The sequence below is a fragment of the Rattus rattus genome, chromosome 1 (assembly GCF_011064425.1).
Source record: "Rattus rattus isolate New Zealand chromosome 1, Rrattus_CSIRO_v1, whole genome shotgun sequence".
NCBI classification, from domain to species: Eukaryota; Metazoa; Chordata; class Mammalia; order Rodentia; family Muridae; genus Rattus; species Rattus rattus.
The window spans coordinates 69783032-69855120 of record NC_046154.1 but is presented as its reverse complement, the minus strand read 5'-3'; positions in this window follow the sequence as shown (position 1 = coordinate 69855120).

Sequence of the window (72089 nt, the reverse complement as noted above, 5' to 3'; positions counted from 1 at the left end):
TTTAAATTCGTAAGATCAACCAATTCCAGCTTTTTATTTAATTTTGATTTCAGCTTTTTGGCTGATTTTTACAACTATTTTCCTATTTCCTTAACTGTATGTTTAGCTTCTTTCTTTTCTTTTTTCTTTTTAACTTCGCACTTGTGTGTGTGTGTGTGTGTGTGTGTGTGTGTGTGTGTGTGTGTGTGTGTGTGTGCTGTGACTCAGATATGGAGGCCAGAATATGTCTTACAGGGTAGGTTCTTTCCTTCCACCCGATGTGTCCCTGGAGCTCAAACTTATCTTCATCAGGTTTAGCACAAGAAACCTCTACTTGTCATTTAGTTTATTCCTTTAAAAATTATCTATCTATCTATCTATCTATCTATCTATCTATCTATCTATCTATCTATCTATCTATCTATCTATCATCTATCTATCTGTTTTGAGTAAATGGGGCATGTGGGGACATACATATCACGACCCACTCAGGTCAGGGTCAGAGGACAGTCAGCAGCAGTCAGGCCTGTCCTTCTACCTTGTGGGAGCCAGGGACCAAACTCAAATCTTGAGGTGTTACAGCAGGCACCTTTGTCTGTTTCGCCATCTCCCCAGCCTCTTTCTTAGGTCCTTCCTGATGAAATTACATATTTTCACTAAAATATGGCTCTGGCCATTATCCATAAATGCTTGTCTTCAGGAGGCACTTTCTGCTAATTGTATTATTTTCTTTGCTTCAGAAAATGTGTTTGAAAATTTCCCTGTGCATTATCTACCAGTACATTTTGTTGACTTTTTGCTGTTGTAGTTGTCAGTTTCTGGCCTTCTTCTATTCTAAGAGACTGTAATCTACTTGGGTTAGCATTTAGCATTTTTTGCACTTGTATTTTGGGCAAACACACTATCAGAGTTTTATAAATATGTAATGAAATTAAGAGGAAAGTGATTTTTTGTAACTTATAGTATAGATGTGCATAGTTTGACATATATGACAATGCCCTGTGTTGTGTGCTGGAGAGAACATACTGCTCTGTCCTTTCTATCATGGTTTCTCTTTCTGTTAGAACTGACCCATAGGAACGTCCATGAATCCAAACCTCTCATGATGGTTATGCTTTTATCAAACTCTTCTTTTTTTTTTTTTTTTTTTTTTTCTTTTTTTTTTGGGGACCGAACCCACGGCCTTAAGCTTCCTAGGCAGCGCTCTACCACTGAGCTAAATCCCCAACCCTATCAAACTCTTCTTAACGGTAAGTGCTTTCCTTGCTTCTTTACTGATCTGAAAAAGCACACCGTTTTACCGACATTTGTGCTTTGGCCGTGCTTTGTGTCCCTTTATTTGACATTAATTCTGCTGTTCTAACAGGAGCAGATCTCATTTGTTTTGTAATCAGCTCATACAACAATAGCTACCTTTCATTTTAATTTTTTTCACTTGTCCTAGATCTGTCTTTTGTAAGTTGTAGTTAGGAAAATTCTGAGGCCTTGGATATGGGATTATTTCTCTAGTTTTAGCTGGGCTTCATCTGTTTTGAAAATTTTACTCTTACATTAAAAATTTTTATTTTATTTGCCTTTTTTATTGAAAAAATGTATTTCATACAATCCATTCTGATCATGCTTCTCCTCTCCCCTAACTCTTTCCAGATCCTCCAGATCTCCTGTAGACTTTATTTTGTGTTGGCCATCTCCTACTGGGGATGGGGCCTACCCTGAAGTGTGCTTTATGTACCCTTTGCAAGTGGATACCAATCAAAGACAGCTTCTTGGTTAGGGGTATGAGGTCATGTCCACTTCTTCCTCTCAATGCTGAGATCCCATTGGGCTTGAACTTGTGCAGGCTCTGTGTGTGCTTCCACAGTCTCTGAATTCACGTGTGCATCAGTCCTGCTGTGTCTGGAGGACACTGTTTCCTTGGTGTCACCTACCACCTCTGGCTCTAATGACATCACTGCTTCCTTTTCCACACAGGTCCCTATGTCCTAAGGGAGGGGATGATGAAGGCATCTCATTCAGGACTGAGTGCTCCACAGACACACTCTGCAGGTCCCATGTATGGGCTTTTGAGTTCGTTCCCAGCTACACCCAGAAGAAGTTTCTCTGATGATGGCTGAGAGACACACACAGATCTATGGCTATAGCAGAACATCACCAGGAGTCGTTTTATTGCTATGATGGTTTAACAGAACAGTATACTATTTGGTTTCCCCTAGGCCCATGGACTAACCAGTCTCAGGTTCTTGGCCACCAGAGCAGAGTTAGGCATGGGTTCCACTTCCTAGAGTGGCCTTAAATCTGATCAGAGTGGCTGCCTACTCCCATGCTGTTTGTGCCACTACTCTACCAGCGTATCTCTCAGACATGTCACTGCAGTTGTTCACAGGCTTTGAAGCTGAGTCGATGGTCATCTTTCTACTCTAATAGCAGCAGGGTAGAGTACCTTCTAGAAACATGAATGCTGGTCAGTATAGGTGAGCCTCTACTAAGGCATCAACTTGACTTCTCTGTGTGAACACAGATGTGTGTGTGTGTGTGTGTGTGTGTGTGTGTGTGTGTGTGTGTGTGTGTATTATCTTTGGCAATAGAGACTTACTATTAAATTGTGGAGGACACTAATAGACTTGGCAATAGGTTGAGATGTTGGGGGTTTCCATGCAGCCCCTTTTGCCAACTACTCAATACGATGTCTCTCATTGCTGCCTCTAGGCATGAGCAACAAGCCACTCCCCCTCTCCATAGGTTGTATACAGAATCCTGAAAGCAAGGTATTTTCATACATAATCAGTTGGGAACTTTAGGAACTCTCAAGTCACTGTTTAGTGCTAAGACACTTCCATTGGCATGGGAAATGTTTTCTTTCTCCCGTGAAAAAGAGTGCAACAGTTTTTCTGACTTGAGAGTTGGGATGAGAGGGATTCAGAGGAGACAGGAAAAGTAACACTTCCTATCTCTATGTTTTCAAACCGAATGCAGATGATATATATTATTTTTCTCTCTAGGTTATCCCATATGTTCATTCCCCATTAGCCAACTCCAGGAGATGAGTCATGAGCGGTCTAAGCCAGGCATGGAAACTCCATTCCCCTCTGCCAGAACATGCATTCCAGCCACTCTGAGACTAGGGAGGGTCATAACAAATCCTGGCCAAGAGGATGAAATATATATGTTTCGGAGGGATTCTCTCTTGCTGTTCATTTCGGGGAGATGATTGTATGAGAGGTGATGTCTGGAGCTGCGGAAGTTGCTCTGTAATCATGAATCAAAGGAGACCGTCACAGGAGCCAACATTTCTGAGAAGGTGGATCAGTGTCAGACAGGAGGAACCAGGATCCTGGTGATAGAGATGAGCCCCTAACATATGCTAAATGATAACAGAGAGAGATGGCTTAATTCACAGTAGCTGAGCACCCTACCCCTTGCTTCTGAAGTAATTTCTAACTGCTACTCAAATTACAGAAAGGCAAAAGATAGACACTATTTTATTTCAAAATATATACAAAGACTTTAAACTCCATGGACATTGTAATTTTAAATCAGGGCATCAAGGCAAATTCCTATTTGTAGGATTCTCTGTAGGGCCAGGCAGATGGACAATGACATTATTATTCCCCTGGGGATGAATAAAGCAAGAGTTCCAGAAAGGGGCTGGGAAGACAAACCAATCCTTCCCTGTAATAAGGATCAATAGTCAAGCAGATGATTGCGGCTCCTATCGCTGCTGTTGGGCTATTATTTTTCCACCAGTAACTGAGCAGGAACATGTTGCTGACGAGTGTGAGGCACGTTGCTGCCGACTGTGCCATCCTGGGAAACCTCTGGTTTTTACCATTCAGATTCAGGGAGAATTGTAAATATATTTTTCAACGGAATTAAAGTTAAATGAAGCTGTGATTAATAACGGCCAGAGGGTTGTGTTATTTATTATATTTTGAATTTTACCTCTGAGGTACGCTGCTCTTTAAGTAATTTTTTCCTTCCAAAAGGAAAATTGAGTGTAATAATAAGGCCTGCTGCATGCCTGGTAGTTACCGTGTGCCAGGCTTTGTGCTAAGCTGTCACAGCACTTGTCTAGCTAAATCCTTCAGGAAACTTCAAAGCAAGTTGTCAAAATCAGCATTTCATGGATAGGCAAACTAAGACCGAGAGCCCTCACATCATTGATGGGAGAAATACTTACTTTTACATAGATTTACCTAGTTTTGTGTGTGCGAGTGTCTTGCATTCATGTAGTATGTGTACCACATGTGTGCCTAGTGCCCGGAGGTCAGAAGGGGCATTGGATTCCCTGGAACTGCAGTTCCCAGTACTCATATGGTAAGCTACCGTGTGTGTGCTGGGAACTGAGTACAGTAGCATCCGGTGCTCTTAACCACTAAGCTATGTCTCTAGCCCCAGAAATCAAAGAATAATGGGCAACCAAGGAGTGCTAAGAGTGGGAGAAACAATCTTTTCCTGGGAAAAAGCATTAGTTACTTAATATCAAATATTTATCCCTGAAAATATAAGCATACAAGTAACATTATACAGACTGAACAGGTTGTATTATACATTTAGGAACACACACACACACACACACACACACACACACACACACAAACAAATGAGAGAAAGGAGGGTATACATGGATATTGGTTAAAGGGAGGAAAGGGATAGGGAAATTATGTAACTTTAATCTTTAAAAAATTAAACTTATATAAAAACGATAGCTACATATCTTGGTGTTATTGATTTTAATTAACATATTAATCTCCAAAAGTTTTATACAATGTATTTGATCATATTCACCACACTTCCTCCACCATCTTTCAGATCTACTCTCATCTCCCTACCCTACCCAACTTCATGTCATTAAAAAGAAAGGCCATGGAGTTGAATTTGCTCTGTCCAAACCCTATTGGGTATACGGTCTAACTCCAAAGAGTGGTCAGTCTACCAGGAACCACACCCTTAAAGAAAACCGATTCTCCCACTCCTAGCAGCATCCATTGCCAATAGCAAATGAGAGTGCAAAGCAGCTGAGGGTGGCACTGGATGTTTATCTCCCACATGAAGCACTATGCTCTCTTCTAATAGTATAGCTTTATATCAGTCTTTGTCCTTCAAATCTACAATTCAACAAGAGAGTCTGGGTCTTTGGGGATGAGGTGCCCATGTCATAGTGGCATATTTTGAACTTTAAATTTTCTACTATTTCCGATGACGTTGAAATGAATTTGGCAGAATTAAACTGATCAATCACCAACAGAATATGTTGTAATTTATTTCTCTATTATAAGCCAATTCACTGTTTATTAATGGTCACATGTACACTTCAATTCTATTAGATTCTTTAATCAAGTTCAACACAATACTGAAGGTTAAGTGAAGGGAAAAAAATCAAGGGTGTATTAGACCCATCACAGATAATTTGAACATAAGACATATTACATGCAGTCACTCGCTCCCCCCACATATTGACAAAATATAATTCCAATTTTCACACTGTCACAGTACAAATAGAAGTGTGACTTACGTCTCACAATTTGCATAGCTGATTTCCTTTGACCATTTCATCATCTGTCAGACACTTATAAGATTGCTTTTCTATGGGACATCATTGATGTATGCTAAGGCTTCAAAGCCCCATCACCTGACACCCAATCCCAACTGATGTAGTCAGACTCAACAAATCCATGAACCGGGCCTCACTGACTGGCATCCCTGCAGCTGCTGTCTGGTTCTGGGCTCTGGGCTCTCTGGTGGCCAGTAGGATCATAAGAGCTCAGGGTTACCCAGCACAGAATCCTAACTTGCTGAACTCTGCCCTGATAGAATAACATGACACAACAAAAAGCCAAACTTAGGATAGTTTAATGATCTTTTCCTTACATATGATAATAATGAAGGAAACTTAAAGGTCCGCTTCACCTTGTGTGGTGGCTAGCTTTATGTCAACTTGACACAAGCTAGGGTCATCAGAGAGGAGGCAGTGTCAGTTAAGAAAATGCCTCTATAAGACTGGACTGTAGGCAAGCCTGTTCTCATAATCAGTGATTACTATAGGAGGACCCAATCCATTGTGGGTGGGGCTACTTCTGAGCTGATAGTCCTGGGTTTCAAGAGGAAGCAAGCAGGGAAAGCAATGAGGAGTAAGCAGCATAGCCTCAGGGCTTCTGCCTCCGCTGCGTCCCTACCCTGCTTGCGTTTCTCTCCTGTCTTCCTTTGATGATGAAGTGGTTGGAAGTGTAAGCCACATAAACCCTTTCCTCTTCAAGTTGCTTTGATCACAGGAACAGTAACTCTAAGATGCCTTGGTTACATTTAAGCAGCACTGAGACTACCCGACCTGTGTATATCCTTCTTCTTGGAGAAGTTCCTTTGCCTACCACTCTTGTTTCAAAGACAGCCTTACATGGCATTTTATAAAACATCATGTTTGTCTCAGTCTCGCTAACTGGACCCAGGATGTTCACTGATCAAGGATGCCAAGGCACACAGTATGATGTGACCCATAAAATCTAAATCTCCATGAGCTAAGACAGGAGAATGGGTTATCATCAAGGAGAACGGAAGTGAGGAGATGCCAGGCAAACAGGGCCAGAAAAGGAAACCAAGTCTGAGTTAGATGAAGAAGTAGAAGATACCAGAAGATAGGGGGAAGTGTGGTTTGGGGGTGACTGGAAGCCATTGGTAGAGAGCTTGAAGGAGCAGAAGATATAGGGAAATGGAGGAGAGATGTGGCACTCAGACTAAGTGGAAGTCACTGATCGAGAGGAAAAGAGAGGAAGGGGAGAGGAGAGAGGAAGGGGAACTCCAATAATCTAATTGTCCTGTCTCTCAGTCCCTGTGATGACCATGTCTATAGATTCACAAGAGTGCCCCATCCATACACACACAAACACAATGTTAATCTCTTCTCAGAAATCCAAAGGATTTCCATGACATGGAAAGCAGGAGAGAGGTTCTTCCTGGCCTGTCATATCTTGAGAATGAGAACCAAGGCCCATGAACACTAGATGTTTCTGAACTGTTCACTTAGGGTCCAGCGCTACATGATACACTCGTCCTAGAAACTGCCATGGCTCAAACCTCTGCCTTCACAGGGCCTTGGGGTTATACTTGTGTAAGGCTTTCTCTGTTTATGACTTAGAAGTCTGGAAACTGAGGCTATCCCTACTTGGTTTCATCTTGACTGTGTCCTAAAAATGATTACTACCAGTCATTAGCCATAAAGCAGGAACGATCCTGAATGAAGAGGGGGATGCAGACAGCTGAAAGATCTGGGTTGTTAGATATTTTAGATGAGACTCATCGTTGACTTGAGTAGGAATCCACAGAATCTAGAAGCAGAACCCCAGAGATGAGACACTGTTCATGTCTAAAAGAAATATCCATATACTTCTATCCAAAGGAAATATGCATACACTTCAACGGGCTTGGGACACTGGGAGATCAAAGCTTTGACAGATGGGAAAGGTCAAATGGGTCTATCTAAATCCCCTTCACTCTCTCCTCTATCTCTATCCCCCCTCTTTCCCCTCTCTCCCCTCTCTCTCCCATCTCCTCCTCCTCCCCATCTCTCTGCTCTCTCTTTTCTTGTCTCTCTTTCCTCTCTCCTTGTCTCTCTCCTGTCTCTCTCCTGTCTCTCTTCTCTCTCCCCTCTCTTCCCACCCCCCTCTGACAGAAAGGGTGAGTAAGCTGTGTTTCCTAGAAGGAAGCTGAGTTAAGAAATGACTTTAACTTCAACTTATCTCAGCTTCCTGGTTGCTGTAATTCTCAAGCCACATTTCAGTATTTCCAGGTTTTGCCTCACAAAGCAGAATCAAGTAGATGGGGAGGTGGGTAGCAGGTGGGAGAAAAATGAAGTGCGGACAAAATCAAGAAACTGGAAGTTCATCATGGAGCATCAGAAGAGACGGGATCTTCCTACCTCAAATGGGCAACAAGAGGGAGGTCTTAGCGTTAAGCCACTCCCTCTACTTGTCTTTCTCTTGTCAATAAAAGCGAAGAACTGACCTCATCTCTGACCCACCTGAAGGACTGGCTTCCTTCTTTGAAATCCCTTTTCCATTGCTGTCTAAAACTTCGTAAGTTAAAAGTTTTTGTTCTAACTACACATCTGCAGGAATTCTTTTCTGATCTTTATAGACTTTTACAAATAACACTCTCTGTGGCAGTGAGGGGTTACTGAGCACGTCTGAAATGTGGGGCATCTGTGTGAGCTGTAGGCAAAACAAAACAAAACAGAACCCTGATGCATCTACGGTCACCCAGATCTGTAGCCTGGGAAATTCTTCATCTGTTGTTTTGTTTTATCCCTAAAAGCAACACAAGACGTAGATGTGTACTCTGTTCCCTGCATGAGTTAAAGTCAAGGTTTTCAGACAGTCTATGAGTTTCCCAAGGTCTGGATGCAGAGTCCAAATGTGAGTAGACCCCTGGGTTGAGCAGCCTCTCCTGACCTATGCGCTGAGAAGGTCACAAACTACTTTAGGTCGATTTAGTAGTCATAGGGAATACCAGACAATGCCCATTCCACCTGTCCAGAAGACCAAGCCATCTCTGTGACTGGAGCTCCAGGAGGGAGAAGGTAGCCCAGCCTACCGAGAGATGGCAGGAGCTACCCTGTCCCTGTAAATACCAAGGTTTACAGGAAGTTGTCCACCGTCTGTTCTCTGCTCAGTTCCTTTTCTTGTTCTGTTCATGCCACTGTTACATAGGATTCTGACCCAAGATAGAATGCAGATGTAGTCATCATCTGTCATAACAACCCCCCCCCTAAACATAGCAGTTTAAAGTAGTAAACATCAAATATCTCCATTTTAGTGGGTAAGAATTCAGGAGAAACTTAGCTGGTGGCTTGGGTTCAGGGTCTCAGAGGGTCTTCATCTGATGGTGTGGTGGGTAGCAGGCAGAACTTGATCACCTAGCATTTGGAGGTGAGTCTAATCCTTTGAAGGCTGTTTGAAGGAAGTGTCAGTTCTTGGTCACAGGTCTCCTGTAGATTGTTTTCATGGTAGCAGATTTCTCTGGAGATCAGGGGAAGGAGCACTAGAGACTACAAAGAAGAAACCATAGCATCATCTGCATCCTACTACTAGAGAAAACCCCTGCTGTCATTTCTTCTGCTCCTTTCACTAACTAGAAACCCAGTCACCAGGCCTGCTGACACTTAGGGCTGCAATCCGGTCTACTTCTGGAAGTAGAAGGTAGCATACATTTTTAAGTATTTAAAAGCCACCCTCGGGGCCAATGCATCATTGAGTGACTGCAATGTTGTTCAAGAATTGTGGAGACTCCAACAGCTTTCCATTAATGAAACTGGTGGGCACTCGGTGCTCATAGGGGCACACCTACTGAGAGCCAGATGGCAGGGTCGCTCTGATGGCACATGGAAGGGATTCCAAAAGGCACACCGTCCTAGGTGGGACAGGCAGATAATGGCAGCACATTACACCTGTGTCCAACATGGCTGAGGGGCGGAGGGCACACTGTGCGCTCACGAGGTCCTGCTTTCAGCTTACAACTCTGGGAGGTAGTACACTGATCTCATCCCCAGAGTTTCGTGTACAAGGAGAGATGGTAATGCGTGAAGCTGGAAGGGAAGGGACAAGAACAGAGAGCTGAGGGAGACCAGGGAAGAAGTCCCTCTTCTTGCCTGCCTGGGGGTGAGATTCATGAAAATCACCCCAAATAGGAATTCTTCAAACTGTTGGAGTAAAAGGCATGAGAGAACACACTATGAAAAGGGCATGCTGGAGATGGTGGGTGAAGCACAGGGCATCATAGGTTTTCACACAGCTGTCTTGGGAATGGGCTTTCTAGAATACTCCACTCTGAGTTTGACATATCTCATGCCAATATTAAGATTTAGGTCCGTCTCAGGTGGACATTCTTGACCTTTGAGGAGCAGTGGTAGGTAGAGTAGGAAGAAATACTTGGGGCTTCCCTGTGACAGAGAAGGTGGATTTCATGTCCCTCTTCCTGTTTGCTTCCCTGATGCCTGTGACATTGACTACCTCCAGCCTTCTGTCCCTCAGGGGTGTCTAGCTAGTCCCTCTCAAGCAAGATAAACTCAGTCCTCTCTACTGGTGATTAAAGGTCATAAGTCTTTTAAAAAACAAAATACTTCCATTAAATTTTGAGAATTCTACATTTTCACAATGTATTTTGTATTTTGATCATATTAGCCTCCTATCTTCTCCCTAACTCCATCCAGATCAAACTCTCAACCTTCACCCCCTACCAATCCCCCTGCCCCCATATTCCCATATGTGTTAGAGTCTCCATTGACTCATGCTTGACCTATCAAGGACTATATCCTTAAAGGAATATGTCAGTCCTTCCTCCAGAAGTCATCGAGTGTTGATAATTTGTCATCTATGGGTAGGGTTTGTGAGGCCCCTCCTTCTATGTTGAAATGTTGACTGGTTTGCTCTTGTGGAGGCACCCACAGCTGCTGTGAGTTCCCTAGTGCAGTGGCCCTGGCCTGTCAGAGGACTCCTCTTCACTCAGTCCTCCCTGCGGTCTCCCTGAGCTCACGTTCTTACAACCTTAGAGGAAAGGGTACGGTGTCGATGTCCTGTTGGTGGCTAAGTATTCCACACTTATTCTTTGCACTTTGATCAGTGGCACAGCACATGTCTGACCAACATAGGCCATTCCATGTGGAGCCTCCTCAGAGCCACAGGAAATCTCTATTTAGATGGTTGAGATTAAATAAGTTTGGTGGTAGTTTGCTGGATATTTTAATTAGTGAAGAGTTATTGTGGAGGAAATACATATGTTATAGTTTTAAATACTTAATCTAGTAAGGCAGCAATTGGTTCTGGAGTAAAGTTTTTGCTTGGGCTGTATGTTTCTGTGACGACTTTGAAGGCACTGCAGATTTCAGTACTGAGGCAAGTTTCTTCAGGTGCATAGAACACAGTAGTTCGGAGGGGTGAAGTTAAGGATGAACAGAAGAGAAAGAAGATTTTTTTCCATGGAAACGCCAAGCTCACTCTGGGATATGATGTCAGCTTGCTAAGTTCTGTTTCTTCAAGAAGGGTAGGTCTGGTTGGTTCCAGGATTTTGTCTCTGAATGTGGTAAAATTCAGGGTGGATGTGTCCAGAAAGCAAGGAGAAGCCTGGAACCTTTATTATCCACTCCTTCCTCACCTGCACTCCTGTGTAGAATGTTGAGTAGATGGTTTAGAGTATTAAAGTTGGAAAGTTTGTTATTCTGTTTCCCAACCAGACTGCCATGCACTGGCCTGGCCTCTCTCTGATGGTTTATAGCTCAGCGGCCACATTCTGCACCCAACTTACCTCACTTTGGGATTGTCTCCTAAGAAAAGAATTTTTTCCTTTAAAAAGGCAATCTGCCTTAGTTAGGGTTTCATTGCTGTGAGGAGACACCATGACCAAGGCAACTCTTATAAAGGACAGCATTTAACTGGGGCTGCCTTACAGGTTGAGAGGTTTAGACCATTGCCATAGCAGGAAATGTGGCATTGTGCGACTAGACATAGTGCTGGAAGAGGACCTTGAAAGTTCTACATCACGGTCTGAAGGCAGCCAGAAGGAGACTGTCATCACTGGACAGAGTCTGAGCATGAGAAGCCTCAAGCTCACCTCTGCAGTGACACACTTCCTCCAACAAGGCCACACCTCCTAATAGTCCCACTGCCCGTGGCCAAACAAACACATGAGTCTATGGGAGCCTAACCTGTTCAAACCACCACCCAATCTAATACTGATTAAGAGTTTGACCTTTTTATTTTTTATAATTCTAAGTTTTAAAAGAGAGGTAAAAATAAATAGGTTCAAATTGCTCTTTCAAACGAGAATAAAATGTCGCCACTCTCTGACTTTAAAAAAATAATGTATACTAAATAAGGTCTTGGGAATTGTGTAAGTGTTTTTCAGGTAAAGCCTGCTTCCCAAGCTGACTTTCCAAAGGTCAAGTATCATATGGGTGTAACATCCAAATAGCCATTGCCAATGAGGGATGGGAAGAGACTCAGACTACAGGAGGATGTGTCTGCCTCATCATTTCTTCTTACCTCATGAGGGATATAGAAAAGGCTCTCAGGATGATTCGTGAGAATTACCCCACCAACCTGGATTGTGCACTTTTACTTGTTGAAATCTTCACGTGGTGGTTGCCATGTGTCGAATACTGCTCTGAAGGATTCTGAACTATCAACCCACTTCTTATGACTGTAAGGGCTCTGACTGCTGCCATCGCTTTGCTCACAGTGAGAGAGAGGCACACTGTTAGCAATGAGTGGAGGCACCCCAGGCTCCGTGACTCAGAGCCCATGCTGCTGACCACCAGGCTCACCAATCTTCTGTGATGTGCACCTTAAGTTCTCTGGTTTCTTGTTTTTACAATCCCTTATGATTTGTGTGAACTCAACAGACAGGTGTCTCTAAGAGGACAGGGACTTTGCTGTCTGGGAAGCTGCATCAGGCTGGGCCCCCAGAGTTAACAGTGAAGTCCTAGTCAGACACTGAGGGGGGTTTCCATTTCTCCCCTCTGCCCCAACCCCCACAGGCTTTGTTTGAACCCAGGAGAAAGACCTTTGAGGACAGGGCTGAGGAGCAAGCTGCCACCATTGTGAGACGGTGTTAAGACACGCTGGAGTTTGGCTCTGGTTGTGTCCCTATGTGTGAAAAGTGTTCATTCGTTTATTTATGCTTTCGGGGCCACTGTGTATATATGTGCGCTTGCCTTAGGTTTTCTAACATAAACAGGATGCTAGGGTAAGCTTCCAGTGGGGCCTGGTTTCTTCCTTCTCTGTACATTCAAACCCTCCATACTAAGAATTTTAAATCAACGATTTCCCTTTTCAGAGAGGGTCATTATTTGTTTGCAATGCACAGGCTGGTGAGCACAATGGGCATGTCTATTCTCCTAAGGCTGGAGGCAGAAGCCCAGGCAGAGATCATCAGAGTTCTCTGATATGCGGGTTCCCTGGGCCACAGGCCCACCCCCACAGGTGGCCAGGATGTCCCTTAGCAGGAATCATGAAGCCCCAAAAGCAGGAGTCTTTGCTGCTCCCAACTTCCATTTCCTCAACCCTTAAAATGTCTGGCTCTATCAAACTCCACCCAGTTGTTTCCAGGAATGCTTCAGCCAGGCTCTTTACCGGGATCTTCAAAGGCGATGGAGCTCCGCTGCTGCCCCTGCAGCTGTAGCAAACAGCGCATTTGTCAGCTTTTGTCTGTCTGCAGAGGTACCAGCCAAGATGCCTCCCTGGAAGGTGATGTCTGAAGCGTTATTCTTAAGGAAGCAAAGAGCAGAAGTGTGGAAAGTGTTCCTTCAGAATGGGGCTTTCCCGGTCGGCCGTGGGACTCCAAGGCTGGGAAAGTGAACACGCCCAGCAGAGGGCGCTACCGCGCCGGCGCTCACAACGCTGTGCAAGCCAGACAGGGGGATGCTCAAAACCACTGAAGAGGGATAATTCCATACTAGCCCCCCCGCCCCCGCCCGCTGCCTCGACCTCCCTCTTTCTCCTCCCTCATCTCTTCTCAGCCCCTTTCTGTCTCCCTTTTTTTCCTACCCTTCTTTCTTTCTGACCATCTCTAAGTCCTAACCCCTCCCTGACTTGAGCAGCACACTCCTGGGAGCCTCAAGTCTAGTAACTGAGTGTTAATTATGTCTGAGTGGATTCTAGAGAAAAAGAAAACCATATACTGTATCAGCAGAGAAATGGTTTCACTATGAGGAAACTAATGATGCTTTTATCAGGAACAATATAAAGATTGCTTTTTTACTAGTGTGTGTCCCGTAGGGTTCGGGGCTATGAGATATTTCTGTATCTGGCTTGAGGTTCCTCTGAGCTTTTACATAATCAAATCAATATAGCCATGATTCACCCTCTGGCAACAACTGCTCGCTGCAAGTTTGCTGTTGCTCCTTTAGTGGCTAAAAGGAAAATAAATAAATATATAGAGAGGAACTTATTATGAATCGGTAGGCATTGATCTGTTCTGTCTTCTGACTTCCTTTTTAATTGCACGGCATGCACACGTTCTCACACACGGGCAGCATGATCCCGTAAGTTCATGGTCAGTCAGAAATGAGGTGGCCAGAATTGCCTGAGGGCTTGCCACCGTCCACTCGGAAGAGATAGCTTCCTTGTTCAGAAAGAATAAAGCAGAGGTAGAGATGGGGGCCGGCCCACTCCCTGTTCTGTGCATTGTCTGCATCTTCTTTCTCATCCCTGTGAATTCCCTACATTCCGGGCATGATTTTGGCTCTTGCCTTTCTCCTTCAGTTATCTTGTTTTTGTATCAGGAATTTCCCTCCCCTCCCCTGGCAGAAACCATCTGCTTAGGACCCAGATCTGTCCCCAGGGCTGTCAGTGAGGTCCCAATCATTCTCTCCCATCCTGAGGACAACTGGTCTGGACCCAAAGAGGGGAAAAAAGCAGCAAGTGAGAGAGAGAGAGAGAGAGAGAGAGAGAGAGAGAGAGAGAGAGAGAGAGAGAGAGAGAGCACACATACGGTGTAGGGAGCAAGCCATCTACAGTACAGGATGTGTGTCTCCCCTTCTCTGTCCTGAGCAAATCACAGGAAGGAAGAAGCTTCGGGAACAGCGCCTGAAGTCTTCACGGTGCACCCAGCTTGCAGATCTGTTCACCACTTTCTCCCTTAAAGTAAATAAACACAGACGGCTGCTCTCAGACTAACCCGTGCTCGAGGAGTCAGTGCCATACAACTGTGTCATCTGCTTTTCATAGGCAAACTGGGATGACCACAAAATACAGCTTTTCTAGTGCCTTGTGTGGCTTAGAATCAACAAAATCAACTGATGAAATAAGTGTGTTAGTCTGTCTGGGGAGAAACCGAGATCGAGCCTCCCAGGCAGTCTGCTGGTCACTGGGGAGGGTGGAGTACTGTGTGGCCCTAACTTGGAGACTCTACTCATAGGTATGCTTCATTTACCCCATCCCTACAAGAAGAAAACCCTGAGAAGTCATAGAAGAGAGAAAACCCATTCGTGCAGTGTTACTGAGCCCCTGGGGAAATAGTATCACCAAAATGATCAAGTTCCCTAATTATGAGCACAATTCCCCAACAATAACACTGTTCTCTGAGAAACAGTGGAAGAGAAGTTCTGGAAGGCTCTCTTTGGCTAGTAGAGGTAAAACTTTGCCCCCGAAGAACATCGTTTGCAGTTTCTCAGCAATGTTTACAGGCATCAGGACAGACAGGGTCCAGCTGGGGCGCAGAGGAAGGGAAGGGACTTTCAGACAGACGTACAAATGGTGATACCAGCCCCAAGTTTATCCACATACAGAGATCCCATGAGTGGGCATTTATTAAGCATCTATGATGCACCAAAGGCTGCAGTGTGCTTTGTCTATATCCTTATAGTATATGAACTCTCACTCTCAGGAGAGTACTGTAGTTTTTTCCCAGTGGATGGTGGCTAAGGGATACTGGTCAATGTACAGAGAATACAACACTGGGGAGTGTCCAGCCCTAAATGAGATGTCCACATCAAACCCTTTCCTCCCAAGGCTCAGGGATCATTGAGGAAAGGGGTTGAGAAGATTGTAAGAGCTAGGGGTGGTGGGTTACTCCACTGTAACTGTCTTGTGACGTCATGCACAAGACCCATGCAGAATTAAGTCATATAATATCCCAGTATGGAGGTGAGAGGGGGTTATGAGGTCCCTCCCCTAGCCCGCTACTAGCAACTAACAGCTACTGGGAGAAGAAGGTATTCAAGTATGGGGTCAACCGCATTCCATCAGATGGCCTACACCTAGAAGTATTTAGGCAGCACAAATTGGCTTTAGTGGTTTTGTTTGTATTTGTATTTGTTCTGTTTTACAAGATTAAAAGTGAGGTGGGCAGGGAGGAGGGAAGAGGAATAGGATTAAGTATTGCCAAAGTGTATTCTACAACGTTTCGAAGAATTAATCACAATAATTAAAAATGGTGCTGCAGAGAAAGTCTTGCTAGCTTTGTTTTATGGAATTCAAAAAGCTTACACATCATTTACCCAAGGGCACAAAGCTGGCCCAGCATCCGCCAGGGGTCCAGTCAAGACTCTTCAATCTCCCCATCTATGTTTTGCTGTCATGCCCACCACACAGCGAGTTTCGCAAACCTGCCAACATGACCTTGAGGGGCTCCTAGACACGCACACACTCCATATCATCTCGTGCACTTTCCTAGAACCAGTGTTCAAATCGTATTGTTGCTTAACTGAACCCACTGTTTTACAGATGCTGCTCTCACAAAAGGACCAGATCTTAGTGCAAACGAAGAGGAGCTGGTATACGTCAGATACATAAAATAGATGGAGGTGGAGTTGGTGGTGCTGTGATAAACAGCACGGAGGATGCAGAGCGTTTGCCGCAGCCTGCTGCACTGAACACCAAGGCAGCAAGAGTGCTGTTAGGAGGTGCCTAGAATGGGGAGTTGAGGGCTCCGTGGTCCACGCGTATCTACTAGTGATGCCTGCCGTATCTACTAGTGATGCCTGCCGTATCTACTAGTGATGCCTGCCGCGGGACTCTGTGCAGAGTTAGAGGAGGGAAGAGGAATAGCAACTTGAGAAATCACTTTGTTCTTCCTGAGCAAGCTCGGCATGCGCCTGGCTCCTTCCCCAGAGGAAGAACAACTACTCTGATGCTTGAGTCAGTGGCTCTCCAACTATTACCTCTTTCCAACAGCGTGAAGCATTTGCTCATGATGCTCCATTAATACGTTTGTCTTTCTAGGGAGATGATGCACACCTTCTCACAGTCGAGATTGTTTCCAGTGGACAAGCAGTGCCGCTGGGTTAGAATCCTGTGAGTCTGAGAGTGTCAGAGGCAAGGTACTCTTCAATGGATGGCTTTATCCTCTTCACGGTGCGCTTGTGAGAGCTGCGATCTCGATGCTCATGGAGGTCAACGGTGGTGTCTGAGGGTCCATTCAATCCCATCATCCTCCTACTCATACGGCAGATACCCCCCAACGCTTAGGAAGCAGAGCAACTTCTCGCCAGTAAGGCTTTCCCTACAGCGACACAGGCCATTCGCTCTTCGCACACACTTGGAAGGCTTAGCGGCTCTTCTCTTGCCTCCGTGGACGTCATGGTTCTGGCACGCTTCCCTCCAACACACAGACACACAGACTTTGACCACACACTCTCACACCAGAAGAGTCAGAAAATACACGAAGGAAAAAAAATCTAATAATACTTACTTGAGGTTTTTTAAACTCCTTGGGGGTAGATAGATACAAGGCAGTAAACCAGCATAAGGAAAGAAAAACAGTTTTTGTTGTTTTTTTTTTAAAAAAGCTAATAAAAAAAAATCCCATAGGAAGGAAATGGAAACCCCCCAACCCCCCAAAATGGAGCTAAATTGTGCGGTTGCTGTTAGCTGCCTTCCTGGAAGGGGGCAGAAGCTGAGAGCATTCGCCACTTAGACTGGAATTGTTTTCTAAACAGATTTTCTTAGTGTGTATTTTTCACATATTTTAACCTTTCTCAAAACACCCTGGCCAAAAGCAGTAAAATTGCCGTGCTATTAAACTTAAATTAGGGGCTTGTGCAGACTGAGGGGCCCAGCTGGGTTCCCTCTGGCAACAGGGAGAAGGAGGGAGGGGAAAGCCACCATGATGTGTTGCCCTCAGGGACTTGCCTGGTACCCCTTTGGGAAAGCCCAGCTAAACCTGGCCCCTGGCTAATAACGGGGAGACAGCAAGAGGGAAAGCAATGATAGGAAGTTTTAAAAAATAATGAATTAAAAACTATTATGTTTTAAATAAAAAAAATATGCACATCAAGTGGGAAAATGATCACACCTGCATGCTTTCAAACGCAGAGTTTGAGATGGAACCAGTCTTATTCTGTGCGTTTAGCGTCAAAGGGCGGGCGTAGGTAGGAGCTGTTAGATTCTAGCAGAATGCTGGGAGGTGGGGACAGAGCAGTGTGGCGAGAGAGACCCATGCTTTGTTCAAAACAGTAGATTTTTTAGTTTAAGCCATGCTGGGAACGACAGACATTTCACATGTCATCCCCAGCCAAAGAAAAGTCTTTTGCCTTCTCATCCTTTTTTCTTGGTCTTTGGGGACTCAATAAAGTGTTGCTTTTGTCTCTGGGAGCACAAACTCTGGGTGCACGTGAGGCCTGGGAGACACATGAAGTCACCTCCTGTTATGACTGCCCACACAGACAGACAAGGCCAGAGGGTACCCCAGGAAAGCTGTGCTGAGCGGAAAGCGTCTGAGTGGGTTTATTGATCTCATTGGAAAATGGGCATTTCAGCTTCTCTCCACGGAGTCGGCCTGGACGTGTCAGCAAGGCGTCCCTTTGGACCCATCGACCGGAGCTGAAGAATGTACTGCACTTCGCCTCCACTGATTCTGCCGCTGCTGCTGCCTGTACTGTCCGATGGTCCATCCAGGAAGAAAGAGAGGGATGGCGGCAGCAGCCACTTCCCTCTGCGAACCGCCTGTGTCTGCACTGGGAGCCTGCACGCCCTGGTCTGGTTAGAGACGCGCTTAAGGCCGTGGATCCTTGGCACAGAGACTGTCGCAGTTGGGAAGGGTCTTTAGCTCCCAGATATTTTGCAGCAGTGGGCAAAACATAAAAACAGTCTGCTTTAGCCACCCAGCCTTGCGGCTCAAATCTGAGCTTAGACTGTGAGGACATGACCAAAGGAAACAAATGCTTGACCAGACATCTGACAACATCTGTTTACTTTGCTTGTGCGAGTGCAGCCTGCCTGGCCTGAGGTGTCTGCTTTTGGCTGGAAGGCAAGATGGAGGCCCCTTGTAAACACAGGCCATGCCAAGAACCGGCAAAGCTTACCTAGGTGACTGCCCTCTTCCCTATTGGAATTGCTCACTGTGATGGGCTTCTTCCTGTTCTCGGCAAATCTAAACTTGTAGTAGATGAAGAAAGAGGTGGACACAAATAAACCAGAGGTTTGGATCCCCCACCACCACCCCCGTTTCTTAGCTCAGGAAACCAAAGGGTCTCAAGTCCACACCCCTTTCCCCGACCAGCAAAGGTGAAGTTTCCAGAAAGGGTGACTAATGGACCAGTCTTGGAACAGCCTGGAAGCTAAACATGTGGAGGGAAGAGAGCAGGGAGGGAGGGGAGGAAGGAAGAGAGGAATGGGGAGGGGGAAACGGAGCCGCTTTCACTGGGTCTTTATGAACGGTCAGGCTCTGACCCAGAAGTGGCTGCTGTCTGTCGGTGGCAAATGATGCCTGGGTTATTCTTAGCAAAGTGCTTAGGGACTCTGAGCCTGAGGGGCTCTGGAATGGAAAAACAACAACAAACAAAACAAAGCTTGTTCTGCCTGTCTTCTGGAGATATTCAAAGCTGGACGAAGGAAGTAGATCAGATGGGGGCAGAAAGACGGTTGCAAGGTGAACGCCCCAGCCTGCCCCCCACCCCCGCCTTCTGGCCCCCAAATCATGATTGTTTTATGTGGTTCTTTTCCCCTTGGTGAGGAAAATGGGATGTGGTGTCAATTACTGGGAAAAATATACAAAGTCCTAATGGCTAATCTATTCTTCTAAGTACGAGGAGGGCTACTACACCTAAGAGACTTGATCTAATTGTATAATAAAACTCAAGTCATTTCCAGCCAGCTCGGACATGCCAGGTCTGTGGGAGAGCACACCGGCGGCGGCTGCTGCGGCTGCTGCTGCCCTAGGCAGGGAGTGGTAAGCTGACCCTGGCAATTGCTTGCGGGTAAAATCCAACCAGGGTCTGAAGAGAGTGGGGAGTATGGCTGTGGGGAGCAATGAGGAGCACAAAGATGCTGGGCAGTAAACGGCACCTTCTTGTTTTATGGGCCCCTGCGCTGGCTGTTGCTTCCTCAGCTAGAAACGTCTATGCCAAGGCCCTACCGTGGGAGGCACCCCACAGAGCTGTTCCGTGGTGTCCCTTCCTTTCTTTCCCCTCATCCTTGTGTGGAGACCAGATGGTCACTCGAAGAACTCATGGTATCAGGCAGTTTTGCCTCATCTGTTTTAACTTCGTTCTCCTAGCGACGCTCAGAGGCAAATCCAATGGTCAGTTTGTAGATTATGTTTCAAGACAGTAACTTGTTTAAAGTTCCATGGCTAAGAAATGCTGGCAGAGTGCAAACCTGGATTTCTTCTTCCTTGCTCTCTGCTTCTGCTCTCCCAGCTCCATTGTCGACTAAGGCAGGAGGTCCCCCGAGCGTCAGTCCCTGAGGTCAGGGCACGGTGAGGACGAGGACCGAGGACCGAGGACGGAGGTGTGGAAGGGCTGCATGCGGGTGCGTGAGAAGCTGCTGGTGGCAGTAGGCATCCTAAAATTAGTTCCCTCCTTTCAAGTCTGCCTGATTTGATCTAAAAACATGAAAGGACTTGAAAACCTCTTGCATGTAAATCCAATGACAGCCTCTAACACCATCGCAAGAGGCAAAGCCTCTATTTATTTAAGCATTGGGAATTTTTTTTTTTAAAGAAAAATACAACTGGGAGTAGAAGTCACTGGGTTATAAATGAGCTCTCACCCCACCAAAGAAAAAAATAATAATTATAATAAAAATAACGGCACCGTATTCTCTGATAAAGCAGTGCCAGAAAAGCTCTTGGGGATCAAGTTTTGTCAGTCCCCAGCTTTTACCAATTTAAATTCTTGGCAGAGTATTAAAAAAAAAGTATAAGGTATTTGAAACTCCAGTCCCTCAGGTACTAAATCTAGGGTTTCCTGGCAAAAGATGAATATTGCCAGAGCGAAAGCCTCACACCACAGGGCCATATCTCCATGGCTGTTCGTATTTATACTTCATAGACAAATATGTCATTCTTTCAGGATCCCTTTACGGGGCCAATTTTTTTCCTCCTATGCTACCCGCCCCCTTTGGATAAAAATGAAGGCTGTCAAGCTCGGGACACAGGCTTTGAGCTAGAAATGGTCTTTGGTACCAGAAGCCTTGCTTCCCAAAAGCTGTCCCAACTACTAAGCCACAGGGATGGTGAACAGATAGAACTGTACCTCTGTGGTCAGATGGTCAGCAAATAGGACCTCTCATGCCTTAGTCTTTCACTGTTTTCTTGTTCCCAAGAAGAGCAACTATGGACTACAGGGAGCATGAAGGCTGTCAGTCTTTCAGATGATGCTGCCAGAACTTAACATGGGAAAGGTTCCATCTTGTCTACATAGAGAAAGGATCTCCGTTAGTAGTGTCTACACAGAGAAGGGGTCTGTGTTAGTAATGTCTATGCTCCATTAATGAGCCATGGTCATATTCTCAGTCCTTTCCTCCTGGAACTTTAGTCCAACATGAAGATTTTTCCAGTGTCCTTTCTAAATCTCTTTGTGAGTCTTGTTTTCATGTGAATTTCTTTTCCCTCCTAGCCTGTTCATGGAGTTTAACCTAACCTGGAAATACCTCAGACGACTCACCCCACCATATCTACAGACCACACGTTGACCATTGTCATATAAGGGAAGATGACACACGTATTGAACATCTCATACGTTTGGGGTTCTATCCTCAGTCCTTGACCAATTTTAGACTTGGAAGATAAAGCTTATGGAAAATTCTACAAAAAATTAAGTATTTTATGACCCTAGAAGGCACTGCATAGCATATTGCAGTGTGACAATCTCATCCTTTGTCCTGTCTAGAGTTTAATCATTTCACAAGTAGGAAACATATTCTTTACCTTTACAAAAACTAAGTTTCCTGTTATTGTTGAGATCAATACTGTATCAACCCTCTGTACTTCATACAATATTTATATCATAACCCGAGGTATACAGGGATATCACAGCAGGAATGGAAAATAACTGGTGTAAGGACTTTCAGTGAATCATCACAGGAACTTCCCACATTTCATGCAAGTAACGTGTACAATTTAGCCCACATATCAGTCTTCCCTTAGCCCAGGCCGTTAGGGTGTCACGTGAGTGGTTAAGGCAACCTGAGAGTCACAGCATCCTACTGCAGTAGAGTTGCCTTGCTCGTTCGTTTGTCCTGGTCCAGACATCAGGCGGCTGCCCACACAGCATCTTATTCTCTGTCCTTTTGTCTTATTCCGTTTCTAGTCTTATTCCGTTTCTAGTCTCAGAGTCTCAGACATGAGTTCTCTGTGCTCCATGCTGGCCTGGTTTTAGGACGTCAGTCTCATGTGTCCAGCTCCTGCATGTGAGCTAATGTAAACATGATGTTTACAGATTCAATGTACCTCCTAACAAACCCTTTCTCCATCACCCGCGTGTGAGGCACTGCAGCCGCTTTCAAGTGCTCCTCTTCCTCAGTGTCAACAACAGTTCCCTTGCACTAATCCTAATACTAATGTTAACAAAACTCTTGATACGTGTGCCGCGTGATTTGCTCCATCCGAATTCACAGGCAATGGAGTACTCATCCAAATTTCATGAAGTAGAGGTAATGCTTATCGGTCTCGCTTTATAGACCAAAGATAAGGTCAGATGTGATGGTAAATGAACATCCTGAGGAGGTTCTCAGAGTGTCCAGCTGTGGGGGATGGGCATCTCTCAACGTCACCTGTTCTTTCCTGTTGCCCACGCCATACAGTCTCCACTCTGATGTTAAGGCCTAAGAAATCTTAAACTTTTAAACTCACCAGCCTGCGTCTCTCACTGTTTCGTGTGGGCATCAGATCTCTTTTTCTGTCACACTCCAGAGTTGTTACGGAAAGGCATTTCTATGGCAAAGTTAAGGATACAGGGAGGACTTCTGACATCAGGAACAGAGTTTCTCCATGTCTTCCTCAATGAGCCTGCTCAGACATCACACACAAACTAGATTAATGTCCCTTGAGACCCCATGGCTCTTGGTATTTTTCTTGGGAATACCCTAACTACCTGACTGTCGGGTGACAGTATGCTTGGAGGTGGTCAAGAGCATCTTGTCTACCACTGCAATAGTCACAACAGAGCCTAACAAATACTTGTTCAAAAGGAGTCTAAACAATATTACACCCCTGGGAAAAATTATGTAGGGATAATTCCATCTATGATACTAATTAAAATTGTCTCATGTCTATCAGTTTGCATCTTCTGAAAGAGAAATTGCCTTACCATACCTTTTCTTTTAAATCCTCAGGTCTTTACTGCAGGTCAAAAGTTTAAGGAGATCTAGAACTAAGGAAGACTTGAATTTGAATTCTCCACTGATTAGTGTGTGAACTTGGTCATTTAATTTAATTTCTCTGAGTTCATTTCCTGTCTACAGAATGGAGGCTTTTGGGTGATTAGAAGGAATTATAGAATTCACATAAACTTTTAGCATAGACCCTGGCATATAACAATCCCGTAAATAGTGGTGATGATGGAGTTACTCTTTTCATGGGTACTTTTTCTTCATTCTCTAAGAGCTTGCAGCCAGTAGATGAGACACAGATCAGCTTTGCACTTTCTATCAAATGTCATGTTCAAATATAACCACCCCAACAATGTAGACTTACCTCAGACCCTTCCAGGGCCTGAACATTAATCACAGAAGGCAAGTGATATTATTCCACTCAGCACATACCCTTCAAAGCCCAGTCAGAATTGTAGCTCCAACTTGCCAGTAAGGTGAGATCACTGATCTGCTTGCAGTTTCCATACTTATGAAATGGTATAGATGACACATGTATCATAGGGGTGAAGAGAAGATAACATTGAATTAGATGTTATTCATAAAAGAGACTTTTCAGAAGTGAGCTGCCTCCGTGTCTTGATGTATCTTCTCTGGTACATTCAGCCTGCACTTTCTGTCAGCTTCCCCATACCTGAGGCAGCAGTCCTCAGACCCAGAGGCAATTCCCTCCAGCCTAGAACTTGACTCTTCCCAAATATTAACTGTCCAGATATCCTTGTCAGTGAATTAGAGAAAATAGTAATTCTTATTGTACAGATTCTTTGGGCTTTCTGGGCACAGGTGTCAAAGCCACGCTCTGAGTCCTTGTTGGCTTTCAAGTCCTGATCTCCTTTCTTACTTCTTACCTTGACTACATGACAGTTACCCAGAGTCATCATGAACCAGCATGGTTTCCTCTCTCTTCCTAGACCTGCCTCTGACTTTCTAAGCCATCAATAGCCATCTTATCAGAATCCCTACTGCACTAGAAGCACTCCCTCTATCAAACTGGTGTAGGTTATCCATGCCCTATAGGACTTCCAACTAAGAACTTCCAAATGTTGAATTCCAACTCTGGCCCAGAAAGTCCCCTGGCAATTCTTCTCACTCAAAGAAAAAAGAGAAGGGTTGTCTTTTTTGTTTCAGTCTATTTCCTATTCCTGCGGTGGCTTTTTACCACTTCTTTAATATGTGTCCTAAAGACTATCAAGCACCCAAAGAAATAAATGAGTAGGAAGATGGCGTAGACAACTGACTGTAATGTAGCTCCCTTCTATTCTTAGTCATCTTGAGAGTGGTTGGAAAGCTGTGGAACAGGCAAGGCAGAAGGTAACTTGAGGCAATAACCCAAAGAGTGTTCTCCAAGTTGAGGCTGCTTGGGGCAGCAGTGGAGAGAGACTTCTGGCTTCCCAGGGTGAGCGCTCAGAAATGAGATGAGAACTATCCAGACAGAGTACAAAGAAGCCCCTCTCCAAATCTCCAGTGATGTCTACTGTAGGACACATGAGCCATGCCACCAGATGGGCATAAGGACTAGTGAGGTGGAGCAAGCTCAGACCCTGGGAATCTCAGAGATTTGAGACAGTAGTAAAGCTGTTCCCTCCCTGCCTCTATGCCTGCTGTGGAGCATGAAACCACGACACTCAACTACGGTGACCACAGGCAGTCAATCATGTAACACAGCACCTGGAATGCCTCCTCATGCATCTAAATAGCCTTTGCCTTTAGCTAATAACTTTTTCTTCCCGAACAGTCTCATATCCTTTCCTGAAGTTATACAATCTCTGGTTCACCTTGAATAAAGTGTATGTATTCATGTCTACCCCCAGTAAAGAAATACGAACAAGCTAAGATCGTCTCAGGGAACTGCTTCATTAAAGATCACCATGAGGAAGATCTTCCCCTAAATGATATGTAACACTAAGACTCTCGAAGAAGGCCTTCCCTCTTTCCCCACTCCTCCACATTCAGCACTTGCTCCCAACTGGACTGAATCCTGCTTGTCCCAGTAGCTCTGACACTCCAAAGGGATATGAGGACTGCAGACTCCCTGACCTGGACTTTACCCAGCCCTCCTCGAACTGCTATATGGGCTGCACCCAGACACTGCCAGTTGAGGGTCAGAACACTAGACTACGATTTACCTGTATACTAAAGTATTTATGTAAATGAAGATTTCCTATAGGGCATGATTTCTGTAAGCAGATTCAAACAGAGCCAAAGTAAAGCGGTATCACAGAGCTGGAGGACAAGGGGACCACCTGAGTTACAATGATGACAATATCTTCAGTTATAAGGAGAGAAGCCAGACATGCAGCCATTCCCTTATGAATAGCCTTCCAAGGTCTGTTGTCATGGAGCAGATAATATCACGATGAAAACAATTATGTAGACATTTATCTTGAAAACAGACACAAACCTCAACCCAATACTTTGTGGTATCATCAGCTCTTACCTAGGGAATTAGAGACAACTTCAGGGACTCTAAGTAACAAAGGAAGGGAAGGCCATTATGAAGTTATAAAAAGCATGCTAATGCTTAAGGAAGAAGGTTCATATAATATCATGAGATTCACGGGGCCACATCTTGGGAAGCCTTGCAAACACAAGGTGTAGTTTGGATTTTGTTACCCAGGATGACACTGAAGGTCTTTGAGAACACCTGTGACATAATCCAACTTATTGACAGCCAATCAAGGACAGGTTTTAGGAGATACTTTAAAGACCAGATGCCAGTTAGGAAGTTGAAGATGCAGTAGAGGAGGAAAGGAGTCAAGACATTTGGCATATAGTGACCCTTCTTCTGGACATAGCATGATGTCATCCTCGACTTCGAGTGGCCATGGCAACTGAAGGAGAACAATACTGTGGTAGCCAAGTCTATTGCAAAGGCAATGGAGCTACTGACATTCCCTAGCAATTGTCAGGACAGTCTTGTCCAGAAGCTTAGCTATTACATCCTTCCTCAGTTTCAATCGATTTGGGGAGAAGTTAGCATCTAGAAGAAGCAAAAGGTTAATGAATTGAAAGTGAACTCCATGCGATTGCCATCCATGATGGGAGGTGACTTGGTAGTGATGCAGCTGTATGGCGGGTCATCCATGCTCCTGTGACCCTCAACTATGCACTGTAAGAAAGCTCAATAGACTCCTTGATCTCACCAAGTTTGTCTTTGATACAATCGTGCTTTGTCTGTCCTAGGTGACCATCTGGGGGTAACTTGACAGGCAGTTGTATCTCCAAGGAAAAGATAACACAACAGACAGAGACGAGCGTTCTTTGCAAGGCCCCTTCTCACATAGACAGATTGGGAGGACTTGTTCAGTTAAATGTGCATGGGGAGGAAGTCTTGATTCCAGATAGTATATCAGAAGGGCTCAGCTTGTGTATCCAACAATAAATTTGCCTTTGATTGTTCCCCAAACCATGCTTTCTCCATTCCCCATACACTTATCAAGGAAATGAACCAAGCAGGCTCCAGTAGAGTCGGTGGCTGGTGGGTTTGAAAAAGATCCTGAAAGAGGGCATGTGGGCCTTCTTGCTTGGGGTGGGGGGTCTGGATGTTGTTGAGGGGGCAATGCTGTGATAGCACCTGTGTGATTCTGCTGTGTTATTGATCAAGCCCCACTTGCACGTGAACCTCATAATCAGCTCCTGCTTAAGCCCTCACTTCCCCAGTAATTGACTCTCGCATATTGATTAAGATGTTGATATGTCCCAGGATTTCTTGGTGGTGAAGCAGGCACACCTCCCGGCAGGCTGGGCTGGCAAGACTCTCACTGTAAGGCTGTCACCACTTGCTCCTTAATGGATAAAGCTGTCATCTGAGAGCTGGAATGTCTTGCAGGCACAAAGACGAAATTAACTGTTCAATAATGTATGGGACATGGAAAAAACTTTACCCAACAACTCGAATTGATTGCTGTAAGTGTTTTGACTGCATTTGCCTGCTTTGCATAAAGTCAGCGACTTTGGCTAGCCTGATGTTCACATACACAAGCCGTTTCTCAGCCTCCTTTAGGGTAAGAGTCAAGAGGGTGGAGGCTGCCAGGAAGCAGCTGTCTTGGGGGGAAGATGGGTGGTTTGGTGGGGAGCAGGTGGGCACTGTTGACATCTCTCTGGGGACCCTTGAGTGATCCCTGGTCTTTAAAGCAATGGGTTCCTGGCAGTTGAATAGGATCTTGCTAGAATGGCATCTTGACTGAGTTTGGGGAATCACTGGGCGTGGAATTCCTGGAGCTCTGAGACTTCACTTGCTCCATGCCCTCCTCTTCCCTCTCCCCTAGTTAGGCTGATGCCTCACAGAGAGCCTGTCAGTCAGAGCTGCAGGAGGAGACAGCTAGTGGGTCCCACCATCTACCCCAGCCCCCTTTCACTTTACCTGAACTTTGTTCATTATTTGGGACATAGCTAAATGTGTGCTAAGGATCACATAGGTTCCAGAAAACACTGAATGCTTCTCTCAGTTCCCTCCCTTTCTAAAGAAGAAGAACATATCAAGGCAGCCTGCCTATATGCTACATCTTTTCTGCCAAGATCAGCCTTTTAAAAACATAACAAGATCCTTTGAACATAGCTGCTTCATCACAGGCTCTGTACTGAACTGCTAATCAACACAAGCAGCTGACAAAATAGGAGATTGCAGACTCGGCCGTACATTATGTATCCTCCTCCTCGTGAGTCTGAAAAAAAAATCATAACATTAAAGGAAGAGAAAATAAACAGGCTCCTTTAGAAAACAAACGCATCCCACCAAACCAAGGAAATCCTCTCACACCCAGAGGAAAGCCTGCCGCGTGCCTTGCAGACTGCTGCTTGGTGTTTGGAACCTCGTGGAGGCCATTTCCATAAAACAAATAACTACCTCATTTTCGTCACCCACCAGGAGTGAGGTCTAAGCTGCAGGCCCATGTCCAAGGTTTCCTTCTCCACAGGCCTAACTGACCACAGTTAAGTCTGGCCTCTTGTCTAAAAGGGAAATGGGGCACAGTTGTTGTCCCGACCTTTCCCTCCCAGCCTCACTCTAATGGTCCTGGCTGTTGGTACGTTGTCCTCACCTGAGCCTTCCTCTTCCTCCTTGACTCCATCTTCCTTATTTACTTCTTTTCTTCTTTAGCCCACAATGGGATCAGTGTCTATGAGGTTCTCCATTCAGTCCTTAGATACTGCTTGAGGAAGGGGGCACACAATTCCCTTCTGTCCAGCCTAAAATTGCATCTTTTAGAAACGGTCAAGGATCAGGGCTCTGGGCAGCTTCCAATGGCTAAGAGTTCTGCCTATCTGGCCAAAGCCAGTTCTCTATTTATGGAGTTTGAAAGCAGATGCTTGATCCATGGGGTGTAACTCTTGGCACAGGTGGGGCATGGTAGGGTTGTGACTAAGAGTCAGGTTCTCACCACAGGATGTGGGTTCAATACCTGATAGTGAGCACCGAAATGTATTGGCAGATGGAATGGACAAAGACTGAGACTTGGTGAGGGTATAATCCAGATAATCCAGCCGTAGGGAGAAGGGACACAAAGCATGAGAAAATCAGCGGGGTTGGGGTTCTTTAGCAAAGATCTTTGAGAGAAGGCCTTAACTGGTCTTGCTTGCAATTGCAGATGAATACCCACCAGCACAAACATGATGTAAGAGTAGGTCATACTAAGAGTTGATGAGGTGATGGCCTAAAGGTCTCAACGTATGGGGACTTACATGGGCCACAGGCAAGCGCGGGGAGTCTTGAAGGCCAATGCATCTGGGTTGGGGGTAGCATCTGATACTTTAAAACAGAATGATGAGATCTGTTCTTTGTGAGTGACTGACTATCTGCCATTTTGGACTGATGGTAAGTGGACCAGGGGAGCCTGGACACACAGTCAGGAGGGCCAGCTGGTTAGAGGTAACAAGAGTCAAAATTAAGACCGAGGATGGGGCAGTCGTCAGACACAGTCATTGCAGGGTTTGCCTGCAGATGGTACAGACGCAATGCAGAAGCTGCAGACTCCTGCTTCCCTGGTGTTTCAGCCCCCTGGAGGGAGACTGAAACAGGATTCATGGCCAAAGACTAAGGACGATGGTAAAACAAGATCAGTATCTGAAATGAGCTCAGAAGATGGAGCGACTCTCAAACATTGAGTACACAGAAATTTGCCCTCTCCGGAAACACAAGGAAGACTTTAAGCCTTATCTGTTGCACCAGGGGAAGAGAAGGGTTGGGGGAAAGTTGGAGAAATGGACAAATGACAAAGTCCATAGACTGCAGGGACAAAATGGCTTAGGCTTTGTAATTTAGGAATACTAGGAATTTATTTGTATACTTCTAGAGGCTGAGAGTTCCAAATCAAGGAGCAAGAGTTGGTATCGAGTGGGACCTGACTCTCCTTAAATGGTCTCCTTTAGTCAGTCATGATCATGGTCGAGGGGAGGGAAGGGATGGAGATGTGAACTCCCTCTCTCAAGCCCTTTGTAAGGAAACTAATTCTGGAAGTGGAAGACTTCATTGATGATCACCAAAAGTCTACCCCTTAGTACTATTTATTGCATTGGAATTAAGTTTCGACATGAATTTTGGAGGCACAAATATTAGAACCGTAGCAGTTTTAACCAACTGTTGGATTTGGTGGAAAAGCCAGATGAGACCAGCATCAGCAACGCAAATTAGCACCTGAGTTTGCAAGAGGCCACTTCAGAGTCAAGGCAACATTATGAAGGTAGAGAATTCTGGGGAGACATCATAAGTATACTAGTTCCCTTTCCCTTATAGACTGTCCTGGGATGCAGTGGATAGTTGCCCGTCTGCCTTACAGAAGAGCCATAAATTAGGTCAGAACTACAATGAATTCTAATAAGTAACCTGGGGACTTGTCCTAGACCTTGGGCGACCAATAGTCAACTCCCCCTACCTGTCTTAGGGCAATTACATTAAGTGACTTGAAATGATAAGAATAGAAATGATTTCTTCTGAGGACCCTGTCACTACAGCTGTAAAGTCATTTGTATCTCGTTATGAAGCACGAATGTGCTAGGCAGTCCCCAAACGACATCCGAGGCTATTTCGACAACTGGTTATTTCAGGTGACAGTTAACAGGAAAAGACTGCAGCTGCCCCGGGGTGGTCACTCTTCTGGGGGCACCGAGTTTCAGTCCCTCACAGTCTCTCATCTAGGGCTCTGACAGGAAATGAACCACGTCTGCTCCTGTCACGGCCCATCCTTTTCTCTTCTTTTCTCCTTTCTGCTCTTCATTTTGGCCAGCTGAGTTTCAGAAAGTTAATTTAAGAGTTTCGCTTGGGGTGGTGGGTCTCATTTAAAAAGCATATAGATGCCTTCTACAATCCAAATTGCGGTGGACAGTGTCAGAAGCGAAGAGGAAAACAAAGAAAGAAAACCAAAGACAATCAAGTGGCACAGCATCTGTTTGCTTTCCCCTCTTTGTGATTCTAGGCTGGGTTTTTGAGAAGGCTGCAGACAGGGTCCCCTGGTGGACTTGCGGTGTTCCCCAGCACCGTCTGCACCATGGTCTGCATCATTCATTCTTGGTGAAAGAATTGCTCTGGGTCCACGGAGCGGACACCTTGGTGAGCTTGAGGTACAAGCCGGGTCCAGCCCAGGCAGGCAGGATGCGAAGCCGTTTCTGTGGACCGGGCTACTGTGTGCCTTTCTGCCGCTTCGGCTAAGACGGTGAGCAGTGTCTGTTTGATGTCTGGTCTTTGGGAAGGAGACCCAAGAGAGCATGAGCTGGGCTTGTCTGGATATCAAAGTCCAAATTAAAAATTTATTCCAGTGTTTGAAAAACTCCTGGCCAAAACCTTCGTATGGATTTAAAAAAAAAAAAAGTAGCAACTCTCTGGTTTCTTCACCATCTCCAGTTGAGGATGAGAGGATTTATTTATTTATTTATTTAAAAAAAAATAACCAACTAAAGGCAAGGCCAAGTGGTTCCACAGGCAGACACAGGTCAGATGGCGTCTCTGCTAAATCTTCAAGGGAAGCAGTCTGTTTAACCACTTTGGGCAAATGGGAAGCATGTAGTTTAGTAATCATGTCTGAATTCTCTTCTCCCGTCCACTGAATGTTAGATCATCTGCTTCTTCACTCAAGCTGGAGGGCAACGAACAAGAAAGGGCTCCCACTCCCCGGTCCCACCCTCACTACCTTCAGCAGAAAGGCAGGGGAAGGGTTTTTTTTTTAAACTTTCAGTTGGGGAGGGAACTAAAGATGGCAAACTCGACCATCTAACAGTAATGACGAGATTGTTCGTCATAATGGAGATTTGATTATACAGCAATAAGTTAAACAAAGGGGGTGAGTGAAAAATAAGCAATAAAATCCATCAGGCCATTAAACAAATTATTTTCAGAGAAAAAAGAAGTAGCCTCCTGGAAGACACTTTTTACTGAAATACTGAAACGGACATGAAGAGGGGAGCACAGCTTTAAGGGAAAAATAATGGGACGAACCGTAGGGACCAAGATGTCACGTACAGAGTGAAAGCAGAGGGTAGAAAAGGAGAGGGGAAGAGCCACGTTAACAGACAAGGCTGAGTCCCGTCAGCCTCGGTACCGCCAAGACAAAGCACCCTGGGAAACTGAACGCGGTCCCTGGGGAGCTCACACAGGCTCTGGAGCCCAATGACTCCACCATTCTGACTGGGCCATGAGATAGCGCCTTCGCCCCGCCCCTCAGCTCTCTCCATCTCTCCTGTTCTCCAGCAGACTCCTCTCCAGTCATCTGACTGATATCAGAGACCCGTAGCCCCTGTTTCCCAAGGGCACATACGGACATACAATATATATATATATATATATATATATATATATATATATATATATATATATATATATATATATTTTTTTACCGTATCCTCCATTTATTTAATGTTCTATTTATGGTTTGTAACAGTATTAAGCAGGAAGAGGACGTTTGTTTATTCTCAGTGATTCAGAACACTCCACGTGTCCATACAATGTTTATATAACTGTTGTGCTGACAGGGGTCCGGCCCTCTGCTGCTAGAGATGGCACTACTAGGAACATTCCTGTACATATCTCTTGGTGTCTGTATATATTTCTGTGGGTCTGTTCCTAGGGGAATGGTTGAGTCATATGGTGTACATATGTCAGCGTTCGTAGACACCACAGATCCTTTTCTTAAAAGCTCATGTACCTGGCAACCTTCACTCTGTGACATCCCTGCTAGTTCACATCCACAGTGTTGTCAGTTCACCTCCGATTTACAGCAAGTGGCTGGACTGCCGAATTTCCATATTTTTCAGTGTTTATTTTTTTTTTAAACAAATTGAAGTATTTTATTTTTTGAAGAGACTATTCAATTGTTTTGTCCATTATTAATGTATTATCTATTGTTGCTTTATATAAGAAAATTTTAAGTATTCCAGATATATGAGGTGTTTGCATACTTATAAATGGGAGCTGTATGGGTGTGCAAGTGCATGTGTGCATGTGTGTATGTGTGCATGGGAACTAGTGCAGGAACAAGGTTAACGTCAGGTGTCTTCCTCAATTTCTCTCCATCTTATGTGATGAGGTAGGTTCTCTCATTTTGAAATTAGCATTTTTATTAATTCTTTGAGAATTTGTATTTTATCGGATTTGCCTCCACAGTTTCCCAATCTGATCCCCCCGCTACCCACTCATGGTATACTTTTCCTTTTTGAACCCACCAACTCCAACTTATGCTATCCAAATACTCCTGAGTGTGGGCTCTGCCCAGAAGCATGAGTCCCCAGAGTTATACCCTTAAGGAAAATGTGCCCCCCACCACACAGAAACTTGTTGCCAATACCTCCTCAACCAGTGATGGGAATCCGTGCCAGCACCCTCACTTCAGGCTGGGATATTGTCTGGTTTGAGACTGCACGGACCTTGTGCACTATGTCATAATTACTGTGAGGTCATGTGTGTGTCTGCCCGAATGTGTCCAGGGAACACTCTCACCACCTCTGGCACTGACAGTCTTTCCATTCCTTCTTCTGGAATGATCCCTGAGCCTTCAGGGCAGGGGTCTGCTCTAGGTGAATGAATGAACATTCATTTAGGACTGAATCAACACTCCACAGTTATTCTTCAAGCAGGGCCTCTTAGCACACCTGGGGCCTACCTGGACTTTTACTTGGGTTCTGGGGATCCGAACTCTAGTTCTCACACTTACCAAGCACCTTATCTGCTGAGCCATCAGCCCATTGCTAGAATATGTGCATTATAAAACACCTTCTCCTATTTGCATTTTATTTTTTTAAAAACTAATTTGAGAATTTCATAACAGTGACTCTTGATAATATTCATTCCTAGTCTTCCCCCACCCAGTTCCTCCCAGATCCATCCCTTTCTCAATCCCTTCATGATTAATGTTGATCTCTCTCTCTCTCTCTCTCTCTCTCTCTCTCTCTCTCTCTCTCTCTCTCTCTCTCTTATATCTTGTAGTAGATATCCTGGTCCTCTGGCTCTTAAAATTTTTCCACACCTTCTTCTGTGCTGTCCCTGGCCTCAGATCGTGGTCATATTGTAAGTGTATTGGGGTAGGTTCCCTACAGTCAATTGTTCTCTGTGTCTTGACCTCTGTGACTTTCATGTTTGCTTTTATTTGTGAGTCTGACTCTGTAGATGCAAGAACATAACCTGAAACAACTGTAGATAGCAAGAAAGTAAAAACCGGGTACAGCACGGGTGGCCTGGGGAAATACAAGAGCACCAGAGAGGGTAGTAGTAGGACACAGTTGGTACGAAAGAGAAATGGGAAAATGACTAGGGTAGTCTTGCCTGCAGAGGGAGGGCAAAACAAAGAGACAGGTAAAGAGAAGGGATAAATAACACTAAGAATGTTTGAAAAAGCCCTTATGAATTATTTTATGGTTACTTAAAACTACACACATGGGGGTTGAGGATTTAGCTCAGTGGTAGAGCGCTTACCTAGGAAGGGCAAGGCCCTGGGTTCGGTCCCCAGCCCCAAAAAAAAAAAAGAACCAAAAAAAAAAAAAAACACACACACACACACACACACACACACACACACACACACTCACAGATATTGTATATACATATTAGTTAATGCTATACCCGTAGGTATGACCATGCTTCCCCCAAACCATAGATTTATCTAACAAAAACACCAGTGCCAGGCATGGGAAGCCCCTGTTGGTCAGCAGAGTGCAAGAGAATTTCTAAGACAATATAGGTTATTGCCATTGCTTCATTGTCTTCCAGAAAAAGAATGTTAGATAATTGCTAAATACACAAGACACTTAGGATACAGGGTTTGGGAGAACAGATCTGGATATGAACTGGAGATCTCCCTTCAAGGACTTCCTTGCACAGTGTTGAGAGGATTCTGCAAACTGCCAAGGAAGAAAAGCAGTTATAGTTCTTCCCAGCAGTGATGTCTAAGAACCACGACAATGACCAGCAAGGCGGGAGATCCCCAAAGGTACAGTAATGGCACTTACACCCTGCAGTATAAACCTATCCATGCCTGCAGAGGCCATGGAGCCTAGAGCAGAACCTCTTACTGCTAATTTCCTAGACCAGTATAATCTCTAACCGAATCTCAATGCCTCCTCATAATCACAGATAAGCGTACCTCCCCCTCTTTAAGTTTTTAAGTCATGTGGTCGCTTTTTTCTTTTTTTCATGAGAAGTTCATAATTTCAAGGAGACTAATTTCTTAGTCTTTCATCCCGTGGTTGATGAGTTTTACATCTTGTTTAGAACAACCCACCCTGAAACAATGTGGCTCTTTTTCTATTTAATATTTTACAAGCTTTATTGTTAAACTTTCCCCATTAGGCCTAAAATCCATCTATAATTGACGTTTTTAAACAGTGTAAGATAGGCATGAATCGATTATGTTTCTTTGAGGAATCCAAATAACTGAACCATTTTTTACAGGAGACCACTCTTTGCACATCACCTTGAGGAAGACCAGTACATCAGACAATTCATCTATCGCTCTGCTTCTGGACTTTTAGGTCTGCTCCATGGGTCCAAGTGTCTCTGGCTCTACTAGTTCTGCCTTTAGGACCATTGGAGTTTGAACTTCCTGCTTTCTTCTTCTTAGGTTCTGTCTAGACTACGCATTTTTTGCATTTGCAAATAATTGCAATCTTTTGCAATTCCATATAAAGTTTAGAATTAGCTTGTTAATCTCCATAAATTAAAGGAAAAAGGATAGAAGAAAGGAACTGAAGAGGGAGATACAGAAGGAGAGAGGAAAGGAACATGGTAGAATTTTCATGGGTATTACACTAAAGCAATAGATAAATTCAAAAAAATCATTAATACTTTTACAGTCTATGTTTTCCTAATCCAACTTACATGGTATATTGTTTAAATCTTGGAAAAAACATTCTCTGTAAGGTTTTCATATTCAGATATTAGGTGCATAAATCTTGCTAAATTTATTTATACTGTTATTTAACTTTAAAATACAATTAATATGAAATTTGGAGTATTCCTTTTGAATATTGTCACAACTAAACAACTGATTTTTAATTATGAATATATACTAAGTTTTGTCGAATATTTTCTTTATTTTGTATTTTGAGATGGTTATGGTTTTTTTCTTTATTTTGTTACTCTGATGCATTTTATTGACTGATTTCTATGTTAAACCAACCTTGCATTTCTGAAGTGACATTTGATCCTTTAAGTGTATCTGTACATCAGGGTTTTATTTCCGTGACAATGTTGTGTGCTTCAGTGCTTCCGTAGAATTGAGACGGCCAGCTGGGCTTCCCAGCCGTCTATATTCAGGTGCCATGTGTATTCAGAAGCTCCCTGATTTCAGATCACACCCAAACCTCAATCCCCATGATATGCTTATGTTTAAGAGATGGAGAATTCAATCAGAAAGCAGAACTGACCACAAATCAGACCGAAGGGGAAAATCTATAGTTTGAAACTAATTTTCTTTCAAAGGGGAACAGAGAAGATGAATCACCAGTACCAGGTTATAATGTTGGGAGACTCTGAAGGCCAAAATGGTGAACTGTAATTATCATTTATAATGTATATTCATAATCAGATTGCTTCTAGAACATGTTCATTATCTTTCACGTTTGAAATGATTGTTGTTCCCAACAGACTGGAGAATCTACTTTTATTAGGCCCAGATCATCAATCCAAACCTTTTAAGGTAAGAGTGTTGCTACCTCAGAAGCCAAAGAGAAATTTCCTAGCTGGAAGTGAGCACTCAGTGGTCATTAGCCTCCTGGACTTGTGAGCCAACCCGCCTGTCACTGAGGGTACATTGGCCTCAAATTGACCTGCTCCATTTGCCCAGGAACGTTGTCCCTCGTTCTACAGACTTCCATGCTCTCAGTGGCCTTAGACAAGCCTTGTTTCCGACCAGTGCTAAGTTTCTGGGGAGGGAGGCATGTCTAAATAGAATTTGGTTTTTGCAGTTTTATTTGTAACGGAGTCTGTGTTTAAAAGAAAGTCATTCTCAGTGCTTTGAAAGGCGAGTGTCCATTGCCTCATCTAACTGGGGTCAGAAATCCTCACTTGCAAAGCGGTAATGCCTTCCGTTTATTATTGTGGTAACATCGTGACCAGGACTTGTCTTCCCACCTTCTGCACTCCCTGACTACATGATGCTGCCGACAAGGACACTGATCTCCTCAATCCCCGCGGACGGCCCCCTCTCCACACTGTCTGGCATCTTCTCTCTGTCTCAGTACTTCCTGACTCCCCCTTTGAGTTCCCCGGGTCTCCCAGTCCTGCCTCCCTTGGCTGCTCCTCGGTAGGATCCATGTCCTTTTCTGTTGCCGTGGCCCATGCGCATTGACCTGTTTATGTTAAGACTCCTTGGTATCCTCAGGGACTGCTCACCAGTGACCAGGGGCAGAGCAGCTGTATCAACTCAGCTTGGGGAAGCTCAAGTATCCAGTGATCTTGGCTGTGTGGAGTTTGAAATTAAGCCCAGCATATTACTCACAGCAAAACCAGGGGCCAGCCAAGTTAAATAGAGCACTCCCCGAAACATTCGCAGACTGATTAGAGAAGGAAGCTCCGACCGAAGAGCTCCTATTTTGTGCCTGCTTCTTATTTTTTTAAACAACAGGCTCTCTGCAAGTGAGATGGAGAAAGTGGAAACCTCAAAGAATGATATTTATTAATTTAAAATGTTTCTGCCTGTGAACATATGCCAGGTCCCTTTAACTTGATAACAACGGCCACAAGCCCTTCCTCTCTTTAGAAAGGGCACTGAGTGCTTTGTAAGTAAGCATTGTTGCACTTAATCTTCATGTGAACCCTAAGCTGTCCATAGCCCTACTCCTCCCCTCTGCTGGTCGGCAAGGAGAAGCCCAGAACACACTTCTAAGGGATGGAGTTAGAATGTACCTGCACATTCTTAGCTGCTCTCAGATGGGCACAAGTGCCCAGGGGCACCTTAAGAGAAACCATGGTATTACCCCATGCCTCTGATGGGAAGATAGTTTTTGTTTGGGTGAACTTTGAGAGCCAGGAGTTCAGCAAGCTGGAACATACCATACTGAGTCCTGCAGGGTTAAGTTTGCAGATCATTTACTGACCAGAAGATGCTTGCCTTGGAAGAAGAAAGGGGATCATTTAATGGACTCACAGAAAATATTAGTATTCTCCCTCTCCCTCTCCCTCTCCCCTCCCCTCTCCCCTCTCCCCTCCCCCTCTCTCTCCCCTCCCCCCCCCCCTCCCCCTTCCCCTCTCTCGCCTCTCTCTCTCTTCTCTCCTCTCTCTCCCCCCCCCCTCTCTCTCCCCTCTCCAGAACAGTCAAACTCTTCCCAGGTCATGGATCATTCTCTCTGTTGACTTTTTCTACCTGGGATTGCTCTGAGAAGCCTGAAGCTCAGTCCTCTGTCACCCATTTGGCCAGGCAGGCCTGTTCCATCATTTGATGAGGGCATCACCAAGGCCCTCTGCAGCTGAACATCCACACAGACATGTTTATTAGAGCACTGAGAGTCCTGCTTCTAACAAAGCCCTAGGAATGCCATTGTTTTCCACACTGGAAGTTTTTATTTGAAAAATAGACCTCTTTGTTTAACTAACGAAAAGGAGGGGTTACCACTCACTTCTCAAGCTGGGGAAGAATTCCACGGGGCAGTAATTCTATTTCTCAGTGGAAAAATGTTTCGGTTTCTTAATATCATTCTGCAGGCTGGTCCCTTCTCAGCCCTTACTCCCAGGACCACACATAAACACATGTACACCCTCGTGCATGCACAGTGCAGTGTTTTCCACCCTTCCCTGTTGAGGGTTAGGGATGGCCACATCCCTTTTCCAACACCTGCAGAAGAAAAATGAGGTGGGTCAATAGCTGTCACCCAGCCAGAGACATCCTGCTTATTTGAGAACACACTGCCCTTCCCAGCCACACTCTAGCCTTTCCCAGCAACACTCTAGCCCCAGAGGCTGGGTGGGCTGCAGAGGAAGGATGCTGGACTCTAAACTTTCCTGGTATACACCTCTATGTCAAGCAATTTTCTCACCAAATGGAAGGGGTTGCTCTATAACAGTCCCTCCTCATCTTAGTACAGAACGGCGACAAACGTGGTGCTGTCACCTTTGAGCTCACTATGTGGCCAGTGTTCTGGATGCCCCACCACCCCCAAGAAGACATCTCTGAAAACATGTAGCACACAGCACTTGTCACCAAAATCTGTCCTCAGGGAGACAATGTGGAGTTCACTAAAGAAACCCTCTCATCCATCTGACACACTAGGCACTCAGATCAACTCCATCAGTGGTTAGGGTGAGCAGGCCCTGTAGCTCTTGGCATCTGTCCTCCTCATCCTGGCTTCAGGAGGGCTCTAAAAGTCAGAAGTATATAGTTGCTACTGAGTTCTTGCTGAATTCTAAGGAGACCATGGAGATCATAACCCAAGAGGTCTTTTTAAGGTGAAAAGAAAGTCCACATGTGAAAAGACTTGAGAAAGGGGGCTTTTCTAAAATCCTGCATTTGGATAGACCAGTATCTATGCTTCTTAATGACTTGGATATGTGGGTTGATTAGGAACTCTTGCCAAATTCAACTTATTTGGTATTTGTCCAGTGCCTGCTATATGCCAATATTTTGGTTATATAAAGACAAATATTATTATAGCTTTGCTTTGTAGGTAGAAAATCTGCAAATAATTCCTCCTATGACACTGTGCAAACTCACCAAGAACATCCCCCGCCCCATAGTCTGTCCACGACACACAGTAGGTTTGTCGTGATTGCGAAGGGAATGCATTTTTCCCCCTTTTCGTTATGATATCTTTGCAGAGTCTTGGACAAACCAAGGGGATTCTAAAGCGATGAGGACAGGCTCTGGGTCATCTGGGGCCACCTCCTATTAAGCATGCTTAACCTCTACAGGCCCAAGGTGGTGTACAGCAAGCATCCCTAGGGCTCGCTGGACAATCATTACTTCTTATTATGCTTCTTACTGTCAGGTACTCCGAAATCCACATGGACAGGTCCTGTGATTTCAGGTTGTCCCCAAAGAGAAACTCAAGAATCAGTGATGAGCACAGCGGGAGAGGGAGCTCACTGCCTATCTCAAAAGGGCACATCACCATAATCACAGAGAGCTTGTGAGCATATGCAGAAAGAATGCATCCTAGGAGCAAGTGTCAGGAGCTGCCCAGCCGAGAGGAGAGGGATACACAAGCCAGATGCCCCTCCCTGCTTCCCTCTCCCCCACAGAAAGATGCCTCTAAAATATGTGGTAGGGGCCCGTTTTATCTCTCGGTACCACAGAATCCCCACCCCAGGAGCCACCTTTGCAGCTATCCCACTAAACCCACCCTGAGTCTCCCCTGGGCTGGATGCTGCCTTCATATTTCATGCAGAATGCAGCAGCTTCCCAGGAGCCTAAGGCATGCCCTGCATTTTGATGCACTGGCCAGCTCTGACACCAGGCAGCTTCAGAGCATGCCTAATGAGGAGGCTGACACCACGTGGAGGAGTCAGGCCAGGCTGTGGAAGCCAGGAGCAGGATGACTGGAAGGCACTGAGGAGGATCTGGTGAGGAAGATGGCGGATGCCTCTTTTAAAGACACTAGTCTGTCACCAGATGTGAAAAATGTGGGCCAATTTAAAACCCACACCAGGATCAGGGAAATCTTTCAGAGAAAAGATCAGGGAATAGCCTTGGGACAAGGATAAAATTAAGAGGAAAGAGAAGTCTTGCAGTAGGAGGGGTTAGCATCTCTAAGAGCTCACGTTGCAGTGGGCAAAGTGAAGCCCATTTCTGTTTCTTCCTGTGACTGGCTTCTTTGGCTTTCTTTAGAGACTGCTTCGTTACCTGGAAGATCTGGCTGAACACAAGTTTTCCTTCCCTTAAAGCCTCACCTACCTTCATTTCATGCATTCTTCCTCAGTGTGACTGAGTTCTGTCAAGATAAATTGACCTTTGCTTCTTTGGGCATTGAAACGCACTGAAGGGCAGAGTGGGCACCTATAACCACCATCCCAAAGCTAGGAGGGTGTGCAGGGAGTACATGCTCGCGGCTTTCCCAACACTCCTACTCCGACTTGAAGGGGTAGGTTCAGCAGATGAATCAAGAAGGTGAATCAAGACCAAAGTCTCAAGCTTGTGCACATTACAGATGTGTGCATCAAGACTGACAGAGTTTAATTCAGGACCAAAGTCTCGAGCTTCAAGTCTGTACTCCTTTCAAACAAACAGGCTGCCCATTAAAAGACTAAGACCTTTCCTTCTGCTTGAGTGTGGAGGGGATGGAGTCACAAGCTACACTTAATGTAGGGACGTACTCTACTTTGGACCAGGAATGTCTCCCAGATGGGAGACATAGGTGTTGAAGGCCGGGTTACTGGCTTGCAGCAGTTCTGGGAGGTGTTACAACTTCTAAGAGGTGTGGCCTATTGGAGAGAAGTTAGGCATTGGAGGTGTGCCCTTGAAGACCATGACCTGTGCCCCTTCTTGTCTCTACCTTTTTCCCAGGTACTGTGAGGTGACCTCTGCAATGGAGTCCCTCCAATAGGACACACCATGCCAACTTAGGCCCAGACCCACGAAGCCAAGGGACTAAAGACTAAACCCCCTCAAGAGATGAACTCAAACGAATCTTCTCCTCTTTAAGTTAGTTTTCTCAGGAAATTGGTCACAATGAAAGAAAATTAAGTAAGACAGTATATTAGAAATATAGCTTTAAATGTATAGGAAAGGTCATTATATTATGGAATCTAAGTTTCCTTAGAGAGAGAGAGAGAGGGTGGCTCCTCTCTCTTCTCTTCTCTCTCTTCTCTCTTCTCTCCTCTCTCTTCTCTCTTCTCTCTTCTCTCCTCCCTCCTCTCTCCTCTCTCCTCTCTCCTCTCTCTCTTCCCCTTCCTCCCTCCCTGTCCTTCCCTCCTCCCTTCCTCATTAATAATTAGAGGAAATCTCAGGTTCTCTACCCTCTACCTGGCTCTCAGGGTAGAGCTTTCCCTGGACCTCCCCCGCAGGTAGGTGGCTGATCACTCTTGCCTTTCACATCCTCAAGTCTAAGAAGTACTACGCCTGTATGGAAAGGCAGTGCAGCCTCAGGTCTAAGCTGTCACAAAGGTCTTCATGCTGCCTTTGGTGGAATCTGCCCCCACAGCACCCAGCCTGGGGGTCCAATGCCTATTAGACTGACTTTAGTGCCAGCATTAGTTGACTAAAGCCTCCTAAGCAAGCACCACAGCCTGGGCTGTATAAACAATGGGAAATTTATGTCTTGCCGTTCTGGAGGGTAGAAGTCAGAGGTCTGTTGAGCTGTGAGGGAGAACTGTTCCATCCCTCTGTTCCCTCGACTTGGTGGTTTCCTAGCAATGGATGTCTCGCCTTGGTCATAGATGTTCACTTAACATCTTCGCCGGGCTCTTCCTATGTGCTCGCTGTCTCCAGCCTTCCTCTGTTCACAAGGACAAGTCACACTGTGCTAGTGGTCCACCCTACTTCAGTATGATTTCATCTGAACTGATTATATTTACAATGACTCTATTCCCAAATAAGGTCATATTCTGAGAGGCTGGGAGGTCAGGACGTCAATATATAAGTCTGGGAGAGCCATAGTTCAACCAACAGCTGTTCCTTGCCTGCCAGTGAGCCTTTGGATATATGAAGAAGACACTGTGCTGTCCTGAGGCTTCTCTTTGTCTGGTTTAACAACCTCCAATTCTTTCCCCAGACTTTATTTTTTTTTGGTCTTGGAAGTCTCTTCTGAATGCTCTCCCTGTTAGTGTCTGGAAAGGGGAACACACTGCCAGCTGGGCTCTAAAGATGTCGCTCCGTATCAAGCTCCAGTCAAGTCCACATCCCAGCTGCCTAGGTGGGCAGGGTGTAGCCCATATTGATCCCAGAGTCTTGCCATTCCTACCAGGACCTCTGGTTAAGAATCGTCTTAAACGTGAATACCCCTATCCAGTAAGCTGACATTTGGTTCTCTTTCCAGAACACCAAAACAGCCCAGGCCAGAAAGGGATACTTCTGGTACAGTGCTGGAAACCTCCTGTTTGGGTTTGGGGCATTGCCACATTTTTGTGGGTCTTTTAGTCACTTTCTGATTCCCATTGCTACAAACCCTGTTCCAGTGCTCACATCAAATCCATCACCGAAATGAAGATCTATGAAGTGGTCTGAAGCCACCTCGTTTGCTAGCCCCTGAAACTGAAGCCTCGAGGTGGAGTTCGTTGGTAAGGCCACAGCCTCTCACAAGCATGAGAGGCGTCCTGCCTGAAGCACACACTCCATGAGACCATCCCTTAAGGTTTGCTCCATTTTCTTACAAAATACTGAAATTTCCAGTGCTCTGTTTTCCCTGGATGAGGTCCAGGGAAATAATGCTTTCCTACTTTGGAAATCTGTCCCACATGTCTTCTTTTAATACTTCTGATAAATGCCCTGCTCATGATTCATCGTTTTCAGTCCGTTCTCCAGTCAGGGGCCTTCGGACACAATTGTTTTTGATCAGTTTCTAATTTGGAGGGAGGGGGATGGGCCCTTCATTCCTGCTGATCCACATTCTTTCCAGGGGCTCCCTGTCTTAGTCATTTTTCCCTTACAGATACTTTGCTTTCGTCTCTATGCCCCTGCTATAATAAAATACCCAAGGTGGAGGACAATAATAAGTTTGTTTAATTCACAGTTGCAAGGTTGAGAGTATGGCACTGGCTTGTGTTTAACTCTGCTGAGGGTTTCATGGGAGATGGCATCAAAGTGTGGAAGCAGATGAGATTATGTATCAAGAGAGAAAAGGAAGGCCAAGTTTCAATTCTTCCTGACAGGAACTAACCAGGGTCTCACAACCACTCACTCCGTTAGTCTCTTCTGGAAACAGAAGCTTCAATGACCTAAATACCTCCTTCTAAGTCCCGCCTCTTAAAGGCTTTATAGCGCCTTCCCCATCTGTACACAGGACCACACCTCCAACACGAATTTTTATGAGATAAACCAAGTGTAAACCATCAACAATTTCAAAGGATTAAATCAGGGTCAGAAAGAAACCAAAAGGCTGGAACAGGGCATAGCAAATCTTTCAGAAGTCTTCTGGAGGGACTATGAAACATTGGGTTATAAGAAGTTAGGGAACAAGAAGAGACAGGGAACGGGACAGTGAGCCACAGTTGTCTCTGCCTTGTGCATGAAGATGGGACAACTCTACCAGCCCAGGGAACCTGAAGGCCATGAGTCTGGCCTTAATTCCTCCAGAACGAGTTCTGATAGTCTTAGAAAGAGGAGCCGTAGCATATTTTACACACAAGGAGTAAGCCATTAACCCCCCCACACACACACACACCATACTAAAACAACATTAAATTTTAGTAATCATCATGTACTATTTAGCAATAATTATTTCAATTTGCTATTATTTATTAGTCTCAAAACTAACAAAAGGAATTCTCAACTTTAAAGATACCACTCTTTCATCAAAATGTTTCATGGGTGCACTATAATTTATACTTATTGAATAAAGCCAGTCAGTATCGTCATCTCACTGTCTTGAATTTCCAACACAAATGAAAGAGGTCACATAACCAACAGAACAGAAACAACCTAAATTGTGTTTCTTTATCCCTTTCCATCATATATACTGCTGGGAAAAATATATTCCTCAAATTCAGAGACCTGTTCTTTCACTTGGATACAGACTGTTCACGATGTGAGCTGCAGCCCCTTAACTCCAAAAGGAACATTCCAGAAGTTATATGGATACCGTTTTATATAAATTAGCAGCCACATGTGATACAAAGGATATTAAATGCTGTGAAACACAAATGTGTTTGTGCCACAGTTGGGCTGTGAACTGTTTTCCAAAGGATTCATGTACAAAGTGCCCGATTGCCAGCTATGGCACACTTCAGAGGCAATGGCCTGGTAGAAATAAAAATACCCCAGAGAGACACCGTGCCCCTCAGTCTATCAGACTACTGAAACAATAGACCACCCCTAAATAGAAATTTCCCTGGTACCCTCATGCTGAGAAAAGGAAGACTCCTAAGGGGGAACTTGTCTCCTAGAAAGGGATTTCATGCCTTCTAACACCGTGCAGGATGATACTGGAGACCGGAGAATGATGGGCCCAGTGGTGAGTGAGACCACACCATGGGCAGGACAGCTTAGATGCACATATCCTTGGCCCTCAACATAAACGTCAATATCATTTCAGGACCTGGAAGATAGACTTGGAGAGGTCCCAGGTTCTTATCCCTCTTCCCAATATGTGTGACCACAGTGGATACCTGGTCCCTTTCTCCCTTTCCCATTCATTTGGCTTAAAAAAAAAGATTTATTTATTCTATGTATAGGAGTACACTGTAGCTGTAGGAGGGCATCAGATCCCACTACAGATGGTTGTGAGCCACCATGTGGTTGCCGGGAATTGAACTCAGGTTCTCTGGAAGAACAGTCAGTGCCCTTAACCACTGAATCATCTCCCCGGTCCCTCATTTGCCTTTTTTAGTTGGCTTGTTGAAGAAGGGTGGTTAAACCTGGCTTGGGTCATAGGCTGAAACCCCAAGTTTGCTATAAGCAGAAATAAAAACTGTTCAAGCATATATAGGTGCGGGAGACTTCCTCTGTCAACGACCCTCCGCTTTGGTGGCTACTGCCGAGAAATTCTTGAACTTGTTTGCAATATGGCAGTCTCAAATCAGCCTAGAGTACTATCTCAGGCGAGGAGGCCTGAAAGAAGGATCTATTGTCTATTTTAAATTATGCATGTTTCCTTTCCTTTTGTGTATTCATGCTTTACCTCTTATCTATTTTGCTGTACAGATTTCTGCAGGGAACTGCCATCTCAGGCCAACATCCTATTTTAGGATTCTTTGTCTTTCCCCTCTGCCTGTCACCCTAGATGTAGACAACGAGTAGCTCGCCGCAAGTCTTCAGCGCATGCGTAGTGCTGGGGCTACTTCTCTACTTTCTCTGACAGTGAAAGGGTAGCTCATCCGTGTGTGTTTGCCCTTGTGAATTGCACCCTCTTCTTCTTTCATTTATTACCTATGCTAGTGGACCTGTTTTTCCCTGAGACAGTTACATAAGACTCTTGATTCTCCAAATCCGCATTAGCTCATCTCCTCTCCCTCTGCTTCCTCAGCCTCAGAGGGCCAACACCGGGAAGGAAGAAACAAAGGCAGGAAGCACAGAGAAAGCCCCAAAGGTTTCAGCTCCCTGGACCCACCTGAGTATGAAGCTCAGGTTCTCGGTGTCCAAAGCTTGGTTTCCACATTCCTTCCTCCGAATGGAGGGGACATATCCACATATGAATGGATGTGTCCTGGGAGCAGGGTGCAGGCACATCCAGAAGCCAAAGCAATAGCCCTCAGGAAACTTTGCTGGCTCTCATCTGTCTTCCTTGGGGAGAAATTCAGTTCTGTGAGTTGGAGCAATTCCTTGTGCCCATCTCAGACCCTGCAGTTCAGATCTTCATTAAAAGAAGGTCCATTGAGGGGCTTAAACACAAAACTCTCTATAATGGTGAATGCTCAGAATTACTTTCCACCTGATACTGCTTCATTTAATTGGACTAAAGCAAGCTCCCCTGGCTCCAGACTCCCTTGAAATCCTGCCCAAATTTGTCTGGCTCCTGCGTGGGCCTGAGTAAATACGCGGCAGGTGCGCTGAGGGGTTGTGAACTGGGCTCCCATGAACCGTAATGTTGCTGCATGACTGATTCTCCCACCCTTTGGCCCTCCCTCAAAATCCCAGGACCATCCCTGCTTATGCAAAGAGTAGGCTCCCCAGTGCCGCCTTAGGAAGAAGTGGTGGAGCAATTTCATTTAATATTGCTACTGCTTCCATTAACCCGACTATATTGCTCTCCGTCCTCAATTTAAGACTCCCTCTTTCTCTTGATTATCGCTGCATTTCAGAGCACCTGAACGTCCTCCCCAGACCTGTAAGTCAGCCTGGAATAAGAGGATGATAGGATGATCAAAAGCCACAGTTCCTTGAGTTCTCTGGATTTGGAGTAATGCAGCCTTACTGCGCCACCCTGGAGGCCTTCCAAGGCGCCCAGGCGCTCCCTCTAGGTAGCTCTGGCGTTTTCTGTACACACTGTCTCCTTTATTTCTCTTATCCTCCACCTTCTTCCCTGAGATTTTCTTTCCTCTCTCCCCATGGGGGGAGGGGTAGACAGACAACAAAGTTGGGACTTTGACTATGATTCCAGTAAGCCTGTAGAGTGACAGAAGCCCCTTTGACTTACAATGGGGCTATATGAAGATGTGTCCATTATATAATCAGCTTATTTATCGGGATACAACCTGTTATGACTTAGACATAAAGTGTTAACCGCCCCACAAATTATGTGTTGAAGACTTGGCTCCAAGCAGGTAGATCCAATCACCGAGAGGAGAGTGCTATAACCTTATGAGTGAATTGCCTGTTGATGGGCTCATCATTGATTGGACCATTGAGAGGTGGTGGAAACTGGGGAAGTTGCCACCTGATTGGAGGAAACAGATCTCTGGTGGCAAGCCTTTGAAGGCTGTGCCATTTCTCTGGCGACATTCTCTCTTTTTCTGCTTCCTGGGCACTCTGAGGCAAGCAATCTCTTTCTCCACGTACTTCAGACTGGCCAGCCTCATCATAGACTCATACCCATAGAAAGAAGCCAAGCAGGGTCTGAATTTCTGCGACTAAGATCTCTGCGAGTCAAAAACCATGACTTCCCTTTATTATAAGATGTCTGCTGGGGATGACAAACAGCTAACCTAACTCATTGTATGTTGAAAGTCAAAGCTACGTCTTCCCTTCCCAAGTATGGGGCTCTTAGAAGAAGACCCCCAAGCTTCTCTCTGGAGAGCAAGCCTGGGAGAAGAAAGCAACATTGAGATAGCAGAAAGAAAACTGCTAGTGCATAGTGCTCCTCCATCCCTACCATTAGTACTGCTCACTCCACCAGCACCCTCTTGACAAACCTCAAGAAAAGCCATGGCCTTTTGCTTATCCTATCTCTTGCCTGCTGCAGACAACTTGGTCACAAATGAATGGAAGTCATTGTTCAAAATCTAGAATCATTGGGTTCATAGGTTATAGTCAAATCCCCTGGGCTTTGCTCTATTCAGGGAGCTGCCCACTGCAGATTGGCCGTGTGCTCAGAGGGGAAGATGACACTTTAAGACAGAAAATCCAGGCCAAGATAGAGATTAATGGTGAGGACAGGTATAGGTCTTCGACTGGGGCCATTTTGGGCCTGTATGGGCTGAGGATGCACAAGAGGGAAGCAGCTTAGAGTCAGTCAGACTTGAATTGGATTCTTGGCTTCCCGGGTTTCTATTTACCTGGTTTGAGTCATGGTGGGCAGAATTGGCAGGCTGACCTTACTCACAGTCTTATGAAAACTAAAATAAAGATATAATCGGTATGACAGCCTGGAACAAAATGGCGACCATCATGGACATTTCCTGGAAATGCCTATAAGGAGATGTTTTTATTTTTTGAAGCTGTGCATTGAAGAAACGTCATCATGTCTATAATTTGCTTTAAAATATTTTGGGTGAATTGCGAAGTAGACTTGATTGCTTTCTTCCATCCTCAGATAAACCTCTAGCCAGCTCAACCCTCAATGACTTTTATTCAAAAAATGGGTCAGATCACTCATTGTCATACTTCTGAAAACATCTTGTCAACAACTCCAAAGTGAAATCTCCATGCCAGACCTCTGACAGTAACTCCAGACTGAGACATTCAGCTGCCAAATGGACTCTTCAAAGCCAATGTCTTAAATAAAATACTTTCTTTCCAGCCCTGTCTTAGCCTGACTCCCTGCATCCAAACCATCTTCCCCACACAGCTAAACAGAAACACTGTTACCTGGATGCTTGATCCGGAAGCATGTGGCAGAGGCCTAACCTTCCTTGTCCCGCCCACACTAGCTTTCTCACTTGGTCTTCTGGGAAGGATTTTTCTAGTAGCCACTCACCATATCCCCAGCTTCCCTCGCTTGTGCAAAAGCCTACAAAACTCATTCCCTGATTTAGCATTTGCCCCCTTTTGTAATCTGTTCCCATCATAACCAGCCTGTTTTTTTTTAATAGGGTATAAACCAAGCCATTTGTGTCCCTTCTAAATCCTTGTGAAAGTCTAAATGGGGCCCACTGACCTACAAGCTCAGGGATGCATTCATCCCTTTCTTTACCCTCTTCTTCCTCTTTCTTCTAGTCTGTTTCTTTTCCACAAAAGGAGCAGATCTCTACACTCTCTAGTTCACCTCTCCAGGATGAGGACTGCTTCAGTTCAAGCGCTCTCCCCCCCACTCTCTCTCCCCCTCCCCACCTCCCTCCTTCTTCGCCATCCCCCTCTCCTCTCCCCTTTTCCGTTTTCAGTTTCTTCCCACTCTTCAGGACTCAGCTTACATTTATACCTTCAGACAGACGCATCTGCCATCCCCAGCACAGCACCCTTGTCTCTTTTCCTTCACAAGGAGATGGCCCAGCATTAACGCATGCCACGCTGAGCATGGTGTTCATTAGCCGGCTTGTCTATTAATGAATCAAATAAATGAATTTTAACATCCTACTGCATCATTTATTTATTTACTTTGTTTACTTACATGTGTGAGGCTACACTTGTGCCACCATGCTTCTGTGGTGGTCAGAGGACAGCACGTGGGAGTCCATTTTCTCGTAACACTTCCTTGGGATGCAGTGATTGAAAGGCGGCCTTCAGACCCACTCACCAGCACCTTTAACCACTGATCCATCTCACCACCACCCTCCCCACACCATCCTTATCGTAACTCTTCCTCTCTGAGCCCCATCCCTCCGCTCTTAGCCCTTAGTACTAGGTCAAACCCTTCTGCTCACACTGGGCATAGAGCCCCTTCTCTGGAAGTCGTGCACCCCTTTCCCACTGCCATCTGCCGATAGCACTACCCTGCCTCCCTGTGTAGCACCTTAGTGTCCTTGAAAGGGAGGTGGGTTGACCGGAGAGAAGAAGTGGTGCCTGTGTACACACATGTGCTCTATCTGTCATCCGACGATCCTCTGGCCATTCAAGAATCCCTGTAAAATATGGAACTGCTGGAGTTAGCCTCGGACTCCAGTCTATTGCAGCCTTGTTCTCGGCCCGAGCAGAGGTTCATGGTGCTCCGTTTCACAGGTGATTGCCACGGTTGCTCACAGCAGCACGTGGGCCAGCTTCGAACGTGGATGCCTCTCCCTTCCTGGGGGGTGGCGGTGGGGGGAACTCTGGCTTTCCTATCAGCCTATGTTAACGAGAAGTGAATGCTGCAATCTTGGGGCTCACTCTGAGGTCGCAATTACGTAAGGATTATTAATGAAGCAACAATGTCAAAATTGTGTGAAATCAAACTCAGATTTAAGTACTTAAAATAAACAGATATAAAGTAACAGATGTCCCGTTTTGTTCTCAGATGATTTCATCCCTTGTTAAAAATAAATGTCTGGCTTGAAAGGAGAAAAAAAATACAAGGGACTTCACTCCCATGTTAAAAATTAATTGGATCCAGAGATTGGTGAAACAAGTAAGTGGTGGGGGCTTGGTTTCCCCCCTTCTTAAAGCAAAGATATATTTGTGTTGATTTTTATTTCAGCAAGTAATGAATTCATTGTGTAGTCCCAACTTTGATAGGCCAAACTTACGTCCTTTGAAACCCAAAGGGAAAATTTCCCCGCAGTTATTATGTAGATAAGAAAGGGCCCCGTGTATGTATCTGAGGAGAATTTACTTCCAGGCGAAACCCAAAGGATGCAATTGAGGTTTCAGAGATAGGACTCCTGGATGTCACTCCTCTCTGCCCAGGTTCCCAGGGAGGGATCCTGCCTCGCAGTCTCAGGGTGGAATTCCCAGAGAAGGCTTCTACCGAAAATTAGTAATGAAAAAGGCAAATTAGGTCATCTTGCCCGTCCCCCTGCCAGCTTCCTACACTGTGGTTAATTTTCTCCTCCTTTGATCAGAGACATCTTAAATGTTTCAAGAGATGGAAATTACACGAGTTGTCTCCCTCCAGAACCCCGACGTCTACTGATGTTGCGGGACTCGGTTTTCTGCCTGCGAGACCCTGAGGACTTTTTCAAGTGTGGAAGGTTGTTTGTGAGCCAGTGCCTGCCTTTATGCTCCCATTTCTCATCATTGTTCAGTTACGGCCCACTTCAGAGGAGCAGCGAGTCTGGAGGAAGGACCCAAGTCCCACGGTGGCCCTAAGAACATTTGTAGGAAATGGCTGATCTGAAGCACCTGAGGACAAAGGGGACTCTGATACTGAAGTCCTTGACTAAAGGGACAGCAGCTCAGAGGCCTGACACCAGCCCTCTGTGCAAGAGAGCCACATGTACCAACAGCATTTATAAGAGGAAGCTATACAGGCCAGAGTAGAAACCTCGTGTTTCCAGAATGAAAATACATGTTTACAAGTTTGTAGAGACCTAGGGGGAAATGAATTGTGTGGGGGTGTGTTTTAATGAATTAAGATTTTTCATTTCTCTTGTTTCAGATCCCATCTCTGAACCCCATACATACAGTGGAAAATAAAATGGAGGACGATGGCACCTGTCCTATAGTAGAGTGGGTGTCATTGATAGCACCGAGTCACTAATGGTCATGCTGGCCATTCCAACACATGCTGACAGCCCCAGAAGGAAGCAGGCTTTTGCAGTGGGTAGAAACACAGCCATGGCACTAAGAGCAGCCTCTTGCTTGCTCCTTGCTAGGTAGCACACCTCTGCCTCTAGCTGAGTGAAGGTCCCTGCCTGGGCCAGAGACCTGGGTGCTCCTCCTGTTCCACACAGCATCTCCATTCCCCTCGTCTGCTCTTCTTTCTACCCTTAGTTACAGATGAAGGACGATACAAAGTGTTCTCCATCATGTTTCTGGTCCTTCCTGTCACTCTTTTGTGTCAGACATGGCTGCTGCCAACACCGGACGCATTTCTTTTCACTTCATAGGGCATCCTCTATTTTGGCTATGAGTGTCACTGTGTTGAACTGTTAAAACCCAATAAAATGGAAACTTCTCCAACCTTCCCTGAAGCTGGGGTTTGACCATACAGCTTGGTTCTGGGCGAGGGGATGTACACAGACACCCTAACCTAGATGCCTCTGTGGACTTCGCTTCCTCGTAGTTGCCATTTTGAAATTATGGGCATGATACATAGAGAGGAGACTGGGCAATAGAGGGATCATAGCCCTGACATCAGACAGGCCTTAGAAAGACTGTGTGTGTGTGTGTGTGTGTGTGTGTGTGTGTGTGTGTGTGTGTGTGTGTGTGTGTTGGAAAAATAAACAACCTACAGCTTTACAGAAAGAAAGCTACCACCATGACTTTCTGTAACTGTCTAAAGCCTTCTTGGCTCATACAAGCTATCATGCCATTGGAGAGTCCATGTTACTCATTCATTGCAGTGGCCTGCTGAAGTGAAGGCCAGTGTTAAAGGACAGGGGCTTTACGTTATAACAAGTTATTAGTATCTTCTCTCAAACAAGATTATCGAATTATTGATTTGTTATACTAGCAGGGGCCTAAAGGCCCAGATGGGGAAGAGACTGAAAGATGCCGGATGGAAGGAGTGGACTCCTCTCAGCTCAGGGCTCAGCAATCTTCCTGTTGACTCATTAAAGGCCTGGTTTTGTAGTCAGTGATTGGGGAAATAGTTGGAGTCTGAGGAGGGACAGAGAGGCTGGAAAGTATGTGGCAGAAACCAAGTCTGCCTTGGATTCTCTTGAGACAGTTTCCTCCTGCACAGCACTGAGACCCCCAGGTAGCTCAAGGGTAGCAGGAGAGTCGCACAAAGTGTACCTCGTGGGTGTAGGATTTGATTTGCCAATATCTAACTGCATGTCTGCTGCTAGGTCTGCTCTCTCCTGAGACTTCACGTAGAGCCTTCTCTCAAAACCGCTCCTCCTGACGCTGACATTTCCTCAAGCTCCCAGGGCCTTGCTGCCTTATATTGAAGCCAACATTTGTAGAGGGCTCTCCACACGCTCGGTAGCATTTCCAGATACTCCCATGTGCCAAGTCCCTTGATCCTCAGCTCTCATGTTCTATCTCTCCCCTGAGGCCTGGGATGCTCCATGTTCTCCTGACAAGACAAGGGCCCCATCTGCTGTGTAATACTCTGCACCTATTCACCCTCCTCCTCCTCTTCCTCCACCCCTTGTCTTCTGTCTTTCAAACCATCACTGCCTGTTGCCTGCTACTGCTGCCACCACCAAGACAATTAATTCATTAGTTGGAATATTGATATAAAGGCTACTTTGCTCTCAGTTGCCAGTATTCTGTGAGTATTTGGGTTCTCTAGAACCTACTGAAAGCTGGCAAGGAAGTCTGGGAAATGTAGTTTGCGAGCTTCTGAACTCTGGAGAGAATTAGTGAATGTGGGCTGAGATCTAACTAACCTAGCACTGACACTGTTGATTGACACAAATCCTGGCAATTGCTAAGTGTTTGGGTATGTTTGTGGTCCTGCTCATAAACTGTTGTTATCTCTGTTTTTATTTCTGCAACTGACAGTAAGTGACACCCCAGTCCAGTTAGTTCTCCATTCTGGACTTCAAATTCCTCATCTGCACAGTGAAAGGGTTGGCTAGGTGAGGGCTAGCATCTCTCCCTCTGCAAATCACTCATTTCTTCCCTCATTTATTCAAACAATGAACAGTTGCCCAGTATCTTGTTCAAGTCAGACACTGGGGATGGGAGGGTAACTGTGGCTGTAACTCAGCAAGAACAGGCTTGTGTGAAAAGTCCCTATCGTGTGACAAACACAAACAAATGTGTGACTGTGCTGCTCTTTAATGCCAAGTCCACTTTGCTACTAGGGAAAACGGTCTCCCAGCCCAGTGCTCCTTTCTACGGGTGCCTTTCCCAATCTGATTATTCTAGCAAAGCCCCCTATCAAGGGAAATTTCTTCTGTTGCTTCCAGATGCACACATAACCAACAGTCCCTCTCTCCAACAGTCTCCATTGCCCATTGTCCACCACCCTTCCCCCACATTGGCCTCAAAATCAACTTGTCAACAGTGTAGAGGTGAGATGAGTCACAGCATGGGACAGCAGCCTGGGACCTGGTCAGCACCTGCAGAGCGGTCAGGGTAATAAGGAATGTAAAAATATGAATGCTCTGGGCCTCCATGATTTCCCTGTTTGCCCAATCTGTCACTCTGCTAGCCGTGGATTCCCCACTATTACTCATGACCCTAATGTGGGGTGGGAGACCCTGCGTGTTCTATCTTGTAGTGCTGCTCACTCTGAATGCATTTCACATATTGCCGTGGAAACGTCAATTCCCCGAGCCAAGAAGACCCCCGTTTCCCAGAAGCTTCCTCTACAAACTCTAGAATATAGATGAGCCAGGTCCAATCACGCGCTGCGTCTGGGCCCAGTGGATTTGCAGCACACCTGCATTGGAGGTAAATCGATTGGCGCTTCTTAATCCTGGCTACCACCAGGCAGGTTCCCCCTACTCATTGAAGCTTAGTAGCAACATGCCCTTCACTGTAAAGAGAATTTTTGTCCTCTCACTTGGGACTAAAGGTCAAAGTTTAAATCTATATTTAATGCCATTTTCTGAAAACTGGATTTGTGATTCCCTTTATGCTGGTATTACATATCTTAAGGGATTTCAGGGGGAGAAATCTGGGAAGCCAAGTTTCTGAGAGTGACCTTTACTTTAAATGTGTAAATAGGATGGAGCTTGTGTTTCTGGGTTTTAAACCTTCTAATTGTGCTTCCAAAGACAGTTCTGGAAGACAGAGGCTGTGCGTAACGGCTACACAGAAGCCAGCCACTTTGAAAAGACGGAGACTTTGACTTGCATCTGACACACATGGAAGGCTGGAGGTTAGGTTTTCTAGGGACAGTTTTCCTGAAGCTTTGTACCTTGAGCCCACATTAGAATATGCAAATAGCGCGGCCTTTAACTGTCTCAGGAAAGGGAAAGTTCACATTTACTTAACTCTACTTTTCCCTTGAATTTTATAAAACATTATTGAAGTGGCATCAGAATGTCAGTTTTAAAATATTTCAAATATTTACCTAAAGGGTTTTTTTTTTTTTTTTCCAGCAGCAGCTCCCATAGTCGGGATGTGGCACTGAAAGCTCATATGAAATGGGCCGTCTTGGTACTTCGTGTGCTCAGAGCTGTATATTCAAAGGTGAGGACCAGGGCTTCTCCTTTTTGCTCAGGGTGTCTTCAGCCAGGACAGACAGACAGATAGGTGGGTGGTCAGATGAGTAAGAGAAAAAGTAATAAATTATTAAGGATCTAATAATAGCAACATGTCCTGATAAACTAATAATTTAAGAATGCGCCGATTGCTATATTACTGTCATATGCACCCAAAATTCCAGACCCCCCAAATCAAGCCACTGTCTTTTGTTTAAACAGGCAGGCCCAAGCTGGCCTTGAAACTCCTGAACCTCCTGCCTCTACTTCCTAAGAGCTAGGAATTCATGCATTCTACCAGGCCCAGCTCATGATTGTTCTGCGTAAATAAGATGGTTTGTTGTTCTTGTTTAAGTGGAAGCAGGACAGACAACTACGGAATGCTAGCTTTCGTTATTCAACTGCATTATCCAGTCTGTCTCTGGGAAGTTCAGTCTTGGGGAACTGCAACCTGCCCTGACCTGGTCCCTTCCTGGGATGCTCACCCCAAGGCTAGAGCCTTTGAACCCGCCTGCCACTGTCCAGATAATGACTGTACAGGACACACAGAAAAGGGGATGTTTTGCCTTAAAGGGGGAAACTGAGGCTCAGGGAAGGAGGATCTACATGGCCAAGTGTCCAGGGCAGGTGACAGCCCCAGCCTGCCTGAGCCCACAGCTCTTCTGAGTTCCACTCGGATGTAAGGTGAAAGCTCCCCGAGCTTTCTCTGTGGGAAAGATGATTCTATAAAGCAAACCCTTTCTGTCTCCGTCCGTCAGACGCTGTCTGTGTTAGAAAGCCAACTTGGGAGCGGGTTGCAGCAGATGCAGGCTGCTGTTTGCAGCTGCCTTAATGACTGTATCAGGTCTCTTTGTGGTCAGCGCTAAGCAGGCAGGATGGACCCGAGTTGTAGAGCCTGGGGCAAATTTGTTCACAGTTTACAGCCACAGTGAACTCCAGTTTTGAGAGAGGCAACTAAATATCTACTTTATGGTCGCCTTAAAGTTCCCTCTGAGACCTTAGCTGTCACCCTCCTGACAGCAACTTACAGCCTCCCAAAACCCCTCAGGGATAATCAGCTCCCTGGTGCCTGCCCCTCCTTGCTTTCCCTCCTTGGCCTTTGTTTCCTTATTCTTGCAAGCTGAGCTCCTCCTATTGCCTTCTCATCTTTGTCCCTTTGGCCCCAAACAGCTGTCACTGAAGCCACTGTTGACCCTTGCCTTTCCAAAAGATCCCTCTTCCTCTGACATCCTTTATTTAAGCGGGGCTGCCTTAGGCGAAGCTGATTAAACAACCTCTCCACTGCCACACTTTCTTCCCTGGGGCTTTGTGCTACCTCGGGCTTTCTTCTTACCTCTCCTGTGATCTTTTACCTTCTGTTCTCCCCTCTCCTTCCCATTCCCCCTTTGCACTTTGTTTCCAGGCGACCTGTCTGTTCTTCCACTTTTAACTATAGCAGACTTGAGGATATGTCTTACACACACACACACACACACACATACACACACACACACACACACACACACACGTGCACACATGCTGAACACACCAATCTTTCTCTGATTCACTTCTCCTTCTCGCTTAAGCTCCTCCTTTCTCTTTCGAGGCCAGTTGCCACCATGCCAAACTAAATTCTCTCCCTGAATTGTCTTTGCCTGAGGCCTTTTTGTATTTCATTTCCCTAAATCTCAGGGCCTAAGGTGCTCCTCTGATTCTCTCTCCTGAGATCTTATTTCCCTTCCTTTTCTAGAATTCACTCTTCCTCTCTATTCTCAGAAAAAACAATGTCTTAATTCTGGACACATCTTGGTTAATGAAATGTTTGACATTTTATGTAGTTGAGGAAGACAGAAGCTAAGACTGTCACCTTTGAGGCATCCTTGGTGGCTCATCTAGCAACCCACCACACTAGAAGCACCTTACTTAATGCAAGCGTTCAGTAAACATCAGGGTAGCCTAGGCATACTTGAGAACATGATTCCTGGAGTTGAGCAAGACTTGGGTTCAAATTCTGTCTCATCTCTGATCATCTGTGGAACTTTGGGAAAGTGACTAATCTCTCTGAGTCTCACCTCCTCTTCTGTAAGAGGTAAACTATAATAAGAGTACCTGTCTTGTGGGATTGGGAAAATTGAGTGAAATGATGCCTATGCAGGTTTCCTCCCAAGCCTGATACAACATATTACTTCAGAATATAATCTCTTAATTCGGTAGACAAAGGAACAGTGCCATGGGCAGGACCACAGTGTGTGTGTGTGTGTGTGTGTGTGTGTGTGTGTGTGTGTGTGTGTGTGTGTGTGTGTGTGTATTAGGCCAGAAGTGGAGACCTCAGGTGATCTTCTGGGACAAGATCTTTTTACCAACCTTGAAATTGCTAAATATGCTGGCTACTAGCATCCTAGTGATTTTCCCATCTCTGTCTTCTCAGCACTATTAAAGTTGTGTGCCACCATCCTGGCTTTTTAATACCCTTGTTCTGAGGATAGAATGGGGATGAACTTGAGTAGCTAACAGTTTGCCAAATTAGCCATATCCTAAGGCCCTGGACAGCTTCTTCCAGCTCATTGTCTAATTCAAGTCTGTCTTTATTTATTTCATTACTGTGTGTGTGCTTATATGTATGTGTGTGAGCATGGTGTGTGTGTGAAAAAATGTGTATAGATGTGCAAGCCTGTGAATACACACTGATGAAAAGTCTCTGCTTTCTTTCTTTGAGGCAGGGTGAATCTGGAGCTAGGCTGGTGGCCAGAAAGGTCCTGTGGTCCTCCTCTCCTCACCTACCTAGATCTAGCAGCAGGGATAAAGGTGCACAGGGCTGCACCCAGACTTTCCTTATGTGTACAATAGAATCTGAATTCACCTCCTCATATTTTCATAGCAAGTGCTCTTACCCACCGAGCTCTCTCTCCAGTCTCAATTTCTGTCTTCAAGCTTCTGCTTAGTCTAGATGTAATTGGCAGAAAGTGATGACCATTGCCTTCTAGGCCAATTGCCAGTCTGTGAGGTACATTTGGAATGTGAACAGTTCCATGTGATCAGAGAGAGCTGCTGGGTTTGCATGGCAGACCCCACCTTTCAGTCGTCTGCATTCTCTCATCGGCTTTCTGTGCCGGAGAGCTCTGGGCACCTAGATGGTATCTGTGGGACAAGTGAATGTCTTAGGAAAGAATTCTCTTGTACTCCTTGATCCTTACCTTGGCTCAAAGCTCTGGTTGATATGGACAGGTGCACAATTCTTCCATGAACATTCCACAAACAGTAAACTTGATTCATTAAGTTGGCTAATGAATTCTGTAACACTTTAAAGACAATTGGCAAAGAAAAAGGGAATTCAGTTATAATTCCAAGTTTTGGCTTTTCTTTGTATTCTCTGCCCTCTAACCCCCATTGTAGACGGGCCATCACTAGAATTGATACGAAAGAATTGGATCTGGATTGCGTTAACCTACCCTAATATGTTTCAAGGAAGTAGCGTTGTCCAGAGGGCAGAGGAACCAGCATTTCACTATTTTCTCGGCATTTTTTCATCAGCCCTATAAAGTACTCCTTGATCTGAAGCCAAGGTGTTAGCAGTTGTTCTCATGAAAGGAAAAGGAAGATTGCTTTCATGCTAGCCCAAGAACTAGAAACCTGGACTCTTGGACCTCATGATGCTGTGCGGGATCAATTCTCCTTAATGCTGCTTGATTTCCCTTCCCTCAGCTTCTGCATCTTTAAGACAGGAGTGAGTGGACAGAGAGCACCATCTAGGAATGGCATCCATGCTGTCTAGGCAGCATCTGGAATGCTCAGTGAGACACTTCGCCATAGGACCATCACTGACTGAAAACCTATCAACAACTTCTAGACAAAGTAAATCTACCCGTCACCATGGATGGTGTTCATGAGGCCTCAGTCCTTCCTGAAAACTATGGATAGTCAATAGTTCCTGAAGAGTGGCGTTATATTCCTCAGGCGTATAGTCATTGGTGAGTTGCCCATGTTCCATTACACACCGTCATCGCCATGTTCATGCAAGCAACCCTGACTAAACACAGCAGGTCACACAGTCATGAAAGTAGAAGGGAAACTTATGATGAAGGGATTTAGCGGGATTGGGAAAGGGATGAGAATGGACTATGATGAAGTACAATGGGTTAATATGATTGGAGTTTCCTGAGCTCTGCCCCAACTGTCACCTAAGAGTCCGTGTATATTGCAAGAATACACACTTCCTCCTAGTTTATACATGTGTGATAAAGTCATGTCCTATAAATGAAGAAAATATCTCCAAAAATATGTTTGTGTTTGCTTCTCCAGTTGGACCATTTGTGAGGAACTTTTTGCAGCTTCACTCTGCCTCAGACCACCTCACCCGTGGATTGCTCTTTCTCCACAACCCATCACACCTCATTCGTTCCCCTCCAAGAAGACACAGTTTCACGAATGGATCATGGGAAAAGAAGCAAGTTTAATGTGTCCCCTGCCCTCCTCTAGGAAAGGACTCAGCCTTGAGCTTCCCACGATACTCTTCCTCTTGATGGTCTTCTTCATCCCGTGTCTTGAAGAAAGCAACTTGAAGCACGTGTGAAATTGCTCTCCAGGACACAGCATGCTCTCATTCTCTACTCAACCAGGGAATCCCAACAGAGCCATGCCCCAGACACCTTTCTGGAGCCAGGCTGGCCATCAGCTTAGAATGTCTAAGGACAGAGACTCTTGCAGCCAATCTAATTATACAACTCCACAATTTCTCCAGGCTGTGAGTCACTCTACCCTTGAATCCACAGAGCTTTGATGCTAGTCTCCTCTGGGGTTGGTCACATTGTTGCCATGAATGTCGAGCCCACTCCCCTCTCGGTCCAGGTTGGCAGCATTTCATATCCTTCTGTGTTCTCCGGTGCCACGCACTGTGCCTGATGCTATGGAAGGCCCCAGTGACTGTCAGGTCAATAAACACAGTTGAAATGTCAGTTGACAATTAACCCACTTCAAAGGATGAACAGGTCTATTTCTAGAGACTATTGAAGTAATTGGTTCACAGATTAAATCACTAAAGTGCTTACTGGACAAATGGGTGAGTGACTTTCTTGGCATACTTCATAATAAGTGACACATCTTTGATCAGTCACCAGGAATGTGAGTTTATCCATCAAGTATTTATTGAGAGCCATCTGCATGCCCAGAGCTTGGGGGAGGGCAGCTGAGAGAGGGAGAACTGTGAGTCCTGAGCCTGACCCTAGGCTTCTTCATCCTGATGCTGAGAAACTGATTAAAAAACTCTCTGTAGAACTCCCTTGACACAGCGAGCTGGTCCTGGGTCCCCGGCCAAACTTGCTGAGATGTGGACATGGCTCATCCAGACAGATTGGTTCTGATCAGTGTCTGGAGACCACATCATGTCACAATGCAAGATGGTCACATCATTAAAACATCCAGACATGCGCTCAAGCATGATGAAGCCAAACCAATGTCTGCGGGGAGATGAGTAGGTCAGTGAAATCACATGCCTGGGAACAGAAAGCCACGTGGACAGACAGAGGGGCTGTGCCAGCCTCACCCGCAGCCATTGCCTCTTCATCCTATCTCACGAGATTGTCCAGCTTCCCTTGTTAATGAAAATGTGGTAAGTATATTTTTTCCCCACTTAACATGCCTCTTAACTTTTGTACTACCTCCTTCCAAGTAGCTGGAAGAGCGACATGTGAGCTTTCCCAGCCTCCTTTGTAATCCTTTCAGCCAGTAAGATAGAAGCCTGAGTCTGCTGGGGAATTCTGTAAAGGCTGGGTCCCCTTCCCTCCTGGACATAGACATGGCACCTCGTGTCGACATCAAAACAAATACAGAGAATCAATTCTGACATTCTCGAGTTGCCAAAGCAGGCTTCAAGGTTTTTTGCTATGGGAGAAAAGTCCAATTTTGCTTAAGCCCCTGCTGGGCTTTCTGTCACTTGCAGCTAAAGCTAAATGTACTTCTGGGTCAGGTGGGGGACTAGGGGAAGGGGGACTGGGGGTAGTCCCTTTCTTTATTTGAGGTATAGTTGAAGCTGTGTCAGCTGGTGACAAGTAGGAAAGAGGTGTGTCAGAAGAGACTATGTAATTCACCAAGGCCTGGAGGATGGGCCTCTGCTGTGGATATGTAACCAGATCTTTTTTCTTCCTTCCAAATAACACAGCATAGAAGCGTTTAAAATAGCATTGGGAAAGTGTGTCGAGAGATGGCTCAGCAGTTAAAAGCACTGGCTGTTCTTGCCAAGGACCTGGGTTCGATTCCTAGTACCTACATGGCAACTACCAACAAACTACCTGCCCCTCTAGTCCTAGGGCATCTAACACCCTCTACTGCCAGGGCACACGAGTGGTACTCAGAGATGCGTGCAGAGGAAACACCCACACACACAAAACTAAAGTTAATCCAGCTTAAAATAACTTAAATAGCATTTTAATGATAAAACTCTAGCTTCTTAGTTAAAGAACCTCAAGTATCTAGTTAGAAATCTCAAGTAATTGGGCAACATAATTATTTGAACCAACCAAACTAATACAGACCTCATAGTGATCAAGGGCTCAGACTATGAAACTAAATAAACTTCTAGGGTTGAGGTTACAACTGGGCCTCATACTGGCTATGGGATTTTGGCCATGTTACTTAGCTTTCCTGTGCCTCAATTTGTTCATCTGTAAAATGGATGTAGCATGACTTCCCGAGTCACAAGGCTGTTGGGAGGATTAAATTGATTTTTGCCTACAAAGAGTACTATTGGAAGAATGCTTGTTAAGATTGCCACTACTGTTACTCAAGATTAGGTTGTTGTTGTTGTTGTTGTTGTTGTTGTTGTTGTTGTTGGTTGGTTGGTTGGTTTTTACAGACCTTTCTCCATACCAAGTTAGAGATGAAGCTGTTTGAAATTTCAGCTGATTTTTTGGAGTTTTCCCTTTCCTTGTCTACTAACTACCAAAGGGGCACCTGTTACACATTGAATTCTTTTAATACAAAGATAGCAATTGGAAGTACAAACACAGAATTTCTCAGGCTTCTCAGCTAGTGCATAAGCACACAGAGAGTGAGAAAGAGAGAGGAAGGGAAACAGAAAAAAACACACACTCACACACACACAGGGAAACAGTAGTTAGAAACCAAGATACAAGTCTCTTACATTCTAAGTCCAGAAGAGAGTATGGGTAAGGCTACAATGTTGTCATGGTTTGTATATGCTCAGCCTAGGGAGTGGCACTATTAGAAGGTGTGGCCCTGTTGGAGTAGGTGTGTCACTGTAGGTGTGGGTTTTAAGACCCTCACCCTAGCTGCCTGGAAGCCAGTATCCTGCTAGCGGCCTTCAGATGAAGATGTAGAACTCTCAGCTCCTCCAGCACCATGCCTACCTGGATGCTGCCATGCTCCCACCTTGATGATAATGGACTGAACCTCTGAACCTGTAAGCCAGCCCCAGTTAAATGTTGTCTTTAAAAGAGTTACCTTGGTCATGGTGTCTGTTCACAACAGTAAAACCCTGACTAAAACAAGGGTACAAGTCCGTTTCATGGTCACCTGTAGTCTATTGGTCCTGCCTTGTTCATTGGTGCTGACTTTCTTAGAGCCGACTGGAGCATCCTTTCTAAAACTAACTGTTGCTGCATGCAGTGTGCCCAGAGCAGGGCTGTGTAAAAGCAAGGAGAAGAGAGGCCTCCCAAGCCACAGTGTTACCTGGGCCCACAGTCCAGTCCCACAGAATGTCACATCCCAGGTTTAGGCTCAATCCCTCCCAGCAGACTTTAAATAGAACATTCTCTCCAGGACCCTCTCTTTTCCTTTCTCCTAATAGTTGTAATAAAGGAAATTGTTCTTCATGCTAATAAAGGAATGGTTGTAGACAGATCTAGAACGATGAACCAAAGACCCTTGCTTACCAGAACCTGCCTGACTTGGCCAGCCAAGTGCTCTGCCCCATGCACACAGAGAACTGCTACCTTACAAACATGGCATAAGACTTAGTAGGGACATTGTGCTGCTTAAAATAGGTATGACCCTACTGTGTTTCATGTGCGTGAATGTTTGTACCATTGGAAGTGGCACTAGTAGGAGGTGTGGCCTTGGTGGAAGAAGTGTACCACTGTGGGGGCAGACTTGGACGTCTCATATGCTCAAGCTAGGCCTAGTGTGGCTGTTGCTTCTGCTGCTTGTGGATCAAGATATAGAACCCTCAGTTCCTTCTCCAGCACCATATCTGCCTGCAAGCCACCATGCTTTCTACCATGATGATGATGGACTAAACCTATGAACAGTAAGCCAGTCCCAATTAAATGGTTTTCTTTATAAGACTAACTGTGGTCATGGTGTCTCTTCATAGCAATAAAAACCCTCAGTAAGACAGTGAGTGACAAACTAAGAAGTCTTATAAAGGGTCACACAGGTATTCACTGGATAATTATTCCTCCCTTACGAATGTACCTGACGCTGGCCAAGCACCAGGGATAGCATGATGAATGAATGTAGAAGAATCTAGGCTGAATCACAGTTTCCAGTGAGGTGAAAAATTAATCTATTCAAATGCACTCCTTTGCCACTGAACATCAACAGTATGCTACCACATTAGAGACTCCCAGATAGCTCAGCCTGCCCTCTGCAATCCCCTCCAGAGAACAGAAAGATAAACACTCCTTAAAATGCCGTCGACATGGTTTTCTTTTTGTGCATTGGGAGTGGCCTTAATAGACAACAGGTCCTGCTCTCAGATCACTGCCAGAAAGATGAACTATATACCATCTATTCTGAACCCACATCCTAAACATCCACCCAGTTCAGAGTCACCACCACGGACAGCTAGAGGGAAAATGAATTACTAGAAACTTTCTCACCTAAAACACTAGGGTAGCACACGAAGAGACTAGTTCTCAGGTGATCTTCCTGCAATGTTCCACTAGGACAGTGTGTGTGTGTGTGTGTGTGTGTGTGTGTGTGTGTGTGTGTGTGTATTTGGTGTATGTGGTGTGGTGTGTGTGTATGTGGTGTATGTGTGTGTGTTATATGTGTGATGTGTGTTGTGTTGAGTGGTGTGTGTGTGTGTGTGTGTGTGGTGTGCATAGTGTGTGTGGTGTGTGTGTGGGTGTGGTGTGTGTGTGTGTGTGTGTGTGTGTGTGATATGTGACGTGTGTTGTGTTGTGTGGTATGTGTGTGTGTGTGCGGTGTGATGTGTGTATGTATGTGTTGTGTGTGTATGTGGTGTGTGTATGTGTATGGTATGTGTGTGTGGTGAATGTGTGTGTGATATGTGTGACATGTGTGGTGTTGTGTGGTATGTGTGTGTGTGTGCGGTGTGATGTGTGTATGTATGTGTTGTGTGTGTTGTGTGTGTGTATGTGGTGTGTGTGTGTGTGTAGGAGTGTTGTTTGTGTAGGCGGGATATGTGTGTATGTGTGGTGTGTGTTTGTGATTGTTGTGTGATGTGTGTGTGATTGTGTGTGGTGTGTGTGTGTATGTGTGGTGTGTGTGTGTGTGTATGTGTGTGTGTGTGTGTGTGTGTGTGTGGTGTGTGGTGTAAGGTGTATGTCATGTGTGTATATGTGTGGTATGTGTGTGTATGTGTGTCTAGATGTACGCTGTGTGTTGTGTGGTGTATGTGCGTGTGTATTTGGTGTGTGGTGTATGTGGTATGGTGTGTGTGTGGTGTATGTGGGGGGTATGTGTTGTGTGTATGTGTTGTGTGTGTGTGGTGTATGTGTATATAATATGTGTGTGTGTGTGTGTGGTATGTGTGTGGTGTGTGTGTGTGTGGGGTGTGTGTGTGTCTATGGTGTGTGTGTGTGTGGTGGGTGTGTGTGTGTGTGTGTGTGGTGTGTGTGTGTGTGTGTGTGTGTATGGTGTGTGTGTATGTGTGTGTGTGTGTGTGTGGTGTGTGTGGTGTGTGTGTATGGTGTGTGTGTATGTGTGTGTGTGGTGTGTTGTGTGTGTGTATGTGGTGTGTGCATGTGGTGTGTGGTATGTGTTTGTGGTGTGTGTATGTGTGTGGTATGTTTGGTGTATGTGTTCGTCGGATATTTGTGTGTGTGCGTATCTGTGTGGGTTGTGTGTGTGTCTGTATAGTGTGTGTGTGTGTGTGTGCTGTGTGGTAGGAAACAGAGGCAGGGCACCAACCTTGAAACCAGCTTGCCTACATAGTGAAGCTGCCTCTAAATAAATAAGCAAATATCGTTTACTTAGAAAGCCACTGGTGTGAACGTGAGAAATGGCTGCAGAATTCAGATTGCCCCACCCAGAGTGATCATGGCCAGGTAATCCACCTCCATCGTCCCCATCCTCCAATGGGATTGGGTGATGCTGCAGCATTAAGGTCTACTAGTGACTTACAGAGACAATGCTCTTCATCTCCCCGCCAACTGTTTATGCTGCACCCCGAGACAGAGTAGTTTCAGTGGGGTCTAGCTGGCTTCTTAAAAGGGTAAAAGACCAGTGAACAGAGTTGTTGTGGGGAGGGCAGTAATGGGAGGAGGATGGGGAGGGGAACACCCATATAGAAGGGGAGGGGGAGGGGTTAGGGGGATGTTTGTCTGGAAACCGGGAAAGGTAATAACAATTGAAATATAAATAAGAAATACCCAATTTAATAAAGATGGAGAAAAATAAATAAATAAATAAATAAAAGGGTAAAAGAAGGGCCAACATTTGGAAAGGTCTTTCTGATTTTTGTGTTTGAAGTGAAGCTTACTCCAGTCTAAGGGATAATTTCAGATTTCTGAGATCTATTATAAAGAATATAAAGAATGTTGCAGAGCTAGCCAGGTATACTCTCCCTCTCTTACACACACACACACACACACACACACACACACACACACACACACAAACTTATGCATACACACTCACATATACAAACTCATTCACACATAAACTTATGCACACAGACACAAACTCAATTACACACACACACACACAAACTTATGCATACACACTCACATATACAAACTCATTCACACATAAACTCATGCACAAACACAGACACAAACTCAATTACACACACACACACACACACACACACACACACACGAGGGAGAGAGAGAGAGAGAGAGAGAGAGAGAGAGAGAGAGAGAGAGAGAGGAGAGATTGCCAGCTTACAGAAATACTCTCTACCTGCTTTATACCAAAGCAGTCCTGTCTTCATCTCATAAAAAATTCCAGCTTAGGAAGGCACACTGGCCAGCCTGCCTCTCCTGCTAATGACAGGCTCAATTATGGGGCCTAATCCTGCATTCTTGACAGTCCCCTCACCCCCACATAACTTCCAGGGGAGTCAAAGGGCCCTCCCTGGCCCTGCCAGGGTGACATTAGTTATGCGGGAGCAAGCCTGGGGCGTGTTGGTGATTCCGAGGGCCTGCTCCTATAAGGACGCACACTTGGAAGCCTGACACGCTCACACTTTGACTCTTCACCTTACGCAAAAATAAAAAAGCCACAGTAACTCCATTAAAAAATATAAAATTCCTCCACAGGAAATGAACACTAGTTTGCTTCCAATTTACATTGGTTTTAGGTTTCACCTTCCCCCACCCCCTTTTTTACGTTTAATATTAATGTCCAATTCTATGGAAAGTATTGTGTATAAGGGGGGAAAATCGCACATGCATCGCATTGGGGTCTCCCGTTTTATTTACTAAGCAGGGCAGGACATTTTGGCTTTGCCGCCCCAAGCTCTGTGGTAATTCTTTGCAAATTCACGCATAGGCTGTTCTCTTTAAGTCACCCTGGGCAGATGCCTAATGACCTCTGGCTTATTGAGAAGTGGCCTTGTTTTATGTAAACTAATCATCCAGCCAGCTATATTAATAACGAGACCATAACTCATTTTCATCCTAGGCACACACTGTGCATTATCAGTCTCCTAATTAGTCCCAGGCAATTCCGGGGGCAGGCATTATTAGTTCCAATTTTCTTCACCGCTCCTTGAGCTGGAGATTTGGCAAACAGAGGGTCATGCTCCGTGTCCCACAGGCATGCCCCTGCATCCCAACCCAGAGTCCGAGGCCTCCAGACACCGTCCCTGTGGACCTGAGAAGCCTGGGAACTTGCACACCTCTGCTGATCTCAGACCGTGGGCTTTCCTGAGGGAGAAAGCGCCTGGGTCAGCGGACATCAAGCAAGCCTGCTTAATGGACAAAGTCAATACAGCTTCCCGTGGGGAGAAAATAAACCCAAGTCCCTGCCTGGGGACTGTGTTCTGAGCAGCAGAGACTGAAACATGCTTCCCTGTGCCTTCCCCGTATCCCCTCTTGTCTCCCAGGGTCCAGAGAGGTGGCTCCAGAGCAAAGTCATGATCTTGATTTGAATGTTCCACACCTCTTCCCCTCTGAACAAAATCATAACCCAAGGGTGCTTGATGTGGGGTCTTCAAAACAGAAGTTTCCCTTCCCGTCCTACCCCCTAGTTGTGAGATTCTGGTCAGTGAGCGCCTACCGTGAATCTGGCTGGGTCTAATGGTACTGGGAAGACAGTTGAATCCTCTGCCTACTCTGCTCCATCCCACAAGCCTCCTTTGTCCCACAAGAAGGAACATTAGGTCAAGGATGGGGGAGGGCATTGTACTCCCATCTGCCCATTAACGAGATGGGATCTTGGCCTCCCCAAGCCTTTACTGAACCTGCAGTGGAGAAAGAAATATGTGTCCTGCACTCCTACAGGGTGGAAGTGGAAAAACAACCTTCTTGGTCTTTGTCATAAATTCTGTTCCAGGCAGCACGTGGCCCTGGCTCACCACCGGGCCTTGAGCACCTTTCCCCTTGTCTCCCTCTGTCTCCCTCAGCAGCCATTTCCAACTCAGAAGTGGCATATCAGCACTCTGTGCCCTTGCCTTGGAGTCTCTCTGTGAGGTTTCTGTGCCGTCCATGCCTTGCTGAACATCCAGCCGTGCCTGAGCATGTGGGGGAGAAAGTGCCCTCGAGATTCTTGGAATTTTGTATCCTTGTGCTGGAGAGGCTCCTTGGCATTGGGCTGGGGGAAGCGATGAGGGATGATTTACTCTGCGGGGGGCCCCCTTGAAGATCACACCCTCTTCGGGATTTTCCTGTGAGCACACCCTGGCTTGGCTGCTGCTTCCCCACTCCGCGCCAGCCCCTCAGCAGGCTCCTCTAGGAACACAGCCTTAATTAGAACTTGCACACGACCCTCACCTCTGGGTGTTTCTAAGGACCTCATCCAAAAATAATACCCATGGTTTCAATTACACCCAGCCCAGACTTCTCCAAACTCCAGGTCCATGGAATGAAATCTCTCCTTGACAATGCTTATGTTTTTCATTGGTGTTTGCAAGGTCAAGGTGCCCAAAAGAGAACTCTTGAAGTTCCCACGTTGGCAGTGCTTTCCAGTACTCGCCATCTCAGTGGGTCCCACCCAGTGTCTACCTTCTACCCACCTCACAGGCAGAGTATTAGGATCTCCCAAGGCCTTCTTTCCCCTCAAGCCTACCTTCTCCCTTGGCCACCCTGTCCTGTGGGCCCTACACACCATCTTCACTATCCTGTTAGTTTTATCTCCTACTTGATTCTGTTTTTTTTTTTTTTTCTTTTTTACCCCCTGGAGCTGAGGACTGAACCCAGGGCCTTTCACTTGCTAGGCAAGCACTCTACCACTGAGCTAAATCCCCAACTCCTCCTCAGTTCTTTTTAGCTCTCTCTGTTACCCTCTGCCAAAACCCTATTAATCTATTAACTACTCCACCTCTAATGTCTACATGCCTGTCTCACCATTTCTGCCTCTAGTAATTGTTTTAAAACACCAGTCTAATCACACTACGTTCCAATGTAAAACGCCAGCAGGGCTGCATTGCTACTAAGTGGAGCACAGAGGTACTGGGCATGACCTGTTGGGTACAAGGTGAGAGTCTCTGCCCCACCCACAGGTATTTAATACACTGCTGCCTTTCCCCAATGCTTTCCCTTCCCCTTCACCTGTTCATCCTTGGCAGGCCATTCCCTAGGCTCCCACACTGCATCCTCAAGATAACTTCTAAACTTCCCAAGCAGGACAAGTTCTGTGTTTCAAATTCCCAAAACACCTTGCACCTACTAGAGTAGCTGGAGCCTTCCGGTAAGTGATGCCAGAACTGCATCTGCAGGATCATGTGACTCCACAACCCACATTAAAGCTCCATGAAACCAGGAGACTCATCTGGTATATTCCTGTTGCCTCTATAGCATGCACCAGCTTCGCAATGGGCTATAATATGACTAAGCTCAGAAACAACTGCAATCCAGAATTAAGCAGGTAGAAGTCGCAATCTGTATAACCACAGAGGTTAGGTCTAGAGTAAGAGACTTTGTGGATGGATGGATTTCCCTAGGGAGTGGAAATACAGTAGTCATAGATGGACAAGGTTGGGAATATGTGACTAGAGTGGAGGGGTCAGACTGGGGAGAGAAAAGGGAGGTGAGGGAAGGAATATGGAAAGCTTAAACTAAGGGCCATTTGAGGGGTCATATGGAAACCTAATAGAGTAGAAGCGTTGTAAAATATATACACATATGTAGGCAATCTAAATGAATTGATCACATAATGGGGGCAATAGAGCCCCAGCTAGACATCTCTCATCACCATAGGACACAAACTCAGAGAGACCGAGGCAGCGCACTCAGGTTCTGTATGAGTCTGCTGCAGATGGAGTCCCAGCTCTGACAGGAGATGTGGACACAAGCCCAATTCTTAACCCTAGAAGCTGCCTCCAGTTGCAGATAAAAAATTAGTTTCCCATTGGAGTCTCATTGGGGTATACAAACCACGCATAGGGGAAGGGCTCATACCCAGTAGTAGATGGCCAATACCAAATGAACTCAATGGTATCATTGGAGGTTCACTTTACAGGGTTTTTTCTGCATGTACACACACATAGACTTTCAATTTTGCTGTGGGATTCCTGCGTGTGTGAACATCTGAGTCTTCGCACCTATGTGTGCTTCTTGTGCTTTTACTTTGGCATTTTTTTCTTCTTCTGATTGTTCTGACCAAACCTGATTTGTTTTTTGTTTTATCTTATTTTATTTCACTTTGTTATCATTCTTTAGATGCCTTATTTTGAAACAATAGACACAAAGGGTGTGGATGTGGGTGGATGGGAGGGGTGATGGGGAGGAACTTGAAGGAGCTAATTGAGGGGTACCATAATCAGAATATATTATATGAAACAATCTATTTTTAATAAAAGAAAATGGAAGGGAAAGAGAGGAGGAAGAGGAAGAAAAAGAGGAGGAAGAGGAGGGAGAGGGGGAGGAGGAAGAAGGCAGAAGCAGCAGCAGCAGGAGTAGCAGCAGCAGCAGCTAGCCCTACATAAGCAGGAGCATTGTCTCCTTTCCCCTAGCATCTAGCTGCAGACTTTCAGTACACACCAGCCTGAATTCCTTTACCACTCAACTTGCCTGATGAACATCTGAAGGTTCCTTTTCGTAGAAGAGTGCTCACAAAACGAAGCATCATGTCTTCTGTTTATTTCTTTGTGAAAATCACCGTAGAAGTGTTTCCTCTGACCCAAGATCATTAGTGGTTTTTATCTTTTTTATATTAGATTATTGGGGTGTGTGTGTGTGTGTGTGTGTGTGTGTGTGTGTGTGTTGCATACATATGAATGTACAGGTGTTTAAGCACACACACACACACACACACTACACTACACACACAGATCGAGAGATATATTCATAAATGTGTGTGTAATTGAAAAATAAAAAATGGTATCTTTTAAAGAGAAAATGCTCTTGATAAAACGATCCAGTGGCAGAAGTTTGACAGCACGGTTGAGTTTACATAGTTTTTATAGACTTCCCTTATGTCAGGAGCCTCCTTCCCTCTTTCTGTTACATTCTGTCTCGGATCTCCCCTGTTGCCTCAGATTTCAATTCCCTGTCATCTCTGAACATGGATAGGGACATACACAGAGCTGGGCCTGCTTTTCAGATCAGTGTCCTGAAGTCACAGGCTCCTGAGTCCGTGTCATAACTGAAACCTGAGAATTCTGCCTCTGGAGTCTTCTTCACTGAAAGGAAAAAGTGAAAAGGGTGGGTTATGCTGGGGATCTTCTAAACAGGCCCCTCAATCAGGAATCGGCATGGACCAGTACTGACAAAACCCAGAATCCTCCCCCTGTACCAGAGATGGAAACTTATCTACAAGATGAAATAAGAGAACTACAGAGTGGAGTGCTTCCTGCTCTGACTCATCTGCGGGGCCCTTCTGCCCCTATAAGCTTAGACCCCCCTTCCCCTGGCTGGCCTCTGGGCCCTCATTTCAAGAGACTGTGGCCTGGCTTTACACTTTAGGCAGTTTTTCTGAGGTCCTAATTTCTTGATCACCTGTGCTGACACGATCCTGATTTCCTTCAATATGTCTTCTTCCCACTCCTGGGAAATTGATGTCTGCTCTGGCATGTGTCCCCACCTTCCTTTGCAAGAGAGAGGAAAGGAGAGGGGGGAAGCCTTTTAATATTTTTAGCAATGTCTTCATATTCTGTCAATAAATTACCTCTGGCAGCTTTTAGAGACCCCATTGGCTCCTGCACTGACCTCTTGTTCCTTTTGTGCTAGGAAACTGCCTTATTATTTATCTTAGCCTCTCTGGCTCTCTTCCTTTCATTCCTCACCTTTGATTTCCTTATCATGCTTTTGCACTTTCTTAACTTTGTCCTATAATTCCTTCAGCTGAATCACCATTTGATTTTTTTTCCTCATAGTTTCTCGCTTTCCTAGTTTTGATTATTTTCCCAACCACCACACACCCTTTCAGAGCTGTTTGTTTGACTTATTTTCCACACTTTATCTATTTGTTGCTAGGGCACACGTATTCTTTGGGCGGTTTCTATACATTTCTATGATTATGCTTCTCCATCTGCAGATGTTCTTGTGCCCTTGGATTGTCTTGCTGGGATGCACTTTGTTACCCCTGGTGACAGGCTTCTCTGGGTGTACTTCTAAGAGGGCCTGTCTCAGGATATCTGTTCCTTTTGGAAGGATTGTCCTAACAAAACGACACAAGGGTAGCTGTGGAATTTAAGCTGCGGTCCAAGCTGCAGAAGTTTATGCTCTCCCTTTAGTTTGGGGTGAAGTGCCAGTAGGACTGATATCTCCCGTGTCCTGTGTCCGTGGCCTCTGGTGAGCATCCTCTTGCTGCTTCTTTACGCATTCATTCTTTCTGCTCGAAAGAACATCCCAAGTTTTCTGTGTGGGTGCATGCATGTGCGTGTGTGCATATGTGTGGAGATAACAATCTCTAGTGTCTTTCCTTCCTGTGAAATGTTGTTTGCCTTATTTGAGACAGGTCTGTAAATGGCCTGGAGCAATACCAGTATGATTATACTAGTTGCCTAGTCAATGAGTCCTAAGGGCCACCTGTCCCTGGCTCCCTGATTCCAAGAGGGATCCACACTCAGCTCTTACCACATGCTCTAGGAGCTGAACTCTTGCTTGCAAAGCAGACTTCGTCAACAGAGCCACCCCCCACCCCAATTTTTCTGTTCCTATATCAGTCACATTGTACTTCCTTACAGTTTCATTTTT